Source organism: Mangifera indica, chromosome 2 (genome assembly GCF_011075055.1).
Source record: "Mangifera indica cultivar Alphonso chromosome 2, CATAS_Mindica_2.1, whole genome shotgun sequence".
NCBI classification, from domain to species: domain Eukaryota; kingdom Viridiplantae; phylum Streptophyta; class Magnoliopsida; order Sapindales; family Anacardiaceae; genus Mangifera; species Mangifera indica.
In genome coordinates, this window is record NC_058138.1 from 12,139,191 (window position 1) to 12,211,279 (window position 72,089).

At 30.1% G+C, this 72,089-nt stretch overlaps 4 protein-coding genes across 5 annotated transcripts; all 4 read left to right on the top strand.

The window, feature by feature from the left end:
- Positions 1-13,362: 13,362 nt before the first annotated feature.
- Positions 13,363-44,779, top strand: LOC123203270 (aluminum-activated malate transporter 2-like). Of its 2 annotated transcripts, XM_044619583.1 has the most exons (7): positions 13,363-13,654; positions 13,750-13,890; positions 13,988-14,260; positions 14,334-14,440; positions 14,633-14,776; positions 14,903-15,347; positions 44,697-44,779. In XM_044619583.1, exons 1-7 carry the CDS (start codon positions 13,408-13,410, stop codon positions 44,774-44,776), a joined length of 1,437 nt encoding a protein of 478 aa, XP_044475518.1. In that variant the 5' UTR covers positions 13,363-13,407; the 3' UTR covers positions 44,777-44,779. The 2 variants fall into 2 exon arrangements, with proteins under 2 accessions (XP_044475518.1, XP_044475512.1); XM_044619577.1 differs by lacking the exon at positions 44,697-44,779 and having other exon boundaries at positions 14,903-15,581.
- LOC123199025 (aluminum-activated malate transporter 2-like) lies at positions 18,864-20,856 on the top strand. Its single transcript, XM_044613824.1, has 6 exons — positions 18,864-19,146; positions 19,377-19,517; positions 19,629-19,901; positions 19,983-20,095; positions 20,188-20,334; positions 20,428-20,856. Exons 1-6 carry the CDS (start codon positions 18,864-18,866, stop codon positions 20,854-20,856), a joined length of 1,386 nt encoding a protein of 461 aa, XP_044469759.1.
- On the top strand, positions 42,831-44,692 carry LOC123199057 (aluminum-activated malate transporter 2-like; the record flags this gene model as incomplete). Its single annotated transcript, XM_044613872.1, has 6 exons — positions 42,831-43,122; positions 43,218-43,358; positions 43,456-43,728; positions 43,802-43,908; positions 44,099-44,242; positions 44,369-44,692. Coding segments are annotated over exons 1-6 (1,236 nt in total), but the record flags the coding sequence as incomplete, so codon positions are not given.
- A 3,405-nt stretch (positions 44,780-48,184) lies between the features above and the next one.
- On the top strand, positions 48,185-50,223 carry LOC123208542 (aluminum-activated malate transporter 2-like). Its single transcript, XM_044626074.1, has 6 exons — positions 48,185-48,467; positions 48,698-48,838; positions 48,950-49,222; positions 49,304-49,416; positions 49,504-49,650; positions 49,744-50,223. Exons 1-6 carry the CDS (start codon positions 48,185-48,187, stop codon positions 50,170-50,172), a joined length of 1,386 nt encoding a protein of 461 aa, XP_044482009.1. The 3' UTR covers positions 50,173-50,223.
- The last annotated feature ends 21,866 nt before the right edge of the window (positions 50,224-72,089 follow it).

The window sequence follows — 72,089 nt, forward strand, 5'->3', positions numbered from 1 at the left end:
TTCTTTGAATTAAGCCCACTTGGAGACACTCTAATGATATCTTATTATTAATAAGTAGTTCAAAGCCCAAGTCTAAATTCTTTAAAAAAAAATTCTGAACTTTAAAATCTCGCGAATTTTATTTAGGCTTAAAATTGCATATTTTTTCAAGTTTTCTTCATTGAAAGCACAAAATAAGAAGAAAAAAAAATTCCTTATTTTCATAGTGTTGACCTTTGAATTGATGTTTGAGTACAACTTGGCAAGCATGTCATCTTTTATCAGTGATCAATTGGCAAGGCACAATGATCTTCCATAGTGACTCATCATTACAAAGTCTACTTTTGAGTCACATGCATTCTTATAATTTTATTGGCCAAAGGACTTATTCCCACCCCAAGCATGTTATTTTTGCAAATTTTTACATCTTATATTTAAAAATTTTAAACACCCACTTATATGTAGTGAAAGTTAACAAAACTCTAATTATTTAAAATTTTATCTCTTTGCACCCCCTAAACCCTTAAAAAAAAAAATAATCTTCCCCTTAACCAAGTTTTGAAAACTAATAATTTTCTCTTAGGGTTTTTTTCATTATCCGATAGCATCTCCGTTCTCTTCCTTCGGCGTTCACTCCCTTACCATCTCTCCCTCTGACCAGTAATTCTAAACCCAACAGAAAGATGATGTTTCCTCTTTCTTATCTTCGTCAAATCTCTTCTTCATCTTCTTGACAAAATTCAAAGTTTTTTTCGACATCAATCGACATCGTCCAAGCTCCCAAATGAGAGAAACTTGGTCGTTGGAGTGAGAAAAGGTGTTGAGAGATATTCGTCGCTGGCAATGACGCAAGATTTGACACCAAAGATCTGGAAACTAAACCCTAAGAGGAAAATGTCATTTTTTAAAATTCGATTTAGAGGAAAACTTTTAGTTTTTAAAGTTTAGAAAGGGGAAGGAGATTAAATTTTAGTTTATTTTAAATATTAGAGATAAAATGATGATTTTGCTCCTAAAATCATTAATTTTAACTGTCATAGGTAGATGTTTAAGATTTTTAAAAATAAAAGGTGAAAACTTAGGAAAACAATATACTTTGGGTGAGATTAAGTCCTTTGGCCTAGTTTTATTTCATGAAACAGCTTTTTTCTTCTTTATCTTTTTAAGTGTCCCAACCCTATATTAATTCCCTAATTCCTGAAAATAACTCTGTAATCCCTAGAAGTTAATTTCACTTAAGTTTCACTCCAAATTGCATGTATTAGGCGGATCTTTTCTCTAGGACGAATGTTTAGCAAAACAAGGGAAATGGCTTTTCTGTTTTCTTTGTTTTAAGTTCGTTAGAAACAACTAGGATTTATTTGCATAACATGTAATATATTCCAGCATGAAATACGACATTTTGAAGCTCTCAAATCACATCTCACATGCTTATTATTTGCCTATTTTTCACCTTTTTATATGAAAAATCATGTGTTTGATTTGAATATTTTGTGATCCCTACCCTACATGTCTTAAACATATTTGGAAATTATATTTTCAAAACTAATTTGTGAGTCCAAACCAAGGAAAAATAAAACTCGTGCTTTTGTCAAACCAGCTACATATGTCCCAAGGATTTCTCAAAAAATCTATACTGTTTTCGTTTGATTATTTTGAGTTTACATTTTCGTTTGTGATAGAAATATACGTACATAATTTTTATACATAATTTGAGTATATAGATAATGTATTATCATATAATTAAATAATTTTAAATTAAAAATAAAATAACATTTAATTATATAATAATACATTATTTATATACTAAAATTATATATATATATATATATATATATATATATATATATATATATATATATATATATATATATATATATATAAAACGAGTATTAATATACATATCATTCATTTATATTTTGATTTTATTAGGTGTAATTTATTTTTATTGTTGTAATTTCTTCATTTACTTCAATTATAAAAAACCATTCAATAACAACTAAATTATATTTGTCCCAATCCTGTTTAAATTTGATAGGATCGTGCTAGATTGGATAGGACTAATCCATGTACATAAATATTGCAATGTACAGTGTAAGACTATATTGAACATGATCATCTATAATCTTAATATATTCAAAATTACAAAATTCCGTTTATATTTGTTTCTGTCGTATATAATTACTTAACTAAATTTATTATTTAATATTAGACCAAATGACTATGTACCACCCAAGGTTCAGCATAAGCCCCATTTTTCACCTCGTTAACTATTGAAAATCTAAAAACTCACTTATCTGTTAAATTTCATTATTAATGTCAAAGGCAAAATTGTTATTTATTAAAAAAATTTTAAAAACTAAAAATTTATCACATTTCTCCCTTGAGTTTAAAAATTTAACAAATTTTTTCCCACTCAAACATGCTGCTATTGGGATTAGTAATGGATAATATGGATAAAGGTTTTTCTAGCATGCTACTAATGATAAGAGACAACAGTGTTTTCCCTCTCTCTTGGCTTCTCTCTCAGCCACACTCCATTTTTTACTATCATCAGCCACCCTCTCCCTTACTGACTAACATACGATGAGACCAATATCTCGGTCTTTTGTTGCAAGACAAAGAGATCTCAATCAATGACTGAGATCACATTGAGGGAGAGAATGACTAACGATCGATGACAACCAATCATCGTTGGAGAAGAAAGAAAAAAACCCTAAGAAAAAATATTGATTTTTCAAATTTTAGATGAGAGAAATTGTTAGTTTTTAAACTTAGCTAGAAATGTGATGAATTTATAATTTTTTTCAAAAATTTTTATTAAATAACAATTTTATTTCTTATAGTAATAATGAAATTTAACAAATAGATAGATATTTAAATTTTTGTTAATTAACAGATAAAAAACAAAGCTTACATCAAACCTTGGGTGGGAAATAGTCATTTGGCCTTAATATTATGTTAAAATATTTAATAAAGGAAATGCATAGTTGTCCACGTGCTACTTCCTTATGAACTAATCCCAAATCCAAGCGCACATAATTGAGACCCGTCACTCCTGCGCAGTGCAATTTCATAAGAGACAGCATTATAACAAAAATTAGTACAGTACAAATTTTTTTAATGTTGACCAATACACCAAAACTAACATACCAAACCAATAATCTTCTATTCATGTTATTAATTCATTTCTCTTATATGTTGTTTTTTATAAAATAAAATTATCAATATATCTGGTTTTTGGGTCTTTTCCTCTAAAAAATAATTTCAGTTGCAACGATTCAGCAAACTTACGTTCAGTGGGCAATGATGCCTTTGTGTAATTAACGAATTGAGCCACTTACATTTCCCACCAAGGTTTAGTCTTAAAACAATTTTCCATCATACTTGAGATAAATAACAAATTCTCACCTAAAATTAAACTTGGTTAATAAGACAATAGTATTAAAAAATAAAATTATTATTTTATAAAAATAAAATTACTATTTTATCTAATATTTCATTTTTTAAAATTATCATAGAACTCTAAATTAACAAAAAAAGAATGATAATTTTTTAAATATTTAAATTATATTAGAACTCTTATATTCCATTTTCTTTCACTCCTTACATTTCTTCCTCTTTTCTTATTTGTAAGTTTTAAGGGGTTATTGAAAATTCAAAAAAACTTCAAATGACTTTTACAAAATTTTGAAATATTATTTGTCTTTCAATAGTTTAAAAAAATGATAGTCATGCCCTTAAAAATCAAACAAAAAACAATAAATTATCGGTATAAATGTTATATTATAATTATTATAATCATATTGTAGTTTCAAAATATATGAAGGTTTGAAAATAATTTAGAAATTGATTTGTGAGTTTTTAAACAGTTTAAGAGTTAAATTGTTATGTATAAAATGTTTCAATATGAAAGAAAGTTGATTTTTTTAAATATTTTTGAAAATTAGTAATAATAAAATAATAATTTTATTTTTATATTATTAGTTTATTTTTAATAAATTTTAATTTTATATAAAAAATACTATTTATATATAATGTCTTGCAAAAACCGATTAATGTTTAGTTGCTCAAATAAAATTATGCGTATCTATTTTAAATACATAAATAAATATATATTTGATATATATCATCATATGATTTAGTAATTTTGAATTAAAGATAAAATAACATCTAATCATATAATGATACGCATAAATATATATACAAATAGTATTGTTTTTTGTTGCTCTTCTCCCTTAGGAAATTTGATGGTAACTAACAAGGTGCAGTCGAAAAAAGAATTTAATTTAATCGCCAAAGGACTTGTTCCCACCCAAAGTTTATTGCATTCTCATATTCATATATATTAACTATTGAAAACTCAAACAACCACCTGGGAGATATTAAAATTAACAGACTAGTTAACATTATCTATTTTCTCTCTATGTTTAAAGAACTAATAATTTCCTTCAAAATTAAACTTTAAAATGTTACATTTCTCCCCTTAGGGTTTTTTTTTTTTTTACCTCCCTTTTCCGACACCATTACCAATTGGCTTCACTCTCTCCCTCTCATTTCTAATGCATCTTTAGACAAAAACATTATCTTTATCAGACACAAAGTACATCATTCTCTCCCTCTCACTCTCTCCCTTTTTTGGTAACAATGCCAGAAAAGAGAGAGAGAAAATAAATAAACTCTATGAGAAGAAATATAATATTTTAAAGTTTAATTCTAAAGAGAAATTATTAATTTTTTAAACCTTAGAGAAAAAATAGATAATATTTTATTATTTTTAATATATTACAAATAAAATAATGATTTTATCTTTAGAATTTAATTGATTCTATTAATTTTAATGATTTATAAGTAAATATTTGAATTTTTAATAATTAATAGATACTCACTTAAAACTACAGTAAACCTTAGGCTGGAATAGTGTTTTAGCCTAATTCAATCAAGGAAAGTAAGATTATGTTACAGTTGTTAAGCAGAGCACATTTAAATATTGATGCTCATTTTCATTTACGACTTGATGAAAGCCGCGTAATCGTTAATGCATATTGCTAAGTGTCACCATCAACAGGTGTTTTAAGGTTCACATCTTCTACACAACATTTTTAATTTTAAAGCTGTTTGAAATTCTACCAACTTTTTTTTTTTCCCCAATTAGATTAGGCCAAAAAGACTTATTCCCGCCCAACGTTGGTTCATTCTCAAAATTTTATGCATTAAATTTAAAAAATTTAAATATTTATATAAATGTTAAATTTTGTTATTAATGTCGAGAGTAAAAATTTTATTTAATGATTTTATTTATAGAAAGAAAAATTTATCCTCTTTTTCCATTTCAGTTTTAAAAACTAATAATTTTTCTTAACTTGGTTTTAAAAAGTTATTTTTTCAACCTCACTATTTTGGATTTTCATATTTTAGGGTTAACAATTGCCTCTTTAAAATTCAAAAAATTACACTCATATCCCCCCAAAAATATATTCTCTCTTTCTAGCAACAGTTCTTTTGGTGTATCGTCAACACCACCATCAACACTCTCTTTCCCTCCTCAATGATTTTCCTATGCAAACCACCAAAATCCAGTGAAAATAGTCAAACAATATCGCATAAATCTATGCAATGTATCTGTGTGCCAACTGATGCATGGATATATGCAACGTCATCAGGTCAATCATGTGTTGGCTAACGCACAAATCTATGCAATATCATTCTATCATTTCAATTAGATTTTGGATGATTTTTCGAGAGGAAAAGAGGGTGCCAATGGTGGGGTTAACATGTGCCAGAGTGAATCACTGGAAAGAATAGTAGTCAAAAAAAGAGAAAACATTTTTTAGAGTATACATACAATGTTTTGAACTTTAAGAAGACGGTTGTAAATCATAAAATATAAAACCCTGGATAGTGAGGTAAAAAAATAATTTTTTAAAACTAAGTTAGAAAAAATTATTAATTTTTAAAATTAAGAAAGGAAACGAGAATAAATTTTTATCCCTTTAAATAAAATTATTAAATAATATTTTTATACCTAATACTAATATACTAATAATTTTTAAAACTTAATAGGTGAAAGGTTAAAAATGAATTAAACGTTGGGTGGGCATTGCTTTTTGGCCATTAGTTGATTTCGGCGTGGTACTAGACAGTTGTAAAGTAGTTATAGGAATATTTAAGCAACTGAAAAATAAAATAAAAATGATATCAATTATCATAATCATTCTTAAACAATAATAATTGCGCATTCATTTATTAAAAAAAATAATTACCAATTAATTCATATTACAACCATAAAACCACATAACACGACTAGTTCAATTAGAAATGTCTTGATTCATGTTGTAACGGAGGTGTTTTCCTTTTATATTAATTTGCATTTAAATGATAATATATTATAAATTACATTATATATATAAATAATATGCATAAATTTAGTAAAAACAATAATATATTTTTATATAATTAGATATTATTATTTTTTAATTTAAAATTATTTAATTATATAATAAATTTAACTTAAGAAACTAAACAATTTAGAATAGGGATATAAATTCCCTTTGCTAGTTTTAATATGTCATATCTCCGCGAAGGATCGAGTGAAATTTTCTTCTCGGATGGATGCTCATGCTCTACACTACACGTAAAAAAACTCTTCAGTGGTTCAATTAATTGAGAACATTTCAGAAGTTGTCCATGAATTAGCCTCCCTGGCACATTTCAAGTGTGAAGATGCAAAGGTATCACCAAAACAACCGTGTTCGTCTAAAGAAGGCACGAGTCAATCAATTGCCACAATGACCATAGAAAAACATGAAGATATAACATTCGTGGAATAATTAAAATTTTCTTGATAAAGTATAATTTTTTGTTTGTTTAAATTAAGAACAAGCTAGTAATTAGAGTTGATAGAAAAACAAGTATCTCTTGTTTTCGTTTTGCTGATGGTTGGGTATGCTCTTTCATCTTGTAAAGTTAGAGAATAGATATTTTTGTCTTCTCTTGAACTCTATCATAATAGAAACTATGATAAATCTTCAAAAGGAGACGATGTTGTTTGGTTGGCTTTTTTGTTGTGTTAGTCTTTCTAACCTTATTTAGAATATGAACTATACTTATCATTGGGAGGGAGGAGTCTAGATTGTTTTTAGATCTTTTCCTTTAAACTTTTTTTTTTCTTTTTGCTAATATATACAATTACTTACCAAAAAAGTAAAAAAAAGCTACTAATTAGAGTTATGGAAGTCTTTGTTAATTTTTCAAATAGCCTTTTGACGATTTTTTACTATAATATCCGACGTACATCATTCATATATCAAGCTAGATTAAGTTCAAGTTCTTTTGATTAAATTCCTCAAATATTAAATGATTTTAAAAAACTTAAATACAATTCAAAATTTTTAAATATTAAACATATTTTAGAAAACTCTTAAAATAACTTTCAATGATTTTTTGGATTGCTACAAAAAATTAATGTCTATAAATATTTCCCCTTATTTCAGCAAATACATTTTCATAATATTGTTATACCCTTATTTTCAAACACACAAAAACTATATCTAAACTATATATAAAGTAAACCCTAAAAGCGTGGATAAACTCATTTTAACCTGAAAAGAGGGCCATGGAACATCAAAATGATTTTTTGTTTAATTGCTGAGTAAAATATTGATGGGACATATGGCTTTAAGGGTACTTTGAGGGTGAGGGTTAAAGTAGGCCTTAACTGTCTATTGGGTAGGATTGGGTAGATATTTTCTAATGTTTAACATTTTTATGTTTTTATTTCCCAGTTTAAAAGGATTAATATCATCTACCCTTAAGAGACTAAAAAGAACAAGTGGTACAACGATTATTAGAAAGTATGAAATGCCTCCCTGTCGTTAAGATGTCCAATGAAGTAAACTAAATAGTATTAGATGACCTTATTACTCTTTGACTGTTACATACTGGGAAACTGTAGAAGGACTTTAAGCGTCTGATTCTCCCCATACCCTACAACTATGGATGCATATATCAAAACCCTATAGTCATCTACAAGTTTGAAAACCTAAAAATAGAGCCTTACAATTTAGGTTTCTTCTAAGATGAAACCCTATTGGTACCAATTCACGCAACCATAACAATAGGGACAACAAACCTGAGGGCAGTTGTAGCCAATGGCAACAAATCAATAGCAAACTGCCATCTTTCACCAAGTCTTAAGCTCTACTATATAAGATTGCAGCCACTACTATAATAAAAAGATTCGACATTTCAAAAGAGGACGTTTGGACTCAAATTGTCTTTAATATATTTTTTGGTGATAGCTTCATAAAATATATTTTCTATTTTGTGGTAAAAAAGATTTTATTTTAAACATTCATTTGTGCTAACAATTTATAGAATCAATATTGGAACAAACCTTATTTTTTCAAATTTTTCACACAAATTCATTTGTTATTTTCACCCTTGTCAAGTGAAAGCAATTGTAAGAAGATATAAGTAGAGAAAGCAATGGGGGCGAGTAGGAGATAAATACCTTAATCCCCATCCTCATCTCTACAGAGGAAAACTTTTGCCATCCTCGCTCTATCATTCCCATGCCTATGGGGAAAGTTTCTTTTCCCTTTCCCTCCCAATCTCCTCGAGAAAATTTCTTACATTTTTCCCTCTCATCCTTATTAGAAAAATAATAAAATATTTATTAAGTGTCTTTATATATTTGTAATAATTCAAAACTTTTAAAGATAAATTAATATATAAGGGGTTTTAGGGAATATGTACAATGAGGACGAGCCTAGAAAAGGTTAGGTCAAAGATATATTCATCTACGTCACTGTCTCGTCTCCAATTGTAAAGATTTTAACCATCCATTCTCTGTCTTTATCGGGGAATCCCCTCCTCATTCAGGAGGGGATATGTCAAAAACATGATTTTGCATTCCCTTTGTTTAGGGTCAATTAATAACTACATGGAAATAAATAAATCCTAATATATTACAATTGATTCTTTCTTCATTTTCACACTCTTCCTCAAGCTATTGAATAAATAATTTTTGTTTCCAATCTAGATATAGTTATATAAAATACAGTGTTTCTTAATCCCTTTGTAAGCACATTTGGAACTTGACATCTTGTTGAGACATAAAATATGCTCATTAATCGACTTTTCAACTTTTCTTTAGTGAAATGTCTGTATACTTCCATGTGTCTTGTTTAGTAATATTGTATTGGTATTGATTACAATGTTTTTGTCATAATAGGTCTTATTAGGTCATCTCATTTAATCTTCAAGTCTTCCAAAATAATCTTCAACCAAAAAAGTTCACAAACTTTTTCAATCATCGCTTAGAACTACTTCAACATTAGATCTTGCTACCACATTTTCTTTTTCTAATTCTCCATGTGATACAATTCTCACCAAGAAAGATGCCATATCCAAAAATTGACTTCATCCAACATAGTCTATGTCTATTTAGGCTCTTCGTTAAGTCAATACTAGACAAATTCAAATCAAGCTTTTAATTGGGATAGTATCCTAAAGCTGATCGTCACCAATGTTTTTCTTGATGTAAGCATATTTTGAGTTAATAAAAAAGACAGTCTTTATCTTACATTGTTTGCATAATTTTTATAAACGTCTTTAGAATAGTTGAATTGTATGAGTGTTCAATGCATGTCAACTGATACATTAGGTGGTTATTCTTTAAACATTCGTAGTTTTGATATTACCTTGACTGACACAAGTAATACAATGATAACTGTTATAATGATGAATTATCATATCAAAAAGTGGTGACAGATCTCATGTATCAAAGTTGTTCATTAACAGCTTAGTGTAGCATATGAGTATACGTTGTAGACGTATCCACTGAACAAACCCACTAAAAAGATTTCATATAAATGGTTGTAGCACATGAGTACATGTAATCCTCTGACTTGAAACAATCTCAGGTTTGTCTAGAATATGTAACAACTTCATGAAACAATCCCATCCTTTGTGAAATAGCTTAAGGATTGCTTGAGGGGTAGATGTTCCAAACTTGGAATAGGCATTTTGCCTTAGATTTCATATTTTCTTAAAAATGTCTAAAGAGGTGAATGACTTGCTTGAACAACATATTCTTAACTTGACATATTATGGAACATGTCTTCAACTTCTTGAATGGATGTTCCAACCTTAAAACTTAATTTTTTTTTAAATTCAATATTGGGTAGAAACTTGAATGTGCTTGTGAATGGTCTCACTCTTAAGGGATTATTCTTAACTTGACTTCAAATTATAATTTTGAAGTCTTTTTCTAAGTTTTAAGGGATTATTGAAAATTCAAAAAAAGTTTAAGTGACTTTTAAAAAATTTTGAAATATTAATTTGTTTTTCAATAGTTTTAAAAATGATAGTTATACTATTAAAAATTAAACAGAATATAATAAATTATCAATATAAATGTTATATTATAATTATTATAATCATATTGTAGTTTTAAAATATATGAAGGTATGAAAATAATTCAGAGATTGATTTATAAGTTTTTAAACATTTTAAGAGTTAAATTGTCATGTATAAAATGTTTCATTCTGATAGAAAGTTAATAGTTTTTTTAAATATCTTTCAAAATTAGCAATAATAAAATTATTATTTTATCTTTATATTATTACTTTATTTTTAATAAATTTTAATTTTAGATAGAAAAACGTTATTTTTATATCTAGCGGTGAAAAATGTTTTTAAACCAAACCTTGATTAAAAACTATTATTTTCTCTTTCGAATTCTAAATTTGGAAGTCCTTCCTCTATTGCCAAAACCAAGATAGAAAACTTGAAAGTAGCTCATTAATCTCCTCTAGAAGAATGTCTTACAAAAAACTATTAATGTTTAGTTGCTCAAATAAAACTATATGTACGTATTTTGAATACATAAATAAATATATGTTTGATATATATCATCATATGATTTAATGATTTTGAATTAAAGATAAAATAACATCTAATCATGTATTAACATCTATAAATATATATTTATTTATATAGTTAAAATATGTACATATAGTAATGTTTTTTTGTCGCTCTTCTCCCTTGGGAAATTTGATGGTAACTAACAAGGTGCAATCAAAAACGGAATTAATTTAATAGCCAAAGGACTTGTTCCCACCCAAAGTTTATTGTATTCTCATATTGATGTATATTAACTATTGAAAACTCAAACAACCACTTGGGAGACGTTAAAATTAATAAATTAGTTAACATTATCTATTTTCCCCCTATGTTTAAAGAATTAACAATTTTTTTAAGAATTAAATTTTGAAATGTTATATTTCTCCCCTTAGGGTTTTTTTTTTTTTTATCTCCCTTTTCCGACACCATCACCAATTGGCTTCACTCTCTCCCTCTCATTTCTGACGCATCTTTAGACAAAAACATCATCTTTATCAGACACAAAGTACATCACTCTCTCCCTCTCTCCCTCTCACTTTCTCCCTTTTTTGATAACAATGCCACAAAAGGGAAAGAGAAAAGAAAGAAACTCTAGTAAGAGAAATATAATATTTTAAAGTTTAATTCTAAAGAAAAATTATTAATTTTTTAAACCTTAGAGGAGAAATAGATAATATTTTATTATTTTTAATATATTACAAATAAAATGATAATTTTATCATTAGAACTTAATTGATTCTGTTAATTTTAATAGTTTATAACTAAATATTTGAATTTTTAATAATTAATTAATACTCACTTAAAAGTACAATAAACTTTAGGCTGGAATAGTGCTTTAGCCTAATTTAATCAAGGAAAGTAAGATTATGTTACAGTTGTTAAGCAGAGCACATTTAAATATAGATGCTCATTTTCATTTACAACTTGACAGCCGCGTAATCGTTAATGCATATAGGTAAGTGTCACCATCAACAGGTGTTTTAGGGTTCATATCTTCTACACAACATTTTTAATTTTATAGCTGTTTGTAATTCTACCAACTTTTTTTTTTTAATTAGATTAGGCCAAAAAGACTTTTTCCTGCCCAACGTTGGTTCATTCTCAAAATTTTATGCATTAAATTTTGAAAATCTAAATATTTATGCGAATGCTAAATTTTGTTATTAATATCGAGAATAAAAATGTTATTTAATGATTTTATTTATAGAAAGAAAAATGTATCCTCTTTTTATACTTTAGTTTTGAAAACTAACAATTTTTCCTAACTTGGTTTTAAACAATTACTTTTTCAACCGCACCATTTAGAGTTTTCATATTTTAGGATCAACAACCGCCTCCTCAAAATTTAAAAAGTTACACTTATACTCCCCAAAAAATATATTCTCTCTTTCTAGTAACAGTTCTTTCAGTGTATCGTCAACACCACCACCGACACTCTCTCTCCCTCCTCGATGATTTTCCTATGTGAACCACCAAAAATCCAACAAAAATAGTTAGACGATGTCACATAGATTTATGCAATGTATCTGTGTGCCAACTGATGCATGGATCTATGCAACGTCATCAGGTCAATCTATGTGTTGACTAACGCACAAATCTATGCAATGTCGTTCTATTATTTTAATTAGATTTTGGGTGATTTCTCAAGAGAAAGAGAGGGTGTCAGTGGTGGGGTTGACATGTGCTAGAGTGAATTGCTGGAAAGAATAATAATAAATAAAAAAAATACATTTTTTAGAGTGTAAAGACAATGTTTTAAACTTTAAGAAGATGGTTGTGAATCTTAAAATATGAAAACCCTAGATAGTGAGGTAAAAAAATAATTTCTTAAAACTAAGTTAGGAAAAATTGTTAATTTGTGAAACTATGAGAGGAAAAGAGGATAAATTTTTATTTTTTTAAATAAAATTATTAAATAATGTTTTAATACCTAATACCAATAAATTCTAAAACTTAATGGTTGACAGTTTAAAAATGAATTAAACGTTGGGTGGGCATTGCTTTTTGGCCATTAGTTGATTCCGGCGTGGTACTGGACAGCTGTAAAGTAGTTATAGGAATATTTAAACAATTGAAAAATGAAATAAAAATGATATCAATTATCATAATCATTCTTAAACAACAATAATTGCGCATTCATTTATTAAAAAAATAATTACCAATTAATTCATATCACAACCATAAAACCACATAACACGACTAATACAATCAGAAATGTCTTGATTCAGATCCGTAATGATGATCGAGTGACTAATACAACCATAAAACCGATGAAATGATGATCGAGTGAAATTTCCTTCTCGGATGGATGCACTTGCTCTACACTACACGTAAAAAACAAGACAGACAAGACAAACAAGACGTGTTTTACCTAGAAAAGTGTTACAACTTATTCAGATCCGTACTTGCTGGGACTGTTTTTCTGTCACATATACGCGTGACATTTCTCTTTATTAAAGGAACCCAAAGCCAAGGTCAGTCCATGACCTGAACCCTCTTTGTCTGTCTGAAGTTACAGAAATGGTATCCTCGAGTGGTAAGAAGGAAGGAATAATGAGCCGGTGTTTGCAGCGGCTAAGTGCTTTTCCAGGGAAAATAAGAAAATTAGGACAAGATGATCCCAGAAGGATTACTCATTCTCTAAAAGTGGGGCTCGCCATCACATTGGTGTCTTTGTTCTATTACTTTGAACCTCTCTATTCCGGTTTCGGGGATTCTACAGTGTGGGCTATTTTGACTGTTGTTGTTGTCTTCGAATTCTCTGTTGGTTAGTTTTCGGCTTTATTGCAAATATACTTGTAGCTCTTCACTTTTGTTTCTTTTATGGGCGAGTTTGATCGATTGTTGTTATATATGTTGCAGGAGCCACACTTGGTAGAGGTTTAAATAGAGGCTTGGCAACTTTCATGGCTGGAGCTTTAGGATTTGGTGCTCACCGTTTAGCAAGCCTCTCCGGAAACAAGGGTGAACCCATACTCCTTGCGCTTTTTGTCTTCCTCATAGGTAAATAAATCCTCAAGCAAGTCTGCAGCTTTTTACATTTATTGTTAAAAGAAAAATTAATTTAGTGATGGATCTGGTGAAACTGGTTGTGATGCAGCTGCGGCAGTGACATTTCTAAGATTCTTTCCTCGAATGAAGGCGAGATATGATTATGGGCTCCTAATTTTTATCTTGACATTCTGCATGATAACGGTTTCTGGTTACCGCGATGAGGAGCTGCTGGAGATGGCTCATCAGAGGATTTCTACCATCTTAATCGGTGGCTTCACGGCCGTGGCCGTATGCATTTTCATTTTCCCTGTTTGGGCAGGAGATGATCTTCACAATTTGGTTGCTAACAACATCGAGAAACTTGCCATCTTCTTAGAAGGTAATATCATGAAAGAGTTATAGAGCCTCTTTAATTTTAAATCTCAGGCTAATTTCTGCGTTTTTGCATATAGGTTTTGGACCTGAATACTTTAAAATGACAGAGGATGAAGAATCACCCAAGAAAGTTTCAGAAGGATTTAAAAGTGTGCTTAATTCAAAACAAAGTGAAGAATCCATGGTGAGTCTAGCCACCACTGTCATATATATCAATAAACAAATAAATATACAAATTATGTGTCATTATGTAATTGGGTAATTTTGAAGACATATCATTTATGTACTCAATTGTATACACAAAATCATGCATCCATAATGTTGCCCTCTCCCAGTCTTAACCTCTGAACATTACATAATAATTCATATTTTGCAGGCAAACTTTGCTAGATGGGAGCCTCGACATGGTAAATTTAGGTTTCGACATCCATGGAAACACTACTTGAAGATTGCAAGCCTAACCCGGCAATGTGCCTATAGAATTGAAGCTCTTAATGGGTGCCTCAATGACAAAACACAAGTAATGCCCTGATTATATTCTTTCAAATTCTACAGATAAAGAAATGGCATGATTTCACAATCAATTTATAATTTCTTAACATTAAAGATGTCTAATTTGTTTTATTTATGCATGAATTACTTGCAGACACCACAAGAAATCCGATGCAAAATCCAGGACGCAAGCATACAACTCTGTTCGGAATCTGCCAATACTTTGAAAGAATTAGCTTTGGCAATAAGAACAATGACTCCACCAACCCCTGCCAATCAACACCTTATAAATTCTAAAATTGCAGCCAAGAATCTAAAATCCTTGCTAAATACCGGGTTGTTCAAGGAAACTGACCTTCTAGAAGTTATACCAGTAGCTACCATGGCTTATCTACTAGTTGATGTTGTTTCTTGCACTGAAAAAATTGCAGAGTCAATTCAGGAACTAGCCTCTCTAGCTAAATTCAAAAGTACTAAGAAACATGAAGAAAGACAAGCTCAGCCAAATTTATGTCCCCAGAGAACTATGCAGCGAAATTCTGGCATTAGTATACCTGCAGTTCAACCAAATTTATGTTTCCAAAGAAGTATGCAGAAAAATTCTGGCATCAGTCATGCACCCCATCATGTTATTACTATTCATCAAGAATCTCCGTGTTTGTCAGTAGATCGGACTTAATAATAAGAAACAGTTAGAGAAATGGATGAATGTCTTTGAATTTGTTTAGTCACTAACATGTAAGATGATTTCCACCCATGTTTTGTGTATGCTAGTAATGACTGTATTATATTATGATGAAACAAACTGACGCTATCAGATTTTCCTTAGCAAATCGTTGGAAATCTACTCTAAAGAAGTAACTAGTTACATTCTCAATAGAAAAACATAGGTTAGGCTCTAAGTATGGGTAAAAGCCCTTCTATCTAGAAACACTTGGAAGAGTGACTCTTGACGATTTCAATTATCTCATTATCTCTCCGATGTCATATTCGTCTCATATTATCACAAGATTATTTTCAATCCTTATCATCTATCTTTACAAGATTACTTAATTATATCGTATTTTGACATGATAATAAAGTAACCAAACTTCCTTAAATGTTTAGATTTAATGTACTAAGATCCAAATGTATCCAATTATGTAATTACAACATTATCCCTTTTTTTTTTTTATAAATACATAATTGTATAGAGGTAAGAGACAATAAATTATATTTTCATACTATAACTTTCAAATTTTCAGTAAAAGATTCAATATAAGATAAAAATAGATGTAAACTTTCAAGTAGTAGATCAGATCACTTTAAAAATTCATTTTATTAATTGTTATTTCTTGTGTAAGATTACACCTCATCTTACTTACTTCTTATTAGTGGAATTTTAACCATTAAGAATTTGATGCTAGAAAGAAAATACTTGAAAAGATCTTCTTTTTTCAGCAAAAACATAAAAACATTTCCTTTTCATCATTCTCTGACAAAACATTTTTTATCCCATGGATCCTTATGGAAAAATGATCAAGGAAACTTTGAGCATTCAAGCTACTAAAGATAGTCAATTTCTCTGGTAAATCAGCTCGGTTTGTTGCTAAAGACTAACTTGTCTCAATAAATAGAGTGCATTCAATGGCAGTTGATGACTAAATAATGCCATGAGATGTCGAACCAATGCCATCAATGCTTTAATCTAGTAAATGGATCCTCTCCCATCAATTAGTCGTTACAAGGTCACAAGCCTGTCACACAAGTATTTTTTGTCTCTACCAACAGAGTCAGCAACAAGGTGTCTTTAGGCAAAGGACCTAAAATCCTCCACAATGTACAAATGATAACTTACCTCATGGACCTACTACTACCCATCAACGCTATGATGTAAGACATGCAAACCATAACTCACGTCTCGACAACATCAACCAATGATGTGTAGACCATAACTCACATCTTGGCAACGTCAACCAATGATTTGTTGACCATAACTCACATTTTGATGGTATCAATTACTAACATGTAAATCGCAACTCACAACATGAGCTTGTTAAGATATATGGATATTAATTTACACCATGAAGATACTAACCCACAACATACAATGAATAACTCATAATTTTGGTAAACAAATTAATGTTTGATTTATCATATCAAAATTATTGAGTTTGATTTCAACTGAGTAATGTTTGATTGATGAAATATGATTGTCGATGAAATCTCTTACTACTTATATATAGGAGACCAAGAATGACCAGTTCCACACAACTTGAGAGGTTTCAACTTGTATTGTAAAAAGGTCTTTACCTCAACAATGGAACAAGTTAGGGCCTCTTAAGATGGAGCTAATGGCTTGCCTTGATGAAAAAAGGTGACTTGTTGAGATTTACAATACTCTTCTTATCTTTTCTTCAACTTGAATAGTAATCAAAGATATTTGTAGCTTTGTGTTAAGATATAGGTAATGTCTCTCCACCAATAGTGAAGAAAGACAAAAATATGAGGTTGAAGGGATTTCAACCTAACCCACTTAATTGAAAGACTTTAGTTTATTTGTTATTCGATGGAATCTTGAACATCTTCATCTAAGTTATAATCTTAGAGAAACAAGTAAGATACTCATGTCATCTTTAAGATATGCATAACATCTATTGAATGAATCTAATTTTCTAATTATACTTTGTTGTTGAAAATTTATTTTTACTGTGTCAATTTACTTTGAGTAATAATATATTTGAATTTGTTGAATTTGGTCCCATGAATGTAGGCAATTGTTCTAGTTTAACCACATAAAAATTGAATTGTTCCTTTTAGATTTATAGCTTGTTTTATTTTCTCTATTGCATTGTTGTATGAAATCGTAATTCAACTAATTATTGATATAATTGTAGTCGCACATTGTGATCATAACCAACTTATATTGTTTATATAGTCTAACACTTATTAATAAGAAAAGTGCGACATGACAAAATTTTTCAATTTTCTAATAAATTAAAACACTTTGAATGGTTGACATCAATAGAACTTGCTATGTTCGATATAAGTTATAAATAACACAACTAAAATGCAATCCAACCACTTAGAATATTAATGTTAAATTTATAAATTGCCTTAAATTTAAAAAAAATATAAGGTATGTAGAGAAAGAAAGGGAGAAAGTGACAGGATAATTAATTAACGATATAGAAATATTCCTTGGAACCATCCAGAAAACTTAAAGTTGTAAGAGCACTAAATATAATAAACCAAGGTTTTGAAAACTAGATTGATTGGTTCAATCAGGAACTAGCTCCAAGTCTGATCCAATTTATATTAAAAATTGGTTTAAATTTTATCTTAGTTAAAACTGGTGAATCAGATAAACCAGTTAAAACAAACAGAATTAAATTTGACCAAAGTTTGAATATTTTTAGAAAATTTGAGTATTTTTAAGTAATTTAATTATTTTATATTAGACTGGAGCAAATTCTAAAGGTCTATAAAGAAAATATAGACAAAAAATAAAATTAAAAAAAGAAGAAAAATGGAGACATTTTTTTAATCTAATTATTTCATTGAAATTAGATAAATGATATGTTCTAATTTTTATAGATTTGGGTATCTTGATTGATTTTTTTTTTGTAAATTTTTAAACTATTGAAGCTTTTTATTTTGATTTTTCTATTCAAATGTAGAATCTATTTGTTGTTTTGATATTATTTATAAAAAAAATATTATAATTTGATAATAGTTTGAACCGATCGATTGGACCGATTAAAACATAAATCAATGAGATAACTGAATTAATCACTAGTCCTACTTTAAAAACACTGCAATAAACATAAGGTGTACATAGCTATATATATAGGTTTTCAACATGACAAAGTACATAAAAATTTGACCTAAAACTAGTTATTAACTAAATATAAACCATTGATATCTGTTAGCACAGCTTTTGTAATAAATATTACATCCAAGTTATTTATGATCATTAATTATGTATTGATAATAACACCCTTCTTAGACACCTAACAAAAGTCATAAACCCTTATTTAGCCACGTATAATTTCTCACTTACAAGCAAAGTTCCTAGTCATAGATAGGGATTGTTCTCTTTTTATTTTAGAAAAACAACTTTTCTTAAACCTGCAATGGGATCTTCAAGTCAAGAAAACAATAACAAACTTCTCAGTCGAGTTTGCGAATTGTTCAAGTCCTTGCAAAAGAAGTTCCGCACTAAGGTGTTTAACATTGTAGAGAAAGCACAGGAAGTCGCCAAAGGTGATCCAAGAAGGATAATTCATTCCTTAAAAGTAGGACTAGCTCTCACCTTTGTTTCATTGTTCTACTACTTTCAACCTCTCTATGATGGCTTAGGTGTTAATGCAATGTGGGCTGTTCTTACTGTCGTGGTTGTCTTCGAATTTTCAGTTGGTATTGTTTCTAATCAACAATACTCTTTAAAATTTTTAAGGATTACTCAATAAATTGTTGAAACTCCAGCTTTATTCTGAAATTGGCAAGTATGTTACAAGAAGATCTTTGATACCAAGAATTCTTTAAAGATAATTAACACAATAAGCCGAATTATATATGCAAATGATTAATGGTATTGTTTAGAAATTCTGCATATAATTTGTCCTTTCTTTTTTTTTGTATTTCAGGAGCAACACTTGGAAAAGGTGTAAATAGGATGTTAGCAACATTGACAGGTGGTTTTCTAGCAGTTGGAGCTCATCGCATGGCTACTCTTTCTGGAAGGAGAGGAGAGCCCATATTCATAGCAATATTTGTCTTTATAATAGGTATTATATACATAAATAAATAAATATGTTTAGATCAAAACACAAACTTGTTCAGCCAATGTAACTTATTTATAACTATTAACTCAATTTATGATTTGGGGCTTAATGTAGCTTCAACTGTGACTTTCATGAGATTCTTTCCTACCTTGAAGGCAAGGTGCGATTATGGATTGAGTACCTTCATACTAACCTTCTCTTTGATATCTGTGTCTGGCTACCGAGATAATGAAGTGTTACACATGGCCCATCAAAGGCTATCAACCATAATCATTGGCAGTTGCACTGCCATTATCGTGTGTATCAGTATTTGGCCAGTTCGGGTTGGAGAGGAACTTCACAACCTTGTCTGTGACAACATCGAAAGGCTCGGTAAATTTTTAGAAGGTACAAAACACAATAAGCAATACTTTTTCTATTATATATTCTTTCTATTCTTAGTTTAAACTTGTGAAGGAAATTATTCAGCGTTTGGAGGTGAATACTTTGAAGAGTTTGAATGTGGGAAGTCTGACTATTATAAATCATTCCTTCATGGATATAAAAGCGTTCTCGATTCAAAAAATAGTGAAGAAACCATGGTGCAGAAGAGAAACTCCTTGTCTATTTCATTTCTTTCTAATAAATTAAACATTGATTTTCCACTAATTCAATTGTTAATATTAATTTGCAGGCTCAATTAGCAAGATGGGAACCAAGTCATGGTGGGTTCAAGTTTGGTCACCCTTGGAAACAATACTTGAAAATTGGCACTCTAACTCGACAATGTGCCTACAAAATCGAAACTCTTCAGTGTCAACTTAAGCACTCTAAAATCCAAGTACATGACTAACTTATCTTCATTTTATATGGCCTGCATGATAAAGAATTATTTTAGCAAATTAGATAACATAACACTTTTCACTTGTTGCAGGCCTCTGTAGAATTGCAGAAAAAAATTCAAGAGGCATGCATAAAGATCAGCACAGAATCAGGCAAATCTTTGAAGGAGTTAGCATTAGCAACAAAAACTATGACTCAATCAAAGTCATCCAATACCGATATTGCCAATTTAAGAAAGGCTGTCGAGAACCTAAAAACTCTACTCACAATTAACCAGTGGGAAGAAGTTAATCTCTTAGAGATAACACCATTGGCTGCAATTGCTTCAATTTTAATGGAAGTGGTTCAATTAATTGAGAACATTTCAGAAGTTGTCCATGAATTAGCCTCTATGGCACATTTCAATTGTGATGATGCAAAGGTATCACCAAAACAACCGTGTTCGTCTAAAGAAGGCCCGATTCAATCAATTGCCACAATGACCATAGAAAAACATGAAGATATAACATTTGTGGAATAATTAAAATTTTCTTGATAAAGTATACTTTTTTGTTTATTTAAATTAAGAACAAGCTACTAATTAGAGTTGATAGAAAAACAAGTATTTCTTGTTTTCGTTTTGCTGATGGTTAGGTATGCTCTTTCACTTGTGAAGTTAGAGAATAGATATTTTTGTCTTTCTCTTGAACTCTATCATAATAGAAACTATGATAAATCTTCAAAGAAGACGATGTTGTTTTGTTGACTTTTTTGTTGTGTTAGTCTTTCTAACCTTATTTAGAATATGAACTATCCTTCTCATTGGAAGGGAGGAGTCTAGGTTGTTTTTAGGTCTTTTCCTTTAAACCCTTTCTTTCTTTTTGCTAATATATACAATTACTTACCAAAAAGGAAAAAAAGTAAAAAAAGCTACTAATTAGAGTTATGGAAGTCTTTGTTAATTTTTCAAATAGCCTTTTGACAATTTTTTTACAGTAATAGCCGACATACATCATTCATATATCAAGCTAGATTAAGTTCAAGTTCTTTTGACTAAATTCCTCAAATATTAAATGATTTTAAAAAACTTAAATACAATTCAAAATTTTTAAATATTAAACATATTTTAGAAAACTCTTAAAATAACTTTCAATGATTTTTCGGATTGCTACAAAAAATTAATGTCTATAAATATTTCCCCTTATTTCAGCACATACATTTTCATAATATTGTTATACCCTTATTTTAAAACACACAAAAACTATATCTAAACTATATATCAAGTAAACCCTAAAAGTGTAAAAAAAAAAAAAAAAAGTGTGGAATGAACTCATTTTAACCTAAAAAAAGGTCCATGGAACATCAAAATGATTTTTTTTTTTAATTGCTAAGTAAAATATTAATGGGACATATGGCTTTAAGGGTACTTTAGGGGTGAGGGTTAAAGTAGGCCTTAACTGTCTATTGGGTGGGATAGGATTGAGTAGGTATTTTCTAATGTTTAACATTTTTATGTTTTTATTTCCCAGTTTAAAAGGATTAATATCATCCGCCCTTAAGAGGCTGAAAAGAACAAGTGGTACAACGATTATTAAAAAGTATGAAATGCCTCCATGTCGTTAAGATGTCCAGTGAAGTAAACTGAATAGTATTAGTGACCTTATTACTCTTTGATTGTTGCATACTTGGAAGTTGTAGAAGGACTTTAACCGTCTGATTCTTCCCATACCCTACTATAGATGCATATAACAAAACCCTATAGTCATCTACAAGTTTGAAAACCTAAAAGTAGAGCTTTACAATTTAGGTTTCTTCTAGGATGAAACCCTATTGGCGCCAATTCGCGCAACCATAGCAATAGGGACAACAAACTTGAGGGCAGTTGTAGCCAATGGCAACAAATCAATAGCAAACTGCCATCTTTCACCAAGTCTTAAGCTCTATTATATGAGACTGCAGCCACTACTATAATAAAAAAGATACGACATTTCAAAAGAAGACATTTGGACTCAAATTGTCTTTAATATATTTTTTGGTGATAACTTCATAAAAAATATTTTCTATTTTGTGGTAAAAAAAATTTATTTTAAACATTCATTTGTGCTAACAATTTATAGAATCAATATTGGAACAAACCTTATTTTTTCGAATTTTTCACATAAATTCATTTGTTATTTTCACCCTTGTCAAGTGAAAGAAATTGTAAGAAGATATAAGTAGAGATGGCAATGGGAGCGAGTAGGAGATAAATACCTTAATCCCCATCCTCATCTTTGTAGAGGAAAACTTTTGTCGTCCTCACTCTATCATTCGCATGCTTATGGGGAAAGTTTCTCTTCCTTTTCCCTCCCCATCTCCCCAAGAAAATTTCTTACACTTTTCCCTCTCATCTTTGCTAGAAAAATAATAAAATATTTATTAAGTGTCTTGATATATTTGTAATAATTCAAAACTTTTAAAGATAAATTAATATATAAGGGGTTTTAGGGAATATGTACAATGAGGACGAGCCTAGAAATGGTCAGGTCGAAGATGTATTCATCTACGTCACTGTCTCGTCTCTGATTGTAAAGATTTTAACCATCATTTCTCTGTCTTTATTAGGGAATCCTCTTCTTGTTCAGGAAGGGATATGTCAAAAACATGATTTTGCATTCCCTTTGTTTAAGGTCAATTAATACATACATGGAAATAAATAAATCCTAATAGATTATGATTGATTCTTTCTTCATTTTCACACTCTTTCTCAAGCTAGTGAATAAATCATTTTTGTTTCCAATTTAGATACAATTATATAAAATACAGTGTTACTTAATCCCTTTGTAAGCACATTTGGAACTTGACATCTTGTTGAGATATAAAATGTGCTCATTAGTCCACTTTTCAACTTTTCTTTAATGAAATGTCTATATACTTCCCTGTATCTTGTTTAGTAATATTGTATTAGGTATTGATTACAATGCTTTTGTCATAATAGGTCTCATTTCATCTTCAAGTCTTCCAAAATAATCTCCAACCAAAAAAGTTCACAAACTTCTTCAGTCATTGCTTAGAACTACTTTAACATTAGATCTTGCTACCACATTTTCTTTTTCTAATTCTCTATGTCGTACAATTCTCACCAAGAAATGTGTCATATCCAAAAATTGACTTCATCCAACATAGTCTATGTCTATTTAGGCTCTTTGTTAAGTTGATACTAGACAAATTCGAATCAAGCTCTTAATTGGGATAGTATCCTAAAGCTAATCGTTACCAATGTGTTTCTTGATGTAAGCATATTTTGAGTTAATAAAAAAGAAAATCTTTATCTTACATTGTTTGCATAATTTTTATAAACTTCTTTAGAATGGTTGAATTGTATGAGTGTTCAATGCATGTCAACTGATACATTAGGTGGTTATTCTTTAAACGTTCGTAGTTTTGATATTACCTTGTCTAACACAAGTAATACAATGATAACCATTATAATATGAATTATCGCATCAAAAAGTGGTGATAGATCTTATGTGTCAAAGTTGTTCATTTACAACTTAGTGTAACATATGAGTACACGTTGTAGATGTATTCACTGAATAAACCCACTAAAAGAATTTCATATAGATGGTTGCTCCAAAATTTATGAAATGAATTCTCTTAGTAAACGGTGGTACATGTGATCCTCTAACTTGAAACAATTTGAGGTTTGTCTAGAATATGTAACAACTTCATGAAACAATCTCATCCTTTGTGAAATAACTTGAGGATTGCTTGAGGGATAGATGTTCCAAACTTGGAATAGGCATTTTGCCTTAGACTTCATGTTTTCTTAAAAATGTCTGAAGAGGTGAATGACTTGCTTGAACAACATATTCTTAACTTGACATATTATGGAACATGTCTTCAACTTCCTGAATGGATGTTCCAACTTTCAAACTTTTTTTTTTTAAATTCAATATTGGGTAAAAACTTGAATGTGCTTGTGAATGGTCTCACTCTTAATGTGAATTTGTATGAAATGGACATCCTCTATATTGAAACATGATAGAATAGGATCTGACTACTGGAACAAAGTTGTTCCTTATTAAACAAACAATTTAGGAAATGAGACGAACATTCTTTTTCTTAACATGAGTGTTCCTTTACACTTTTCCTACATTTTAATTTTGTTCATGACATAAGTCATACCTTAAACTTTGCTAGTTTCTTATACAATCATTTTCTTAGTTTTGGATTTTCAAAATACACAAGGGTCCAACATGTGTGCTCTAAAAGCAAGAATTGGAGATGGTCTTTTAGAATTTGGAGCGATTGTCACAAATAAAGGACTATATGAGTTAGTGTTGTTTTGGCAAAAGGAAATGTAACACATAACATCATCGTTACTCTTAACAAGGTAATGCATTTTATTTATTACATATTTACATCTCATAACTATCTTGATATCATTTTGTCTTGGGTAAATGCATAGATGATGACTCAACAATCAAACCAATTCCCTGTACATCATATTAGGTTGGATTTCATCATTTTTGGTTTTCCTCTAATATAAATCACTGTGTTATCATCTTTTGTTGTCTGTTGTCCATTGTCTTTATCCAACCCTGATAACCACATGTGTCATTTTGATAATTCTTATACTAGAAAAATAGATATAAGAACAATTCATTTTAAATAACATAATATGTTGAAAAAATAAGAAAATATGATGAAGAAAATTAAAAAAAAAAAATACTAATCATGTAATGTCAAATAACCCGTAATTACCAAAAACAAATTGAAAAACTCATAACAGTTTTGCAACCTAGGAAAATAATTAAGCAACTTGGGGAATAAAATCCTCCCATCTTTTCATTGTTTTTCATAGGTGTTTTCACATTGCTACCATCTTAGAATAACACACTACACTATTTATACACCTATAACAATAAAGTAACAATAAGCCAACATCATAACATTACACACTCATTACAGAATTACGGATTAACACAATCTAAATTTAATACTAATTTTAACACCAAGATGTAATGATCTTTCTTGTTTTATTTTGAGTTTTAAGCATGACATATTGTAAATAAGATGAGAGTTAGAAATTGATAAGTTGAGGATTTTAGTTTAGGTTTTATTTCAGGGTTTTGTTAGAAGATTAGAGATGAAGTACAGTTATATTTAATTATGTTAATTTGTTACATTCCTACAAAGATAGTGCTTTATAATGTCACAATTGAGATCCAATGGAACCAACAATATTTAGATTCTAGACCAAAACTTAGTTTTGAAACAATTGAATTTCTCCAAATGTTAGCAATTTGCAAAATTAACAATACATATAAAAAAAGGTTTAGGTTAGGTATTTTTTACATGAATAGCAAATGTGTTATGTTCATGTCAACTCATTTGCAAAATAAGTCATGCTTAGATTGATCCTTCATAACTCAAACACGACCTGCATATAAGTGTTATGTCATTTTATGTTTTTAAAACATGTCAAATCAAGTTAATTTGGGTCATGTATAAGTGAAAAACATGTAAAATATATCATTTTGTGTAAAAATAGGTAAATATGTAAAAAAAGAATGTTTTATACGACATAACTTGTTTCTAAAATAAGTCAAACAAATTGTGACTCATCAACCCATTTATAAAATGGGTTATGTTTCGATTAGGTGTTTTTGATATGATTCTAATTCAGATTATATTCAAATTCTTTTTAACCCATAATTTGAAAAAAAAAAAAAAAAAACACAACACAAAAACAACCCATTAACCTTATCAAATAACTTTCTAGTCAATTTAGCTCATGTATAAGTAGAAAACATGTTGACCATATCATTTCATGTAAAAGCAAATAAACAAGTTAAACAAGTGTTATGACTTGACATAACCTATTTCTAAAATAGGTTAAATAGATTATGACCTAGCAAACCGTATATAAAAAGACAAAAATGAGTATATTTGGATTGGATTAGGTGTTTTCTAATCAATTATAACATATTGGAATAGACCATGATTTTCTTGACGTTTCAGAAAAACACCCAGAGAACTCAAACAAATTCGAGAATAAGGATGTCAATTCGACCTTCTAAACTTGGTCTATGGCTTGCCCCTCCTTATATGGGGAGGGGATTCCTAATGGGAGCAAGCACGAGGACAAAGATGGCTAAAATCCCTATAATCAAGGATGAGGGTAAATAAATCTTCAACTTGTCCACTTATCAAGGTGTCTCTTTACCTATATTTAGAAAGGGTAAATAAATCTTCACATTACACTTAGGATTTTTGAATTATTACAAATATATCGTAACACTTAATAACTATTTCATTAAAATTCTAACAAAGATAGGAAGGAGAATTTTCCATGTGAAGACGAGAGTTAAAGGGGAGATAAATTTTTTCAATAGGGAGGGAATAAGGATTCCCTATTATCCCCATATCAAAAATAGGGTGAAGATGGAAAAAGGTTTTTCCTGTAAGGACAAGGATGGGGATTGGACTATTCGCCTCTTCTCAACCTATCAAGTGAAAGAAACATGAATGTAAAAGTCTCAAACCAGCATCAAATATGCAACCAATAATTATATAACATAATTATCAATAAACCTAGGGTTTCAACTAATATTCTATGGTTTATCAAATTTATCAAGTGTTATGACCAATTGACAAGACATATAAAGAAATTATTATAATGAAATAAGAATATAACTAAGAAAATGAGAAGAAGTTATTAAAAGTGAATGAGATTGATCAACTTACCATAAGAGGAGAGGCTAAAGCAACACAAGAAAAGAAATATTAAAGATGTTAAGGTTGAAGGTATGACAGAAAAGAGAAAATTTGGAGATGTATGAGACTAAAGATGCGACACAAGAGGAAATAACTTGGAGATGTGTTAGACTATAGGCATAACACAAGGAAGAAGAATTCTCGAGGCATGTGTCAAGTTAAAGGTGACCCATGATAAGAATGACCTCTTTAACGTAAAAATAACCTTTTAATATAATAACATTATAATAATATATTGTATTAAATTATAAAAATATATATTAATATAATATGTGTTAATAATATTATTATATTATATTCAATTTATTAATTTTATTAATAATATTATATTTAATATCAAATCAAATTCGAGCTAAATTCAAACTGATAAGAGATGTCGTTGGAATGTTATTGGAGGGATTAATAATATTACCGGTATCATGAATAATATTATTGAAAGGATAAATAATATCGTTAATTGAATAAATAGCATCACCAAAAAAATAAATAATGTCACTAATAAAATGAACAATATTATTGAATGAGAATTCAAGTCAAACTCTAATTGAGCTATCAAACTAAAATGTTAACCTAAATTCAATTCAAATCAAAACCAAAAACTAATTCAAATTGAGTTGACCTGATTTTAGGCTTAAAGAATATATCAATGATTATGGAACAAAAATAATAATAAAAAATGGTAGTTTAATCAATTAAATATAAATATCATTACAACATAAGAATATATTGACATAATATAATATTGAAAACTTAATAATCAAATGCATATTAATGGTTCAATACCAATGATAAATCATCTTTTAATTTTCTTCCATAACTAGACTTTTTTAATGTTAAATTGTTGTTTTTAAGTTTTTTTTTTTTGTATTTTACATGACTTTTTATTTAATTGCTACAAATATATTATATATTTTGTAAACCATATTTTACGACTAAAGTTATAGTTGTTGAATAAATTTATTTACAACTAAAATTTTAGTTATTGAAATATGTATTTAGTTACACATTTCACAATGAACAATATAGTTGGCAAACAAAAAAATTTACAACTAAAATTTTATATGTTAAAATAACCAAAAGGATAAAATTGTTATTTAGTTGCAGTTTACCTCTATTTTATAGCTAAACATTTAATGGTCAAAATATAATTATTTGTAATTAAATAACAAATTAATTTTAATTACATATTTCACGACTAACATTATAGTTCTCAATCAAAAACATTTTAGTTGCTAAAATAACTAAAATAATGAAATTATTTTGCAACTAAATACTTAGTTATCAAAACAAAATTATTTATAACTAAAAAATTAGTTGCAAAATATTAAGTTTGCTTCTATTAACTTAGTTGCCAAAATATTATTACTTGCTACTAAAATTTATTTTCACAGAAAATTCATTTTAGTTATACATTTCGTGACTATCGTTGCAATCGCCAAAAAGAATATTTACAGTTAAAATTTTAATTATTAAAATAACCAAAATGATATAATTATTTTGTAACTAAACAATTAGTTGTCAAAACAAAATTATTTATAATTAAAAAATTAATTGCAAAATATTAAATTTACCTCTATTTTATAACTAAATAGTTAGTTAAGGAAACATAATTACTTTAACTAAAAAATTAGCTGTAAAAATTTAATTTTAGTAGCCTATTGTCTTTCACCGGCAAAGTGGCATTTGGTACTAAACATTTGTAATAGGACACACGTCTAAGTTCAAAGACTTTAACACATGGTGGGCAGGCTTCTCTTTTATCCATAGTGTAACCTAATGGGTGTAATCATTTGCAATATTAAAAAGCATCAACATATCCATTAGTAAATAATCATAAGTGTAAATAAGTGTGGTCAGTTAAATAATTAGTATTAAAGCTATACATACTTGCATGATTTCTCCTCTTGAAAAACCATTTTTACAAGGTGTCTCAAATGAACTCAACCATTATCGTGATGGGCAAACCTTGTCCGTGTCTGATAAGTTCATTGAATGACTTTACAATAGTGGTTGTCATTATGTTATACATGTGCCCTAGAAAATGTGTCATGCTTTATCAATGATACCCTACCTCATGTAGGTTATCTCTCATTGTAGGGGGCATCTCATCAAGTGCTCTCATCATGACCTTAAAACTTGTCTATGTATAAGCCTTCATTACTTTCCAATACAAACACATGACTTTTGAGTTATACTTATACTTTGATCTCATGTTATAGAGAAGGTGATAGCAACAATATCCATGGTATACATATGGAAAAACCTTAGCCATTACAAAGTAGATAGTGTGATGTTGATATAAAATAATTGCCAACTCTAATACTTCATCGATGTAATCTTTAAGCTTTGTCAAAAACCAATACCAAGTTAGATGATCTTTTTTTCCTTCTATACAAAAAGTTATTGAGAAGATCTAATTATTACCATCCAATGCAACAACAAGAAATAAATGTCTCAAATATCGACCCTTTAAAAAAGTAATATCAATGCAAATAACCAGTCGAATGTGTCATTGGAATACATGGATGCAACAACCCAATGTCATGAAAAAGTATTGAAAGAATTGCTACTCGTCTGTTTATATATGTGTCCCAGTACCTATATTAACATGCTTTAAATTATAGCAATAATATAGTAAGAGCATAAATGACTCTTCTGGTGTGCCCTTTAATGCATGTAATGTCTAATTTCTTATCCAACAAGCCTGTGAATATGACATATCAATTTTATACTTGCCATTACTTTATTCTTCTCCTTGTGCTTCTATAAAGGGTATATGTAACAAAAAATTGTAATAAATTCCTCAACGTATTTAGAAATGTTAATAAGACCCTTGACATCTTTATCATTGCCATTGATTAATTTGACATGAATTTTATTATTAATTTACCCAAAGCATAAAATATCACATTACCCCCACATTGTTAAATATCAATATCAATATCAATTTACCCCTTATTTCATACATAACACCTAACTTGGGAAACTATCATTCAACCCCCCAAATTTAAAAAAAAACTCTATGTACACCATATATATATTGGCAAATTCTATTTCAACCCACATTATAGCATATCCTTTCACCATGCATTGTATAATATCCAACAATGCCCTCATAAATTGTCTAATATCGAAATGACCCCTACATTTTTTAACATTCATTTTATGGCACAGTCCTATATAAGTATTTGAAACAAATAAATTAAGTTTTTGGTTCAGATTCGTATAAATACCTCAATATTACGAACCGATTTTCTTCAAATTAAACTTAAAAACATGAGCTTTTTTCCTTCTGATTGAACCTATAGTGTCGGATAGTGAGTGAAACTGAAAATCTGAATAGGTGAAGAAAGCATAAAAGACATGAAGGGATTTTTGGTACTTTATAAAAAAGTTGGGCATTTTCGCTTAAATAGTTTGATTTCTAGGTATTTTCGTTTTGCTCCTTCAAAATTGGGCTTTTTTTGTTTTGAACATATCATTTTTGGTAGCTAATTTAATATCCCTAAATATATAGATGTAAGCTTGTCTATATAGTTGTTGATTCAGTTGATTCTCACTTATATTGCTGATAAAAACTGTTGCTTTTGGAACTAATGTAGCTTTCCCCTAAAACTATCAACTTCGCCACTGAGGTTCTTCTAGTGAAGGTTAACTTAGGGATACTCTTACTTCGTTAATGTAACGTGTCATTGTCAGTCTAAACATGTTTTAAGTTTAGTCTTATTCTTGTCAAAGCTTGTTAATAAGACACTTTTATTTTAATGTCACAGTTGTTTTCAATTAATATAATGTAAAAGTTCGTGCATGTATTGTCATGGTACTAAGACCGTATGGTTTTATACTCGAAGCTGATTCCATGGAGACTAGATGACAGTTTAGTTTATCCTAGTTGAAGTATTAAACTTATTTAGGTTATAAAACTTGTAACATCCCTCCCTAGAAGTACTATCCACCGAAAGAGAAATGTTACGAATTAATATCCGAAGCGTCTATTTTATTTCTTTTAAAATACTTTAAAATAAACGCATCATTAAAAGTGTTTAGAAATGACTCCAAGAAAACTAAAAATCTAGAAGCAAACAAAAGATGTATATACTCATATGAAAACTCATCTAAAAGCCTCTGAAAACATGGAGTAATCATATACAACTGTACAATCATCTCAAAAAAGTCAAAAATAAACAAGAACATGCGACTGTATATATATAATATAAACCAGAGATAATCTGCTCTAGCCAAATCTATCTTCGTTGACTTGACCCTGCCTCGTAACTACCTCAATCACTTGTAAAGGGAAAGAATTAGGTAACTATCTCCTTTCCTATTCTAACTCACTCTCAAGACTTAACTTCACATCATAACCACTATAAGAAATCGAGGAGATAATCTAGTTCATTCTTTACTATTTGGGTCATACTTTGTCCTATCTGGTGTCTATTTGATACTTTTAAGAAGCTGACTATAGAGATTTGACACTTTTCTGAACTTGAGCTCTTTTCCCTTCTCTTACTACACTATTTTTAAATCTGAATTGAGCTTTACTACGGGCATACTCTACTATGAGCAGACCCTATTAGAGTCTATGTCCTACTATAGACGTGTACAACTATGGACGTGCCCTACTGCGGGTTGTGTAGTATAAAGTGCCCCCTCATAGTTCATAGCATGCATGCGTGTTTTATATCTTACTAATCTTGCTTCCATCTAAATCTATTCATAACCCACCAGATCATACTATTAGGATGACCCCTGAATCTTGAGCCTCATATTCTTTTTCTTGCTTTTTTTTTCTCTCCTTTCTTTCCTTTCTTCCTTCCTTTCCTTTTTCTCTTTTTCTTTCTTTCTTTCCAAAAATTGTGAAATACTGTTCACAAAACTATTTATTTGGTAGGGCAACCTTCTTTTTCATATAATTTAATAGCTCAAACGGTCTCTAATTCATACAAGCTATATATCGTTGAAAAGAGAATTCAAAAAGCTTTCCAACATGTTATAATAGCACTCATAATTCATTAGATAAGATAGCCAAAACGTGAGATGACGTTAGTGGCAAAAAACTATCTTCACTGTTTATTTGGTAAAATAGTCCTTTTGGTTCATACAATATTTAATAGTCCAAATGATCTCTATTTCATACAAGCTATATATCATTGGAAAGAGGATTCAAAGAGATTTCCAACAAGTTATAATAGCACTCATGATTCATCAAATAAGGCAGCCAAAACGTGGGATGAAATTAGTGGCAAAAAACTATCTTCACTGTTTATTTGGTAAAGTAGTCCTTTTGGTTCATATAATATTTAACAATCTAAATGATCTCTAATTCATACAAGAGATATATCATTGGAAAGAGGATTCAAAGATATTTCCAACAAGCTATAATAGCACTCGTGATTCATCAGATAAGGCTGTCAAAACGTGGGATGAAATCAGTGGCAAAAAACTGTCTTCACTGTTTAATTGGTAAGACAGTTTTGTTGTTCAGGCAATTTAACAATCGAAAAAATCTCCAATTCATACAAGATATATATCATTGAAAAGAGGATTCAAAGAGCTTTCCAACAAGCTATAATAACACCCATGATTCATCAGATAAGGCAGCCAAAACATAGGACGAATTTAGAAGTAAAACTGTAAATATTATCCAACTCTCTGCCATCAACAAAATCACACACATAGATACCCCAAATGGCAAAACAACACTTCTCAACTTCAAAATCATCATTTATAACATGGATTCAAGAAACCAAAAGCTCAAAACATGCAACATATTAAGGATGATACCCTTTACCTTGTTTCAAGTCAATCTTTGCAAGTGGGCTCCCTCCTCCTTGTTTGGCTTTCTTTATCACCAAAATCACATTAAATCAACACCAAAACATACTAACATATTCATATAACATGCGTCCCATATATATATAAACATAGGTAAAGGGAAAAGGAAGAGATCTTTTGGTTACCAAGGCTCCCAAAGTATTTCCTCTTATTTTCCTTCCTTATTTATTTTCCAAAACCCTTCCAAATCACCCACTTTTCTTTAAGAAACACAGCAAAAGCAAGAGAAAAGCTGCCTCCTTATGGAAGAGACGGGAGAATGATGGAAAAAAGGGTGAAAGTTGCCTTTTTTTACGTTTCTCTCTATATATATAATCTTTATCTCATTTTTTTTCTTTTTTTTTCACTTTATATATATCCATATATATATCTAAAAACACACACATACATGTGAATATATATATCTATATTTAAAATTGGAAATATCTCAAAATATGGTCAAAATACATAAATACCCCTGAAACGTACCTGAGGGTATTACATAAACTGTTTTAAACCATGGTTGAATAGGATGAATTTTAAAAAAACACAGTTCAATTGTTGTTGGTGTCAATATTATATAATTTTGTAAAATTTTTTACAATGGTTAAAAATTAAATTTTAAGCCAAATAAGAAATTTTGCAATGGTTACAATTTAAATATGAGTCCCAATGATTGGATACAAATGGTACATAGCACAAGGCTACAAATTTGTTTACTTATATATTGTAATTATATATATTCTTTTGCTCATAAATTTGCTTGTCTTAAATCTAATCCCATTTTCATAAACATGGTAAACAATTTTACCTTTCTTTAAAGGCCAAAAGGCTTATTTCTATCCAAAGTTCATTGCATTCCCAAATTGGTAGTCCTTAATTATTAAAAACTCAAACATCTATTCATAAATAGTTAAAATTAACGGCATCGGTTAACATTATCTATTTCCTCCAAAAATTAAACTTTAAAATGTTACATTTTCTCCCTAAGGTTTTTTTTTTTCTTTTTTTACCTCCCTTTTTGGCAGCACAGTCACAGGTTAATTCCCTCTCTTCTCTTTTGTTCTCTTTTTCCAACACCTTCTCCTCATCTTCATCATCGGACGAAGACAATGTCCAGTGACGAAGACGAATTTCTTCCAATGATGAAGACAACATCTTCATCACTGAAAGAAGACTAAGATATCATTTCATCATCAAAAGTCTTTGTTCGATACGAAGATGAGAAGAAGACACTAAAAAAGGGGGATAAAAAGGGAAGGAGGAAAAAACCCTAAAGGGGAAAATGTAATATTTTAAAGTTTTCTTCTGAGAAAAATTGTTAGTTTTCCAAGCCTAAAAAGTAAACAAATAACATTTTATTATTTTTAATATTAAATAACAATTTTATCTTTAAAACTTAACTAGTTCAATTAATTTTAACAATCCATAAGTGGGTGTTAAGTTTTCAATAGTTGAAGGATATCAATTTAGGAGTACAATAAATTTTGGGTGGGAATAAGTCCTTCAGCTTTCTTTAAATAAGAAGTGAGTCTATTAATAGAATAAGTTGGGTACAATGATCACTTCCTTAATTCAAATGTTCTAAATCATATTATGGATTACTGCATTAAATAGGCATGATAATTAAAGTTCGGCTACAATAAAACTATATACATACACTTTTTATATTTTGAACAAGTTTAAATTAAGAATAAAATAATATTCGATTACATAATAATACATCATTTATATATTTAATTATGTATTACAAAATGTATGTATATAACATTGCCAGTTGGGTAAGGTTTGATTCGAGTTGAATCAATTCAAGTTTTTGTTCTTCTTTAACTAGTTTGATTTCGGTTTTGTTTAAGAGAAACTGAATTTGAGTTTAACTATAGTATTGAATTAAGCTGGAACTGAGCTCAATTTGATAGTGTAGTAAAGCAAAAATTGATTAAAACAATATCATTTGAATACATACTGATTAAAATGACATTGTTTTAACTGTTTTGAATCAAACATTTCTCAAATCGTGAGCTTTACGAGTTGAACACCTCTCAAATTCGAGTTTGACAATGCAAAACCTTTAGCCTTTAGCTTGCCCAAATTGACTTTATTTCAAACTCGTTTGAGTTAAATTGGCAAATAAGCTCGAGTCAATTTGACTCAAAACACGCTATAATTTTTAGCATATATCATTTATTTTTGCATTAATGGTATTAATTGATAAGTCATCAAGTTCTTCGGCTATTGATATCCCCCACGATGATTTCAAAGCCACTCTAGGTTCCAACAAGGTGTATTAGGCCTCACACGAAAGGTCTATTTTCTTAACCCTTGGATAACATCTGACCCAGGCCTGGCTGTTTCATAGGGCACTTTGGTCGGTTATTAGGACTGAAGTATTTCTTTGAATTAAGCCCACTTGGAGACACTCTAATGATATCTTATTATTAATAAGTAGTTCAAAGCCTAAGTCTAAATTCTTTTAAAAAAAATTCTGAACTTTAAAATCTCGCGAATTGTATTTAGGCTTAAAATTGCATATTTTTTCAAGTTTTCTTCATTGAAAGCACAAAATTAGAAGAAAAAAGTTCCTTATTTTCATAGTGTTGATCTTTGAATTGATGTTTGAGTACAATTTGGCAAGCATGTCATCTTATATCAGTGATCAATTGGCAAGGCACAATGATCTTCCATAGTGACTCATCATTACAAAGTCTACTTTTGAGTCACATGCATTCTTATAATTTTATTGGCCAAAGGACTTATTCCCACCCCAAGCATGTTAATTTTGCAAATTTTTACATCTTATCTTTAAAAATTTCAAACACCCACTTATAGGTAGTTAAAGTTAACAAAACTCTAATTGCTTAAAATTTTATCTCTTTTCACCCCTAAACCCTTAAAAAAAAAAATAATTTTTCCCTTAGGCCAAGTTTTGAAAAGTAACAATTTCCTCTTAGGGTTTTTTTCATTATTCGATAGCATCTCCATTCTCTTCCTTCGGTGTTCGCTCCCTCTGATCAGTAGTTCTAAACCCAACAAAAAGATGATGTTTCATCTTTCTTATCTTCGTCAAATCTCATCTTCATCTTCCCGACAAAATTCAGAGTTTTTTTTTTGCGTCAATCGATGTCGTCCAAGCTTTCAAATGAGAGAAACTTGGTCATCGGAGCGAGAAGAGGTGTCGAGAGATATTCATCGTTGGCAATGACTATAGATTTGACACCAAAGATCTGGAAACTAAACCCTAAAAGGGAAATGTCATTTTTTAAAATTAGACTTAGAGGAAAACTTTTAGTTTTTAAGGTTTAGAGGGGGGAAGAAGATTAAATTTTAGTTTATTTTAAGTATTATAAAATGATGATTTATTTCATAAAATAGCCTTTTTCTTCTTATCTTTTTAAGTGTCCCAACCCTATATTAATTCCCTAATTCCTGAAAATAACTCTATAATCCCTAGAAGTTAATTTCACTTAAGTTTCACTCCAAATTGCATGTCCTAGGCGTGTCTTTTCTCTACGACGAATGTTTAGCAAAACAAGGGAAATGGCTTTTCTGTTTTCTTTGTTTAAGTTCATTAGAAACAACTAGATTTTATTTGCATATCATGTTCCAGCATGAAATACAACATTTTGAAGCTCTCAAATCACATCTCACATGCTTATTATTTGCCTATTTTTCACCTTTTTACATGAACAATCATGTGTTTGATTTGAATATTTTGTGATCCCTACCACACATGTCTTAGACATATTTGGAAATTATATTTTCAAAACTAATTTGTGAGTCAAAACCAAGGAAAAAAAAAAAAAACTAGTGCTTTTGTCGAACCAGCCACATATGTCTCACGGATTTCCCAAAAAATCTATAATGTTTTCATTTGATTATTTTGACTTTGCATTTTCGTCGTAAATTACAAACTTAACTAAATTTATTATTTAATATTAGACCAAATGACTATGTACCACCCAAGGTTTAGCGTAAGCCCCATTTTTCACCCCGCTAACTATCGAAAATCTAAAAACTCACTTATCTGTTAAATTTCATTGTTAATGTCAAAGATAAAATTGTCATTTATTAAAATATTTTTAAAAATTAAAAATTTATCACATTTCTCCCTTGAGTTTAAAAATATAACAAATTTTTCCCCACTCAAACATGCTGCTATTGGGATTAGTAATGGATAATATGGATAAAGGTTTTTCTAGCATGCTACTAAAGATTAGAGACAACAATGTTTTCCCTCTCTCTTGGCTTCTCTCTCAGCCACACTCCATTTTTAACTATCATTAGCCACCCTTTCCCTCACCGATAACATACAACGAGACTAATATCTCGGTCTTTTGTTGCAAGACGCAGAGATCTCAGTCAATGACTGAGATCACATTGAGGGAGAGGATGACTAACGATCGATGACAACCAATCACGGTTGAACAGAAAAAAAAACCCTAGGGAAAAATATTGATTTTTCAAATTTTATGTGGAGAAAATTGTTAATTTTTAAACTTAGGGGGAAATATGATGAATTTATAATTTTTTTCAAAAATTTTTATTAAATAACAATTTTACTCCTTACAGTAATAATAAAATTTAATAGACAGATAAATATTTAAATTCTTGTTAATTAACGGATAAAAAATAGTTACATCAAACCTTGGGTGGGAACTAGTTATTTGGCCTTAATATTGTATTAAAATATTTAATAAAGAAAATGGATAGTTGTGCACGTGCTACTTCCTTATGAACTAATCCCGAATACAAGCGCACAAAATTGAGAGCCGTCACTCGTGCGCAGTGCAATTTCATAAGAGACAGCATTATTACAAAAATTAGTACAGTACAAATTTCTTAATGTTGACCAATACAGCAAAACCAACATACCAAACCAATAATCTTCTATTCATGTTATTAATTCATTTCTCTGATGAAATCTTGGTTTATATGTTGTTTTTTATGAAATAAAATTATCAATATATCTGGTTTTTGGGTCTTTTCCTCTGAAAATTAATTTCAGTTGCAACGATTCAGCAAACTCACGTTCAGTGGGCAATGATGCCTTTGTGTAATTAATGAATTGAGCCACTTGCAATTTCCCACCCAAGGTTTATTCTTAAACAATGTTCCATCATACTTGAGATAAATAACAAACCCTCACCTAAAATTAAACTTGGTTAATAAGACAATAATATTAAAAAATAAAATTATTATTTTATAAAAATAAAATTACTATTTTATCTAATATTTCATTTTTTAAAATTATCATATAATTCTAAATTAACAAAAAAATAATGATAATTTTTTAAATATTTAAATTATATTAGAACTCTTATATTCCATTTTCTTTCACTTCTGACGTCTCTTCTTCTTTTCTTATTTGTAAGTTTTAAGGGGTTATTGAAAATTCAAAAAAAACTTCAAATGACTTTTAAAAAATTTGGAAATATCGTTTGTCTTTCAATAGTTTTAAAAAATGATAGTCATGCCCTTAAAAATTAAACAAAAAACAATAACTTATCGGTATAAATGTTATATTATAATTATTATAATCATATTGTAGTTTCAAAATATATGAAGGTTTGAAAATAATTTAGAAATTGATTTGTGAGTTTTTAAACAGTTTAAGAGTTAAATTGTTATGTATAAAATGTTTCAACATGATAGAAAGTTGATTTTTTTAAATATTTTTGAAAATTAGTAATAAAAAAATTATTATTTTATTTTTTATATTATTAGTTTATTTTTAATAAATTTTAATTTTATATAAAAAATACTATTTATATATCTAGCGGTGAAACATGTTTTTAAACCAAACCTTGATTAAAAACTATTATTTTCTCTTTTGAATTCTAAATTTAGAAGTCCTTCGCCTGCTCCCAAAACCAAGATAGAAAACTTGAAAGCAGCTCATTAATCTCCCCTAGAAGAATGTCTTGCAAAAACTGATTAATGTTTAGTTGCTCAAATAAAATTATGCGTATCTATTTTAAACACATAAATTAATATATATTTGATATATATCATCATATGATTTAGTGATTTTGAATTAAAGATAAAATAACATCTAATCATATAATGATACACATAAATATATATACAAATAGTATTGTTTTTTGTTGCTCTTCTCCCTTAGGAAATTTGATGGTAACTAACAAGGTGCAGTCAAAAAAAGAATTTAATTTAATGGCCAAAGGACTTGTTCCCACCCAAAGTTTATTGTATTCCCAAATTAATACTCATTAACTATTAAAAACTCAAACAACTATCCAAGAACGTTAAAATTAACAGATCAGTTAACATTATCTATTTTTCTCCTACGCTTAGAAAACTAACAATTTCTCTCATGATTAAACTTTTAAATGTTATATTTCTCCCCTTAGAGTTTTTTTCTTTTCTACCTCCATTTTCCAGCACCATCACCGATTGGCTTCACTCTCTCCCTCTCATTTCTTACGCATCCTCATACGAAAAAACATCATCTTTGTCAGACATGAAGAACATCACTCTCTCTTTTCCGATAACAATGTCAGAAAATGAAGGGAGAAAAGAAATAAACCCTAGGGGTATAAATATAACATTTTAAAGTTTAATTCTAAGGAAAAATTATTAATTTTTTAAATCTTAGGGAGAAATAGTTAATATTTTATTATTTTTAATATATTATAAGTGAAATAACAATTTTATCTTTATAACTTAACTTATTATATTAATTTTAACAATTTATGAGTGAATATTTGAGTTTTTAATTGTTAATAGATACTAATTTAAAAATACAATAAACTCTGGGTTTGGCCTAATTTAATCAAGGAAAGTAAGATTTTGTTACAGTTGTTAAGCAGAGGACATTTAAAATTTTATCTTTTTTCACTCCCTAAACCCTTAAAAAAAAAAATCTTTCCCTTAGGCCAAGTTTTGAAAAGTAGCAGTTTCCCCCTAGGGTTTTTTTCATTATCTGACAACATCTCCGTTCTCTTCCTTTGGCGCTCGCTCCCTCACCATCTCTTCCTTTGACCAGTAGTTCTAAACCCAATAGAAAGATGATGTTTCATTTTTCTTATCTTCGTCAAATCTCATCTTCATCTTCTCGACAAAATTCAAAGTTTTTTTCAACGTCGATCGACATCGTCCAAGCTTCCAAATGAGAGAAACTTGGTCGTCGAAGTGAGAAGAGGTGTCAAAAGATATTCGTCACTGGTAATGATGTCATATTTGACACCAAAGATCTGGAAACTAAACCTTAAGGGGGAAATGTCATTTTTTAAAATTAGACTTAGGAGAAAACTTTTAGTTTTAAAGGTTTAGAGTGGGAGAATGAGATTAAATTTTAGTTTATTTTAAATATTAGAGATAAAATGATGATTTTGCTCTTAAAATCATTAACTTTAACCGTCATAGGTAGGTGTTTAGGATTTTCAAAAATAAAAGATGGAAACTTGGGAAAACAATATACTTTGGTTGAGAATAAGTCCTTTGGCCTAATTTTATTTCATGAAATAGCTTTTTTCTTCTTTTTCTTTTTAAGTGTCCCAACCCTATATTAATTCCCTAATTCCTGAAAATAACTCTATAATCCCTAGAAGTTAATTTCACTTAAGTTTCACTCCAAATTGCATGTATTAGGCGTTATCTTTTCTCTAGGACGAATGTTTAGCAAAACAAGGGGAATGACTTTTCTGTTTTCTTTGTTTTAAGTTCATTAGAAACAACTAGGATTTATTTGCATATCATGTAATATATTCCAGCATGAAATACGACATTTTGAAGCTCTCAAATCACATCTTACATGCTTATTATTTGCCTATTTTTCACCTTTTTACATGAACAATCATGTGTTTGATTTGAATATTTTGTGATCCCTACCCTACATGTCTTAGATATATTTGGAAATTATATTTCCAAAACTAATTTGTGAGTCTAAACCAAGGAAAAAAAAAAACTCGTGCTTTTGTCAAACCAGCTACATTTTCGTCCCACGGATTTCTCAAAAAATCTATAATGTTTTCATTTGATTATTTTGAGTTTGCATTTTCGTTTGCAATAAAAATATGTGTAATAATAATATGTCCCAATCCTGTTTAAATTTGATAGGATCGTGCTAGATTGGATAGGATTAATCCATGTATATAAATATTGTAATGCACAGTGTAAGACCATATTGAACATGATCATCTATAATCTTAATATATTCAAAATTACAAAATTTTGTTTATATTTGTTTCTGTCGTATATAATTACTTAATTAAATTTATTATTTAATATTAGACCAAATGACTATGTACCACCCAAGGTTTAGCATAAACCCTATTTTCCACCCTGTTAATTATCGAAAATCTAAAAACTCACTCGTTTGTTAAATTTCATTATTAATGTCAAGGGTAAAATTGTTATTTATTAAAATATTTTTAAAAAACTAAAAATTTATCACATTCCTCTCTTGAGATAAATAGCAAATTCTCACCTAAAATTAAATTTGATTAATAAAATTACTATTTTATCGTTACTATTTTATTTTTTAAAATTATCATATAATTCTAAATTAACAAAAAAAAGAATTATAATATTTAAAATTTAAATTATATTACAACTCTTTTATTCTTTTTTTTTTTTCGCTCGTGGCCCTTCTTCCTCTTTTTATATAAATAGAGATGTTTTATTGTATAATCATAAATCAGGTGATAAATTATAGTTATGAAGTCTTTTTGTAAGTTTTAAGGGATTATTAAAAATTCAAAAAAAGTTCAGGTAACTTTTAAAAAGTTTTGAAATATTAGTTTGTTTTCAATAATTTTAAAAATGATAGTTACACTATTAAAAATTAAACAGAATACAATAAAATATCAGTATAAATGTTATATTATAATTATTATAGTCATATTGTAGTTTAAAATATATAAGGGTTTGAAAATAATTTAGTGATTGATTTATGAGTTTTTAAACATTTTAAGATTTAAATTATCATGTATAAAATGTTTCACTCTGATAGAAAGTTGATAATTTTTTTAAGTATCTTTCAAAATTAGTAATAATAAAATTATTATTTTACCTTTATATTTTTATTTTATTTTTAATAAATTTTACTTTTAGATAGAAAAATGTTATTTATATATCTAGCAGTGAAAAGTTTTTTAAAACCAAACCTGGATTAATAACTATTATTTTCTCTTTTGAATTCTAAATTTGGAAGTCCTTCGTCTATTGCCAAAACCATGATAGAAAACTTGAAAGTAGCTCATTAATCTCCTCTAGAAGAATGTCTTACAAAAAACTATTAATGTTTAGTTGCTCAAATAAAACTATATGTTTGATTTAGTGATTTTGAATTAAAACATTTAATCATGTAATAACATTCATAAATATATATTTATTTATGTAGTTAAAATATGTACATATAGTAATGTTTTTTTGTCTCTCTTCTCCCTTGGGAAATTTGATGGTAACTAGCAAGGTGCAATAAAAAACAGAAGATGGTTGTGAATCATAAAATATGAAAACCCTAGATAGTGAGGTAAAAAAATAAATTATAAATAACATTATATATAAAAATAATATACATAAATTTAGTAAAAATGATAATATATTATTATATAATTAGATATTATTTTTTTAATTTAAAATTATTTAATTATATAATAAACTTAACTTAAGAAACTACCAAATTTAGAATAGGGATATAAATTCCCTTTGCTAGTTTTAATATTTCATATCTCCGCGAAGGATCGAGTGAAATTTTCTTCTCGGATGGATGCTCATGCTCTACACTACACGTGAAAAACAAGACAAACAAGACGTGTTTTACCTAGAAAAGTGTTACAACTTTTTCATTCCCGTAGAAATTATTCTATCTGAATCTTAAAAATAACCCCATTTCAGATCTGTGCTTGCGGGGACCCTTTTTCTGCCACATATACGCGTGACATTTCTCTTTATTTAAGGAACCCAAAGCCAAGGTCAGTCCAAGACCTGAAGCCTCTTTGTCTGTCTGAAGTTACAGAAATGGTATCCTCGAGTGATAAGAAGGAAGGAATAATGAGCCGGTGTTTGCAGCGGCTAAGTGCTTTTCCAGGGAAAATAAGAAAATTAGGACAAGATGATCCCAGAAGGATTACTCATTCTCTAAAAGTGGGGCTTGCCATCACATTGGTGTCTTTGTTCTATTACCTTGAACCTCTCTATTCCGGTTTCGGGGAGTCTGCAGTGTGGGCTATTGTGACTGTTGTTGTTGTCTTCGAATTTTCTGTTGGTAAGTTTTCGGCTTTATCGCAAATATACTTGTAGCTCTTCACTTTTGTTTCTTTTATGGGCGAGTTTGATCGATTGTTGTTATATACGTTGCAGGAGCCACACTTGGTAGAGGTTTAAATAGAGGTTTGGCAACTTTCATGGCTGGAGCTTTAGGATTTGGTGCTGACCGTTTAGCAAGCCTCTCCGGAAACAAGGGTGAACCCATACTCCTTGCGCTTTTTGTCTTCCTCATAGGTAAATAAATCCTCAAGCAAGTCTGCAGCTTTTTACATTTATTGTTAAAAGAAAAATTAATTGAGTGATAGATCTGGTAAAATTGGTTGTGATGCAGCTGCGGCAGTGACATTTCTAAGATTCTTTCCTCGAATGAAGGCGAGATATGATTATGGGCTCCTAATTTTTATCTTGACATTCTGCATGATAACGGTTTCTGGTTACCGCGATGAGGAGCTGCTGGAGATGGCCCATCAGAGGATTTCTACCATCTTAATCGGTGGCTTCACGGCCGTGGCCGTATGCATTTTCATTTTCCCTGTTTGGGCAGGAGATGATCTTCACAATTTGGTTGCTAATAACATCGAGAAACTTGCCATCTTCTTAGAAGGTAATATCATGAAAGAGTTATAGAGCCTCTTTAATCTTAAATCTCAGGCTAATTTTTGCGTTTTTGCATATAGGTTTTGGACCTGAATACTTTAAAATGACAGAGGATGAAGAATCACCCAAGAAAGTTTCAGAAGGATTTAAAAGTGTGCTTAATTCAAAACAAAGTGAAGAATCCATGGTGAGTCTAGCCACCACTGTCATATATCTCAATAAACAAATAAGTATACAAATTACATGTCATTATATAATTAGATAATTTTGAAGACATATCATCTATATACTCAATTATATACACAAAAAAGCATCTATAACGTTGCCCTCTCCCAGTCTTAACCTCTGAACTTTACATAATAATTCATATTTTGCAGGCAAACTTTGCTAGATGGGAGCCTCGACATGGTAAATTTAGGTTTCGACATCCATGGAAACACTACTTGAAGATTGCAAGCCTAACCCGGCAATGTGCCTATAGAATTGAAGCTCTTAATGGCTGCCTCAATGACAAAACACAAGTAATAACCTGATTATATTCTTTCAAATTCTACAGATAAAGAAATGGCATGATTTCACATTCAATTTATAATTTCTTAACATTAAAGATGTCTAATTTGTTTTATTTATGCATGAATTACTTGCAGACACCACAAGAAATCCGATGCAAAATCGAGGACGCAAGCATACAACTCTGTTCGGAATCTGTCAATACTTTGAAAGAATTAGCTTTGGCAATAAGAACAATGACTCCACCAACCTCTGCCAATCAACACCTTATAAATTCTAAAATTGCTGCCAAGAATCTAAAATCCTTGCTAAATACGGGGTTGTTCAAGGAAACTGACCTTCTAGAAGTTATACCAGTAGCTACCATGGCTTATCTACTTGTTGATGTTGTTTCTTGCACTGAAAAAATTGCAGAGTCAATTCAGGAACTAGCCTCTCTAGCTAAATTCAAAAGTACTAAGAAAAATTCTGGCATCAGTCATGCACCCCATCATGTTATTACTATTCATCAAGAATCTCCGTGTTTGTCAGTAGATCGGACTTAATAATAAAAAACGGTTTGAGAAATGGATGAATGTCTTTGAATTTGTTTAGTCACTAACATGTAAGACGATTTCCACCAGTGTTTTGTGCATGCTAGTAATGACTGTATTATATTATGATGAAACAAACTGACGCTATCAGACTTTCCTTAGCAAATCGTCGGAAATCTACTCTAAAGAAGTAACTAGTTACATTATGAATAGATAAACATAGTTTAGACTCTAAGTATGAGTAGAAGCCTTTCTATCTAGAAACACTTGGAGGAGTGACTTTTAGCGATTTCAATTCTCTCATGATCTCTTCGATGTCATATTTGTCTCATATTATCACAAGATTATATTCAATCCCTATCATCGGTCTCCACAAGATTACTCAGTTATATTATATTTCAACATGATAACAAAGTCACCAAACTTCCTTAAATGTTTAGATTTAATATACTAAGATCCAAATGTATCCAATTATGTAATTACAACATTATCCATTTCTTTTTTCTTATAAATACATAACTGTATATAGGTAAAGAAACAACAAATTGTATTTTATAATGCAACCTTCAAATTTTTACTAGAAGATTCAATATAAGATGAAAATAAATGTAAACTTTCAAGCAGTAGATCAGATCACTTTAAAAATTTATTTTGTTAATCGTTATTTCTTGTGTAAGATTACAACTCATCTTGCTTACTTCTTACTAGTGGAATTTTAACCATTAAGAATTTGATGCTAGAAAGAAGGTACTTGAAAAGATCTTCTTTTTTCAGCAAAAACATTTCCTTTCCATCATTCTCTGGCAAAACATTTTTTATCCCATGGATCCTTATGGAAAAAGGATTAAGGAAACTTTGAGCATTCAAGCTACTAAAGATAATCAGTGTGTTTCTCTTGTAAATCAACTCGGTTTATTGCTAAAGACTAACTTGTCTCGATAAATAGAGTGCATTCAATAGCACTTATTGATTGAATAATACCATTAGATGTCGAACCAATGTCATCAATGCTTTAATCTAGTGAATGGATCCCCTCCCATCAATTAGTCGTTACAAGGTCACAAACCTCTCACACAAGTATTTTTTGTCTCTACCAACAAAGTCAACAACAAGGTGTCTTTGGGCAGAGGACCTAAAATCCTCCACAATGTACAAATGGTAACTTACCTCATAGACCCACTACTACCCATCAAGGCTACGATGTAAGACATGCAAACCATAACTCATCTCTTGGCAACATCAACCAATGATGTGTAAACCATAGCTCACACCTTGACAATGTCAACCAATGATTTGTTGACCATAACTCACATTTTGATGGTGTCAATCACTAACATGTAAATTGCAACTCACGATATGAGGTTGTTAAGATATATGGATATTAATTTACACCATGAAGATACCAACCCACGGCATACAATGAATAACTCATGATTTTGGTAAACAAATTAATGTTTGATTTATCATATCAAAATTATTGAGTTTGATTTCAGTTGAGTAATGTTTGATTGATTAAATATGATTGTTGATGAAATCTCTTATACTTATATATGGGAGACCAAGAATGATTGGTACCACACAACTTGAGAGGCTTCAACTTTATTGTAAAAAGGTATTTACCTCAACAATGGAACAAGTTAGAGCCTCTTAAGATGGAGCTAATGGCTTGCCTTGATGAAAAAAGGTGACTTGTTGAGATTTACAATACTCTTCTTATCTTTTCTTCAACTTGAATAGTAATCAAAAATATTTGTAGCTTTGTGTTAAGATATAGGTAATGTCTCTCCACCAATAGTGAAGAAAGACAAAAATATGACGTTGAAGGGATTTCAACCTAGCACACTTAGTTGAAAGATTTTAGTTTATTTGTTATTCAATAGAATCTTGAACATCTTCATCTAAGCTATAATCTTAGAGAAACAAGTAAGATACTTATGTCATCTTTCATATATGCATATCATCAATTGAATGAATCTAATTTTGTAGTTATACTTTGTCGTTGAAAATTTATTTTTACTGTGTTAATTTACTTTGAGTAATAATGTATTTGAATTTGTTGAATTTGGTCCCATGAATGTAGAAAATTGTTCAAGTTTAACCACATAAAAATTGAATTGCTCCTTTTAGATTTATAGCTTGTTTTATTTTCTCTATTGCATTGTTGTATGAAATCGCACATTGTGATCATAACCAACTTATATTATTTATATAATCTAACACTTATTAATAAGAAAAGTGCTACATGACAAAATTCTTCAATTTCCTAATAAATTAAAACACTTTGAATGGTTGAGATCAATAGAACTTGCTATGTTCGATATAAGTTATAAATAACACAACTAAAATGCAATCCAACCACTTAGAATATTAATGTTAAATTTATAAATTGCCATAAAATTAAAATATATATATATATATATAAGGTATGTAGAGAAAGAAAGGGAGAAAGTGACAAGATAATTAATTAATGATATAGAAATATTCCTTGTAACCATCCAGAAAACTTAAAGTTGTAAGAGCACTAAATATGATAAACCAAGGTTTTGAAAACTAGATTGACTAGTTTAATCAGGAACTAGCTCTAAGTCTGATCCCGTTTATATTAAAAACTGGTTTAAATTTTAACTTAATCAAAACTGGTGAATCAGATAAACCGGTTAAAATAAATAGAATCAAATTAGACCAAAGTTTGAATATTTTTAGAAAATTAAAGTATTTTTAAGTAATTTAATTATTTTATATTAGACTGGAGCAATTTCTAAAGGTTTACAAAGAAAATATAAGACAAAAAATAAAATTAAAAAAAGAAGAAAAATGGAGACATTTTTTTAATCTAATTATTTCATTGAAATTAGATAAATGATATGTTCTAATCCTTATAGATTTGGGTATCTTCATTGAATTTTTTTTTTGTAAATTTTTAAGCTATTGAAGCTTTTTATTTTGATTTTTCTATTCAAATGCAAAATCTGTTTGTTATTTTGATATTATTTATAAAAAAAAATTATAATTTAATAATAGTTTTAATCGATCGGTTGAACCGATCAAACTATAAATCAATGAGACAATTGATTTAATCACTAGTCCTACTTTAAAAACATTGTAATAAACATAAAGTGTACATAGCCATGTATATAGGTTTTCAACATGACAAAGTACATAAAAATTTAACCTAAATCTAGTTATTAACTAAATATAAACCATTGACATCTGTCAACACAGCTTTTGTAATAAATATTACATTCAAGTTATTTATGATCATTAATTATGTATTGATAATAACACCCTTCTTAGACGCCTAACAAAAGTCATAAACCCTATTTAGCCACGTATAATTTCTCACTTACAAGCAAAGTTCCTAGTCATAGATAGGGATTGTTCTCTTTTTATTTTAGAAAAACAACTTTTCTTAAACCTGCAATGGCATCTTCAAGTCAAGAAAACAATAACAAACTTCTCAGTCGAGTTTGCGAATTGTTCAAGTCCTTGCAAAAGAAGTTCTGCACTAAGGTGTTTAACATTGTAGAGAAAGCACAGGAAGTCGCCAAAGGTGATCCAAGAAGGATAATTCATTCCTTAAAAGTAGGACTAGCTCTCACCTTTGTTTCATTGTTCTACTACTTTCAACCTCTCTATGATGGCTTAGGTGTTAATGCAATGTGGGCTGTTCTTACTGTCGTGGTTGTCTTCGAATTTTCAGTTGGTATTGTTTCTAATCAACAATACTCTTTAAAATTTTTAAGGATTACTCAATAAATTATTGAAACTCCAGCTTTATTCTGAAATTGGCAAGTATTTTACAAGAAGATCTTTGATACCAAGAATTCTTTAAAGATAATTAACACAATAAGCTGAATTATTTATGCAAATGATTAATGGTATTGTTTAGAAATTCTGCATATAATTTGTCCTTTCTTTTTTTCTGTATTTCAGGAGCAACACTTGGAAAAGGTGTAAATAGGATGTTAGCAACATTGACAGGTGGTTTTCTAGCAGTTGGAGCTCATCGCACGGCTACTCTTTCTGGAAGGACAGGAGAGCCCATATTCATAGCAATATTTGTCTTTATAATAGGTATTATATACATAAATAAATAAATATGTTTAGATCAAAACACAAAGTTGTTTAGCCAATGTAACTTATTTATAACTATTAACTCAATTTATGATTTGGGGCTTAATGTAGCTTCAACTGTGACTTTCATGAGATTCTTTCCTACCTTAAAGGCGAGGTGCGATTATGGATTGAGTATCTTCATCCTAACCTTCTCTTTGATATCTGTGTCTGGCTACCGAGATAATGAAGTGTTACACATGGCCCATCAAAGGCTATCAACCATAATCATTGGCAGTTGCACTGCCATTATCGTGTGTATCAGTATTTGCCCAGTTTGGGTTGGAGAGGAACTTCACAACCTTGTCTGTGACAACATCGAAAAGCTCGGTAAATTTTTAGAAGGTACAAAACACAATAAGCAATACTTTTTCCATTATAAATTCTTTCTTTTCTTAGTTTAAACTTGTGAAGGAAATTATTCAGCGTTTGAAGGTGAATACTTTGAAGAGTTTGAATGTGGGAAGTCTGACTATGATAAATCATTCCTTCATGGATATAGAAGCGTTCTCGATTCAAAAAATTGTGAAGAAACCATGGTGCAGAAGAGAAACTCCTATTTCATTTCTTTCTAATCAATTAAACATTGATTTTCCACTAATTCAATTGTTCATATTAATTTGCAGGCTCAATTAGCAAGATGGGAACCAAGTCATGGTGGGTTCAAGTTTGGTCACCCTTGGAAACAATACTTGAAAATTGGCACTCTAACTCGACAATGTGCCTACAAAATCGAAACTCTTCAGTGTCAACTTAAGCACTCTAAAATCCAAGTATATGACTAACTTATCTTCATTTTATATGGCCTGCATGATAAAGAATTATTTTAGCAAATTAGATAACATAACACTTTTCAATTGTTGCAGGCCTCTTTAGAATTGCAGAAAAAAATTCAAGAGGCATGCATAAAGATCAGCACAGAATCAGGCAAATCTTTGAAGGAGTTAGCATTAGCAACAAAAACTATGACTCAATCAAAGTCATCCAATACCAATATTGCCAATCTAAGAAAGGCTGTCGAGAACCTAAAAACTCTACTCACAATTAACCATTGGGAAGAAGTTAATCTCTTAGAGATAATACCATTGGCTGCAATTGCTTCAATTTTAATGGAAGTGGTTCAATTAATTGAGAACATTTCAGAAGTTGTCCATGAATTAGCTTCCATGGCACATTTCAAGTGTGAAGATGCAAAGGTATCACCAAAACAACCGTGTTCGTCTAAAGAAGGCACGATTCAATCAATTGCCACAATGACCATAGAAAAACATGAAGATATAACATTTGTGGAATAATTAAAATTTTCTTGATAAAGTATACTTTTTCGTTTGTTTAAATTAAGAACAAGCTACTAATTAGAGTTGATAGAAAAACAAATATTTCTTGTTTTCATTTTGCTGATGGTTGGGTATGCTCTTTCATCTTGTGAAGTTAGAGAATAGATATTTTTTTCTTCTCTTGAACTTCATCATAATCGAAACTAAGATAAATCTTCAAAAGGAGATGATATTGTTTTGTTGGTTTTTTTGTTGTGTTAGTCTTTCTAACCTTATTTAGAACAATAAAACTATGTGTACCCACTTTGGGTACACAAATATATACACATTTATATGTGTCATCATGTGATTGAATGATTTTGAATTAAGAATAAAACAATAACCAATCATATAAAGACACATATGAGTGTGTATACATTTGTGTATCCAAAGTGGGTACACATAGTATTGCTCTATTTAGAATATGAACTATCTTTCTCATTGGAAGGGAGGAGTCTAGGTTATTTTTAGGTCTTTTCCTTTAAACCCTTTCTTTCTTTTTGCTAATATATACAATTACTTACCAAAAGAAAAAAAAAAAAGTGAAAAAAGCTACTAATTAGAGTTATGGAAGTCTTTGTTAATTTTTCAAATAGCCTTTTGACAATTTTTTACAGTTAATATCCGACATACATCATTCATATATCAAGCTAGATTAAGTTCAAGTTCTTTTGATTAAATTCCTCAAATATTAAATGATTTTAAAAAACTTAAATACAATACAAAATTTTTAAATATTAAACATATTTTAGAAAACTCTTAAAATAACTTTCAATGATTTTTCGGATTGCTACAAAAAATTCATGTCTATAAATATTTCCCCTTATTTCAGCAAATACATTTTCATAATATTGTTATACCCTTATTTTCAAACACACAAAAACTATATCTAAACTATATATCAAGTAAACCGTAAAAGTGTAAAAAAAAAAAAAAAAATGTGGAATGAACTCATTTTAACCTGAAAAGAGGTCCATGGAACATCAAAATGATTTTTTTTTTTTAATTGCTGATTAAAATATTGATGGGACATATGGCTTTAAGGGTACTTTGGGGGTGAGGGTTAAAGTAGGCCTTAACAGTCTATTGGGTGGGATAGGATTGGGTAGGTATTTTCTAATGTTTAACATTTTTATGTTTTTATTTCCCAGTTTAAAAGGATTAATATCAGAGAAATTAAAATAATTACCCCTTTTTTTGGGGCAATAGAAAATTTACCCTAAATTTTGGGGTTTAAGCAAAAATACCCTTATATTAAAGTATTTAAACGAAAATGCCCCAAATATCCCCTTAAATACCAAAACTACCCTTCTTAATTAAATTATTTTTTTTAAGGGTAATAAACAAATTTACCCCTAATGTTGGAGTTTAAACCAAAATACCCTTAATTTAAGGCTTTTAAACAAAAATACCCCAAAATAATATCAAAACTACTCTTCATTTATTTTTATATAGACCACATATCTTCCTTCATTTTTAACATATCTGAGAAAGATTTCTGAAAAGAGAAAAAAAGTTCGTGTTTAGAATTTCGAGCGAGAAGAGAAAAGTTTGTCATTTCGAGGTATTTATCCCTACTAGTACTTCAATTGTTATTATTTTATTAATAATACAATTATACGTGATATTTTATATAATAAATTATAGTTGTGTGTAATAAGTAAAATAATAAAAATTAGATAGGCTATGTTGTAAATATTATAGTAGTATAGGATAAAATGATATTACTTCAATCGTTATTATTTTATTAATAATGTAATTATATGTGATATTTTTATATAATAAAATATTGTTGTGTGTAATAAGTAAAATAATAAATATTATAAATATTATAGTAGTATAGGATAAAATGATATTTGTTAATAAAGGGTGTTAGAGGATAGTTTTGAATATATAATATTATAAGGTAAAATGATATTTTACAATGAAGGGTATTAGAGATAAGTTAGATAATATTTAGGAAAATATGATATTATACAATGTAAAGGTAAAGTGATATTTCCACAAATTAGTATAACATTAATTAAAATATTTAAATAGTCACAATATATAATTGAATTATGAAATAGGTATAATTGTGCAATAGACATCTGTAAATAGCATTTTCAGCCATATTATTTATGTTGATTATATATTTTATTGTAGGATTAATCTAAATTGTTGGATATGCTTCAATTAGATATGGGGGAAAATGGATAAAAAATGATGACAATGTTATAAAATATGTTGGAGGTAATAGGAAATTGATTAAAATTCTAGAACTCACATCATTCGAAGAATTAATCCAAATAGTGAGCGACAAGTGTAATATAGATCAAAGTATATTTAACTTTCAGTTAAGCATGAAACCAAAGCATCTCGATGACGACATTCCGATATAAATTTCGAATGATGAAGATGTTGAGGTTCTTAACAGTTTATCTAACCTCTTCAAAGAATATGTTCTAGTTTTTGTTATAACTATAGTTAATGATGATAGTTATGAGGCTCAACAAGTAGATGAAGATTTACAAGGTGGTGAGCCGAGTAGTTATCCAGAAAATCAAACTATTGGTGTAGAAGAGATTCAAAATATCGAGATCAATCCGAAACAATAATTTTTAGAGGAAGATTTTGTATATATAAATGAAGTTGATGTTAATGCATTGTATCGTGCGGAAGAATTTCTTAATGGCTACGAAGAAACTTTTCCAGAGTTGAGTAAATTTGATGGAAAGGTTGTACACGATATTCCAATCGAGGTTGAAGAGAAGACCTACGTCAATAAAGATATCGGAGGTACAAGTAGTTTTCTGAAAACAAATTCTGCTGGTGGGAATGTTCGTACTGATGTATTTCATTGGTTACCACCTTTTCTTGATCAACCATCTACATCCAAAAGCTCAAAAGTATCGATCGATAGTGATTCTCTAAAAGTTGGTATATTATTTTCAAGTAAACAACATGTCATTGATGCGATATATCACGACACACTTCGTAGGGGATATCAATTTTTGGTGAACAAATCAGACATGCTTAGATAGGTGGTTAAATGTCGTAACGAAGAATGGAAATGGCGTGCACGGGCAGTTAGGGTGGGAGAAAGTGATAGTTTTGAATTACGTCGTTTGGATAGCCGTCACACATATTACAGAGATCAGATATTACCTCATCATAGGCAAGTAGGTGTCTGAGCTTTAGGACAAATTTTGAGGACCAAATTCATATTAGTTGATAGTGTTTATCGACCAAAAGAGATTATTGTTGATATCGCTGACCGATATAAAATTGATATATCATACGCACAAGCATGACGGGCAAGAAATTGGGCACTTCAATCATTGAAGGGAACACCAGAAGAGTCGTTTATGATGCTGTCAGAGTATTACTTCAATTTAGAACGTTGTAATCCGGGAACTATGACACATACACTAACGGATGAGCAGGATCGATTTAAATACTTTTACATGGCATTTGGTTGTAGTATTCTTGCATTCCAGCAACATATTCAATCAATTATTTGTATTGATGCTACCTTCTTAAAGGGTAGATATCTGAGTCAACTATTTATTACTGTTGCATTAGATGAGAATAATCAGATATATACACTTGCTTTTGGGATTGGTCCTAGGGAAGATTATGACACATGGTGTTGTTTTTGAATAAAGCTGAGGGATTGTATTAGTGAGGTACCTCATTTAGCCATCATTTCAAATCGATATGTCAGTATATTTTCTGTAATGGTTTAAGTATTCCCTAGTGCGCACCACGATTATTGTTGTCATCACCTTCATTATAACATACGGTTCAAGTACAAAAAGAATGCCAAAGTCACATGGATGTATTGGAAAACAGCTAAGGCGTACATAGAGTATGAATTCCAATAAGTAATGAAGTCATTGGCCCGTATACACCCTGATGCAACTACATACCTGTGTGAGGTAGGTTTCGATCAATGGGCACGAGCATATTTTCCAGGACATAGGTATAATATAATGACTATCAATATTACTGAGTCATTTAATGTCTTGGTCAGACACGCTCGAGGCTTACCTATTACGATGCTAATAGAGTTCATCAGAGGTACATTGCAGCGATGATTTTATGAAAGAAGAAATCATGTCGCAAGTTCATATTCAATGTTATAATATGTTATAAATGTGCGTTAGTAAACTTATACTTGATTACTCACCAGATCTGTTTATATTTATATGATTTACAGATGCTTGCACCAGCCCAGTCACACTTTGGGTTAAAGATAAGATCGTCAAACGTGTGCGCAAGTCTTCAAACTTGGAGGTGCGTCCTATAACATTTGAACGATACCAAGTCTTTGGTAGTGGCCAATATGATGCCCTGGTCGACTTGACGGAGCAGACATGTACCTGTAGAAAATTTCAATTATTACAGATTCCTTGTATGCATGTTATTGTTGTAGCCAGATATATGAAACTCACCACCTGTATTCAATAGGTGCATTCATACTACAACACAGCTTTTTATCGTACAGTATACGTGGAGGCAGTCAATCCATTAGGAGATCAATCAAAATGGATTCATCCAGAGGAGACAAGTGTTATCCACCTACTATTTATGCATCGTTATCGTGTAGGTTGTCTAGCAAATAAAAACAGACGTCCTTCGCAAGGAGAGATTGTTGAACAACTTATCTGTAGCCGATGTCACAAACCTGGATATATAAGACAGAATTGCAAAAGTCCTATTCCAATACCTAGTTTTGTACCATCAAGTTCAGGAAGAAAAAAGAAAGATGGAAAATAACTGCACTTGTTGATTGTACTTGTTAATTTTAATATAGATGTTGTTTTTATACTTGTTTCTATAACTCTAATATTTATGATTGTTAATTTTGATATAGATGTTATCTTTGTATTTGTTTCTGTAACTCTAATGTTTGTGATTGTTACAGTGGACAATTTCTGATTATAAAATGTTATCTTTTTATATCGTTTTTTTTCATTATATTTGTCGCTTATGGTAACTATATAAAAGGCAAATGTATATAAATAAATCAATATATGAATAAACATATATACAAATACAAATAACATATAATATAATCATCAATCAATGTCCCGAAAAAATAGTTGCGTGCCTAAACGTGTGCGCAGGCATACCGAGTCCTCCCCCTCAAAAGATAACGATCGACGAAGTGCTAAACACTCGATGTATCGTAGCATGAACACACCATGGTCACCTGATAGGGGTGCCTACTGCGGTATATCCACCACCTTATGCAATACGAATGGATCGTCCCGTGAACTCCGGCCAGTGTGAGACCAAAATAATGTTGCAGCTAGCAAATGTGGTATCATTGACGTATATCCCAATATCTTTCGCCTAAATAGCTCCAAGTCAGTAGTAAAACTCTATAAGGAGTCGTAAACTGTAATCTTCTACTCCTTCAAATCTAATACCCTTGTTATCCAATGCACATTATCGAAGTTTATTAAGATATAAACCTACACACATTGATATAATACATATATTAGATTTTAATTCAGTATTCTTCGAAAAGTACTTAAGATTCGAATACTAACCTCATCGATCACACCCCAAGGTTACAAATACGACTCAGGTGGATAATCTACATCCACCATACGTGTAAAGAGTGAAGGGAACTGATAGTTGTACTGATCTCTCATCTAAGCGACATACTCATGAGGGATGTATCCAACAAAGCAACTCAAAACTGTTGTCTAGTTCTGTCAAACATTCATAGTATCATCATGCTATCGTTGACGTAATAATCCCAAAAACAAATCTACATATTGAAAAAAACAGAATATATAACATTATCACGCCGTGGAACCAATATATAATCAAAAAACAAAATTAATTTGTTAAAATAAACTCACCTCGTCAGACAACCATCCGGATGTGTCATGAGTGTACCCCAAAACGTAATTTTGGTCCTCTCACCTATGTCATAAACATGACGTTTCTCGAACAGGTTCAGCTCTATATACCACTTCTTGAAAATTTCCTCATGCTCGATGCTCGATAACTGCACAGACAATCTTGTCCATTGGCTCCGTGGTTTCAAGGAATTCACGTATGGGCTACGAATGAGGGGTCTCTTCTTAACAATCCTACCACGAAGCTTGCTAAAATACTACACCAAAACAAATAATACGTCAGTTAAAATGAATAATAAATTATTTCAATCGAACTTTTTAAATTTTTGAAAAATTTAAACTTTTTAATACTTTCTGTAACGTTGGAGTCATAGTCGGAGAATCCGCAAATGAAGTAATATCGACTATATTTTCTTTCAAGATCGGCTGTAGTCAAATACATGAATTCATTAAATGAATAATAAATTATTTCAATCGTACTTATTAAATTTCTTGAAAATTCAATTACTTGCTCTCAATCCTCATGTGGTTGGAGCTGAACAACATCATCGGTGACCTCATCATCCTAGGAGACAATATCGATCACCTGTTTTTCTTTGCTTGGAGTGTTAAGATAGACCAAACGGAGATCCTATTGTAACAGCAGAGCAAGGGAAAATGAATGTTGATATTAACAAAATTAATAATTAACAGTGGGTATTCCGACAGTTCACCTCAACCTCATCCCAAAGTGATACTGGAACATCCTCATATGGTGATCTATAGACGTCGCCAATATCATATGACAACATTAACATTTTATATTAGTAAATCAAACTATTTAACAAAAAATAACAATGTATACATTATATAATGTACGTACCTCAAATGTCGAAATAGATGTCATAATGGGATCTGTTATCGTTATAGCTGCAAAAACGTCAGGCTGTTGTCATAATATTGTTTGTAACAACTTTAAAGAAAATCGAGAATCGAATGTGTGAATGATATATAATATTGTATATCAATGTTATACTTACCGGAATCATCATCGAAGGTGTCGATGGAGAAACTGTGTAAGGTGATCCATTGTCGCCGACACCCTGTAACAGTATTAGCAATTAATATTTCTTCATCGAAGAGTTTTATTTATCAGGACTAACAAATGTACACTCGATGGTGTACATACATCTACTCGAGTCGTCTATGTCATCTTTGGATCTCCTATCAATAAAGCTTCAGAAAAGTCAGGCCTCTATGATAATGTCGATGAAAACTCGTTAACAGGTATTTAATCAACGATTGATGAATTCGGATATAATATTTATAAAAGACGTTATAATTACCTGAATCATCATAGAAGGTGTCATCAGAAAGACCTTATGGGATAATATGTCATCATCGATATCAAAAGTCAATATAGGATCTTCTCGGGATAGTTTCTTATCAAACAACTGACGTTGTAATAATTTCAATAGTCACGAGTTAATAGAAGATTAAAATTTATTTCAAAAGTATCATTCTTAATATTTGCAAAGCAGTTAGCACTCACATCAACAACAGGTGGGGACGGGAATGTTAGACCCCCTGTCGATAGTCTGTCACCATCGTCATGAGAAGACTGTAATAACATATACAATTATTATAAGGTTTATATGATTGCGTATATAAATAGTTGAAATATCTAGTAAATTATTAACTTTTTTACCTGTCAGACAATATCTATATGGTGATGAGATCGTTTGTCCTCCGCACGAGTTGTCGTATCTACTATAGACTCAACCTATCCTCCATAAGAGTCATCCTACCCTCAATGCGACTAAACTTATCCTTCATTTTAGCCTCCAAACCAGTGAGTCGATCTAAGATAAGATTGTCCCATCGAGCTAATGCAGTATCGAAGTAATGAATGGAGAAATCTGATCCAGTGATAGGAGGATCATCTGATATATGCTCAGTGGTAGAAGGTATAAGCACCAGATTCAGTGATATGTGCTCCTTAACAGGGGTCGTAAAAAGGTCACTAATGGGATAAGGCTTGATGGGAGAAGGCTGAACATGAGCGTTAATAGAAGAAGAAGCATCCATTAGAGAACTAACGTTAGGAGGACTCGATGATGCATCCCCTGAAGATGCCAAGGGTGATGTCGATGAAGAAGATCGACTATCCGACACCCCTGTGTATCAAACGATATCCTCATTCCAGTCTGTATCTCTCTCAATGGGAGATAAAACTATCAGAAAATTAACATCATCCTGTAAAATATTTATTTTCAGTGCATTTTATTGTTATACCTTATACATATGTTAATGCTTAATAAATTAGTACTTACTGCATCTCCAGTGAAGATAGTTGAGATGGAATCTCATCCTAGAATGTCTTTCGTGTGCCATCTCAACATCTGGGCGGCTCCTACAATCGGCGACATATCCACCCATCAATATAACAAGTCCAGCGTCTCATATATTCAAAACTACAATATCAACATAAATCAGTTATTGTATATATTTACAATCTTATTAAACTAATTTTATTTTAAACACAAATTTTTTGCTTAAATTAATAAATACCATAACTACCTGAAACACTAATAGAAATCCCATGATGCCATACTATTTAAGTTGGTTTTCTTTTTTCATTTTTAGACCGAAATCTATAGAAATTCGAGAGATATTATCACATATAGAGCGATATGTTATCTATCACACTCATACTCCCCATGGGTATACATTAAACCCATCAAGATGATCAACTAATTGTAATATCTTTTAGGGAATTATTTTCCTCAAATCACTCTCTAACAATCCCATGTGAAGATAAAACAACAATGCTAACTTCACTGCATCAGTGTTATCCTCCCCTCACGGTCTCTACTAGAAAACACGGTTCAAATCAACATATGTAACTGATTTACACCGATGAAAATATGTCTGAAAAATTTGATCTATGGCCTTCGATGGAATGTAAATGTCAATATCTACCATATGATTGAATTGAATGTCTGTCATAATAGCAAACTTATACGGACTGAATCTGACATCCACATCATTAACTCAAAACCACAACTCTTCTCACGAGGTCACCTTATTTACCACTCGAAGGATGAAGGAATGTATTAGAACCCCATTAAATCGACTATCCTTCAAGTCCAAGAAGTGTTCGAAACAGATACGTCAAAAAATTTGTAATTGCCTCTCTGTTAATAATTTTTTTATCACAGCTCCCACATCTCTATATCCATGTGTAGTAACTTGAGCTTTGAAATGTTTTTCAAGAGGAAATCGCATTTCATCCCTGTCTTCGTCCCTTTTCCTCTTTTGTCCAGCTCTCTATATGAAAATTAAATTACAATTATATTAAATTTATATCAATTTTATATTCTAAATTATTCAATTCTATACATAAAGGCCTTATTCAAAAAAACAGATATTAAATTCGAATTCTACACGTCAAAAAACTATAAGATGGACAAATTTCAATTTGCCCCTCATATGATAAATATCAAAAAAGCCTTAAAATTTTATATAATCGCATTCTGCCCCAATAATTCCAACCATGAATTCGCGTGGCGGATAACTCTGGAAAAGCACATTTTGCCCCCACCACGCGAATTCGCATGTCAACCACACGAATTTGTGCATCAACTGCACAAATTCAAGGGGTTGATCGTAATTTCACGTGTCAACGAACTTTTCCAATTTATATTCTGCCCCACCACATGATGAAAATAGGTATTTTCACCCCCAACCACACGATATCGTGTAGTCCACGAAGTTTGAAAAATGCAAAAAACCACCCCGTCTTCAACAAATCTCACCACACGAATTTGTATGGTCACTGCGCCATTCACGTAGTGACTGTTGAATTCATATGGCCACTTTTCAACTCCCAAACTTTATTTTTCAAACTCCATTTCAACAACAATTAACTTTACATCTAATCTAACACAAAAGCCCTAAAAAGATTTATCAAAATCACCAATAAATCAAGCATTTTCGTCAAAAATTTCAAATCGGAACCCTAACGCTGAACACCTAAATTTCACATCAAATCGCTCAAATCGTGAACCGAAATGCATAAAGAGATGACAATGGTTGTTTTATTAACCTTTTTGTCCATCTTCGTGGCCAGAAACGTCATCAAAATCGTCGAGGAAAATCAAAGTTGCCAAGTGCGCGAAAACGTGTATTTGAAACTTTTGTGTTCGTGTGTTTGGCAGAGATGTGCGTGGTTGTCATCGATTTTGATATGAAGGGCATTTTCGTCTCTTCACAAATTTGGGGCATTTTCATTTAACGGTAAAATACAAGGGTAATTTTGCTTTGCCCCCTTAACTTTAGAGCAATTTAATTAATTCCCCTTAATATCATCCACCCTTAAGAGACTGAAAAGAACAAGTGGTACAACGATTATTAGAAAGTATGAAATGCCTCTCTGCTGTTAAGATGTCCAGTGAAGTAAACTGAATAGTATTAGATGACCTTATTACTCTTTGATTGTTACATACTTGGAAATTATAGAAGTCTGATTCTCCCCAGACCCAACAACTATGGATGCATATAACAAAACCCTATAGTCATCTACAAGTTATAAAACCTACAAATAGAGCCTTAGAATTTAGGTTTCTTTTAGGCTAAAACCCTATCGGCGCTAATTCGTGCAACCATAACAATAGGGACAACAAACCTAAGGGCAGTTGTAGCCAATGGCAAAAAATCAATAGCAAACTGCCATCTTTCACCAAGTCTTAAACTCTACTATATAAGACTGTAGCCACTACTATAATAAAAAAGATACAACATTTCAAAAGAGGACGTTTGGACTCAAATTGTCTTTAATATATTTTTTGGTGATAGCTTCATAAAAAATATTTTCTATTTTATGGTAAAAATATTTTATTTTAAACATTCATTTGTGCTAACAATTTATAGAATCAATATTGGAACAAACCTTATTTTTTCAAATTTTTCACATAAATTCATTTGTTATTTTCACCCTTGTCAAGTGAAAGAAATTGTAAGAAGATATAAGTAAAGATGGCAATGGGGGCGAGTAGGAGATAAATACCTTAATCCCCATTCTCATCTCCACAAAGGAAAACTTTTGTCGTCCTCGCTCTGTCATTCCTATGCCTATGGGGAAAGTTTCTCTTCCCTTTCCCTTCCCATCTCCCCGAGAAAATTTCTCACACTTTTGCCTCTCATCTTTACAAGAAAAATAGTAAAATATTTATTAAGTGTCTTGATATATTTGTAATAATTCAAAACTTTTAAAGATAAATTAATATATAAGGGGTTTTAGGGAATATGTACAATAAGGACGAGCCTAGAAAGGGTCAGATCGAAGATATATTCATCTACGTCACTGTCTCATCTTCGATTATAAAGATTTCAACCATCCATTCTCTGTCTTTATCAGGAATCCCCTCCTCATTCAGGAAGGGATATGTCAAAAACATGATTTTGCTTTCCCTTTGTTTAGGGTCAATTAATACATACATGGAAATAAATAAATCCTAATAAATTACGATTGATTCTTTCTTCATTTTCACACTCTTCCTCAAGCTAGTGAATAAATAATTTTTGTTTCCAATCTAGATACAGTTATATAAAATACAGTGTTGCTTAATCCCTTTGTAAGCACATTTGGAACTTGACATCTTGTTGAGACATAAAATGTGCTCATTAATCCACTTTTCAACTTTTCTTTAGTGAAATGTCTATATATTTCCATGTGTCTTGTTTAGTAATATTGTATTGGGTATTGATTACAATGTTTTTGTCATAATAGGTCTCATTAGGTCATCTCATTTAATCTTCAAGTCTTCCAAAATAATCTTCAACCAAAACAATTCACAAACTTCTTCAGTCATCGTTTAGATCTACTTCAACATTAGATCTTGCTACCATATTTTCTTTTTCTAATTCTCCATGTCATACAATTCTCACCAAGAAAGGCGTCATATCCAAAAATTGACTTCATCCAACATAGTCTATGTCATTTAGGCTCTTCGTTAAGTCGATACTGGACAAATTCGAATCGAACTTTTAATTGGGATAATATCCTAAAGCTAATCGTCACCAATGTGTTTCTTGATGTAAGCATATTTTGAGTTAATAAAAAAGACAACCTTTATCTTACATTGTTTGCATAATTTTTATAAACGTCTTTAGAATGGTTGAATTGTATGAGTGTTTAATGCATGTCAACTGATACATTAGGTGGTTATTCTTTAAACGTTTATAGTTTTGATATTACCTTGACTAACACAAGTAATACAATGATAACTATTATAATAATGAATTATCGCATCAAAAAGTTGTGATAGATCCCATGTGTCAAAGTTGTTCATTGATAGCTTAATGTAGCACATGAGTACACATTGTAGACGTATCCACTGAACAAACGTACCAAAAGGATTTCATATGGATGGTTACTCCAAAATCTATGAAATAAATTCTCTTAGTAAACGGTGGTACATGTGATCCTCTAACTTGAAACAATCTGAGGTTTGTCTAGAATATGTAACAACTTCATGAAACAATCTCATCCTTTATGGAATAACTTGAGGATTGCTTGAGGGATAGATGTTCCAAACTTGGAATAAGCATTTTGCCTTAGACTTCATGTTTTCTTAAAAATGTCTAAAGAGGTGAATGACTTGCTTGAACAACATATTCTTAACGTGACATATTATGGAACATGTCTTCAACTTCTTGAATGGATGTTCCAACCTTCAAACTTAATTTTTTTTAATTCAATATTGGGTAGAAACTTGAATGTGCTTGTGAATGGTCTCACTCTTAACATGAATTTGTATGAAATGGACATCCTCTATATTGAAACATGATAGAATAGGATCTGACTAGTGGAACAAAGTTGTTCCTTATTAAACAAACAATTTAGGAAATGAGACAAACATTCCTTTTCTTAAAATGAGTGTTCCTTTACACTTTTCCTACATTTTAATTTTGTTCACGACATAAGTCATACCTTAAACTTTGCTAGTTTCTTACACAATCATTTTTCTTAGTTTTGGATTTTCAAAATACACAAGGGTCCAACATGTATGCTCTAAAAGCAAGAATTGGAGATGATTTTTTAGAATTTGGAGCGATTGTCACAAATAGAGGAGTATATGAGTTAGTGTTGTTTTGGCAAAAGGAAATGTAACACGTAACATCATTGTCACTCTTAACAAGGTAATGCATTTTATTTATCACATATTTACATCTCATAACTATCTTGATATCATTTTGTCTTGGGTAAATGCATAGATGATGACTCAACAATCAAACCAATTCATTGTACATCATATTAGGTTGGATTTCATCATTTTTTGTTTTCCTCTAATATAAATCACTATGTTATCATCTTTTGTTGTCTGTTGTCCATTGTCTTTATCCAACCCTGATAACCACATGTCATTTTGATAACTCTTATACTAAAAAAATAGATATAAGAACAACTCATTTTAAATAACGTAATATGTTGAAAAAATAAGAAAATATGTGACCCCATAAAAAATATAAGACGAAGAAAATAAAAAAAAATACTAATCATGTAATGTCAAATAACTCGTAATTACAAAAAAAAATTTAAAAACTCATAACAGTTTTGCAACCTAGGAAATAATTAAACAACTTGGGGAATAAAATCCTCCCATGTTTTCATTGTTTTTCATAGGTGTTTTCACATTGCTACCATCTTAGAATAACACACTACACTATTTATACACCTATAACAATAAAGTAACAATAAACCAACATCATAACATTGCACACTCATTGCAACATTACGGATTAACACAATCTAAATTTAATACTAATTTTAACACCAAGATGTAATGATCTTTCTTGTTTTATTTTGAGTTTTAAGCATGATATATTGAAAATAAGATGAGAGTTAGAGATTGATAAGTTAAGGGTTTTAGCTTAGGTTTTATCTTAGGGTTTTGTTAGAAGATTAGAGATGAAGTACAGTTATATTTAATTATGTTAATTTGTTACTTTCCTACAAAGATAGTGCTTTATAATGTCACAATTGGGATCTAATGGAACCAACAATATTTAGATTCTAGACCAAAACTTAGTTTTGAAACAATTGAATTTCTCCAAATGTTAGCAATTTGCAAAATTAACAATACATCTAAAAAAAGGTTTAGGTTAGGTATTTTTTACATGAATAGAAAATGTGTTATGTTCATGTCAACTCATTTGCAAAATAAGTCATGCTCAAATTGATCCTTCATAACTCAAACACGACCTGTATATAAGTGTTGTGTCATTTTATGTTTTTAAAACATGTCAAATCAAGTTAATTTGGGTCATGTATAAGTGAAAAACATGTAAAATATATCATTTTGCGTAAAAATAGTTAAACATGTAAAAAAGAATGTTATGACATGACATAACTTGTTTCTAAAATAGGTTAAACAGATTGTGACGTGTCAACCCATTTATAAGATGGGTTATATTTCGATTAGGTTTTTTGATATGATTCTAATTCAGATTGAATGTCTTTTTAAGCCATAATTTGAAAAAAAAAAAAACACAACACAAAAACAACCCATTAACCTTATCAGAAAACTTTCTAGTCAATTTAGCTCATGTATAAGTAGAAAACATGTTGACCATATCATTTCATGTAAAAGCAAATAAACAAGTGTTATGACTTGACATAACCTATTTCTAAAATGGGTTAAATAGATTATGACCTAGCAACCCGTATATAAAAATAGAAAAATGAGTATATTTGGATTGGATTAGGTTCTAATCAATTATAACATATCGAGTGTTGTTTGTGGATTGTGGGTGACATCCCTTTCCAGTGAACTTTTTTGTGAAAATGGCTACCTCAGCTAAGTGCATTAATGTATTATGGCATGATGGAATAATGAGTCATGACACCAGAAAAGATTTCTTCAACATCGGAATAGACCATGATTTTCTTAACGCTTTAGAAAAACACCCAGAGAACTCAAACAAATTCAAGAATGAGGATGTCAATTCGACCCTCTAAACTTGGTCCATGACTTGCCCCTCCTTAAATAGGGAGGGGATTCCTCAATGGGAATAGGCACAAGGATAAGATGACTAAAATCTCGACAATCAGGGACGAGAGAAAATATATCTTCAACTTGTCCCCTTATCAAGGTGTCTTTTTACCTACATATTCTCATTACACTTAAGATTTTTGAATTATTACAAATATATCTTAACACTTAATAATTATTTCATTAAAATTCTAACAAAGATAGAAAGGGGAATTTTCCACATGAAGACGAGAGTTAAAGGGGAGATAATTTTTTTTAATAGGGAGGGAATAAGGATTCCCTATTATCCTCATATCAAAGATAGGGCGAAGATGGAAAAAGGTTTTCCCTGTAAGGACAGAGACAGGGATTGGACTATTCTTCTCTTCTCAACCTATCAAGTGAAAGAAACATGAATGTAAAAGTCTCAAACCAGCATCAAATATGCAACCAACAATTATATAACATAATTATCAATAAACCTAGGGTTTCAACTAATATTCTACGGTTTATCAAATTTATCAAGTGTTATGACCAACTGACAAAATATATAAAGAAATGATTATAATGAAATAAGAATATAACTAAGAAAATGAGAAGAAATTATTAAAAGTGAATGAGATTGATCAACTTACCATAAGAGGAGAGGCTAAAGCAACACAAGAAAAGGAATATTGAAGATGTTAAGGCTGAAGGTACGACACAAAAGAGAAAATTTGGAGATGTATGAGACTAAAGATGCGACACAAGAGGAAATAACTTGGAGATGTGTGAGACTATAGGCATAACACAAGGAAGAAGAATTCTAGAGGCATGTGTGAAGTTAAAGGAGGCCCACGACAAGAATGACTTCTTCAACGAAAAAATAAACTTTTAATATAAAAACATTATAATAATATATTGTATTAAATTATAAATATATATATTAATATAATATGTGTTAATAATATTATAATATTATATTCAATTTATTAATTTTACTAATAATATTATATTTAATATCAAATCGAATTCAAGCTAAATTCGAACTGATAAGAGATGTCGTTAGAATGTTATTGGTGGGATTAATAATATTACCAATATCATGAATAATGTTATTGAAAGAATAAACAATATCGTTAATTGAATAAATAGCATCACCAACAAGATAAATAATGTCACTAATAAAATAAACAATATTATTAAATGAGAATTCAAATCAAACTCTAATTGAGCTATCAAACTAAAATGTTAACATAAATTCAATTCAAATCAAAACCAAAAACTAATTCAAATTGAGTTGACTCCATTTTAGGCTTAAAGAATATATCAATGATTATGGAACAAAAATAATAATAATAAATTATGTTTTAATCAATTAAATATAAATATCATTATAACATAAGAATTTATTGACATAATTTAATATTGAAAACTTAATAATCAAATACATATTAATGGTTCAATACCAATGACAAATCATCTTTTAATTTTCTTCCATAACTAGACTTTCTTAATGTTAAATTGTTGTTTTAAAGTTTTTTTGTATTTTACGTGACTTTTTATTTAATTGCTACAAATATATTATATATTTTGTAAACCATATTTCACGACTGAAGTTATAATTGTTGAATAAATTTATTTACAACTAAAATTTTAGTTATTGAAATATGTATTTAGTTACACATTTCACAACCAACATTATAGTTGGCAAACAAAAAAATTCACAACAAAAATTTTATATGTTAAAATAACCAAAAGGATAAAATTGTTATTTAGTTGCAGTCTACCTCTATTTTCGTAGCTAAACATTTAATGGTCAAAATATAATTATTTGTAATTAAATAAAAAATTAATTTTAATTACATATTTCACGACTAACATTATAGTTCTCAATCAAAAACATTTTAGTTGCTAAAAAAACCAAAATGATGAAATTATTTTGTAACTAAATACTTAGCTGTCAAAACAAAATTATTTACAACTAAAAAATTAGTTGTAGAATATTAAGTTTACTTCTATTAACTTAGTTGCCAAAATATTATTACTTGCTATTAAAATTTTTTTTCATAGAAAATTCATTTTAGTTATACATTTCGTGACTATGGTTACAGTTGCTACAAAAATATTTACAATTAAAATTTTAATTATTAAAATCATCAAAATGATATAATTATTTTGTAACTAAACAATTAGTTGTCAAAACAAAATTATTTATAATTAAAAGATTAATTGCAAAATATTAAATTTACCTCTATTTTATAACTAAATAGTTAGTTAAGGAAACATAATTACTTTAACCAAAAAATTAGCTGTAAAAATTTAATTTTAGTAGCCTATTGTCTTTCACCGGCAAAGTGGCAGTTGGTACTAAACATTTGTAATAGGACACACCTCTAAGTTCAAAGACTTTAACACATGGTGGGCAAGCTTCTCTTTTATCCATAGTGTAACCTGATGGGTGTAATCATCTGCAATATTAAAAAGCATCAACATATCCATTAGTAAATAATCATAAGTGTAAATAAGTGTGGTCAATTAAATAATTTGTATTAAAACTATACATGCTTGCATGATTTCTCCTCTTGAAAAAACATTTCTACAAGGTGTCCCAAATGAACTCAACCATTATCGTGATGGGCAAACCTTGTCCGTGTCTGATAAGTTCATTGAATGACTTTACGATATTGGTTGTCATTATGTTATATCTGTGGCCTAGAAAATGTGTCATCCTTTATCAATGATACCCTACCTCATGTAGGCTATCTCTCGTTGTAGGGGGCATCTCATCAAGTGTTCCCATCATAACCTTAAAATCTGTCTCTGTATAAGCCGTCATTACTTTCCAATACAAACACATGACTTTTGAGTTATACTTACACTTTGATCACATGTTACAGAAAAGGTGATAGCAACAATATCCATGGTATACATATGGAAAAACCTCAGCCCTTACAGAGTAGATAATGTGATGTTGATATAAAATTATTGCCAACTCTGGTACTTCATCGATGTAATCTTTAAGCTTTGTCAAAAACCAATACCAAGTTAGATGATCTTCTTTTCCTTCTATACGGAAAGTTATTGGGAAGATCTAATTATTACCATCCAATGCAACAATAAGAAATAAATGTCCCAAATATCAACCCTTTAAAAAAGTAACATCAATGCAAATAACCAGTCGAATGTGTCATTGGAATACATGGATGCAACAACCCAATGCCATGAAAAAGTATTGAAAGAATTGATACTCGTCTGTTTATATGTGTCCCAGTACCTATATTAACATGCTTTAAATTATAGCAAGAATATAGTAAGAGCATAAATGACTCTTCTGGTGTGCCCTTTAATGCCTGTAATATCTAATTTCTTACCCAACAAGTCTATGAATATGATATATCAATTTTATACTTGCCATTACTTTCTTCTTCTCCTTGTGCTTCTATAAGGGTATATGTAACAAAAAATTGTAATAAATTCCTTGAAGTATTTAGAAATGTTAATAAGACCCTTGACATCTTTATCATTGCCACTGATTAATTTGATATGAAATTTATTATTAATTTACCCAAAGCATAAAATATCACATTACCCTTACATGGTTAAATATCAATATCAATATCAATTTACCCCTTATTTCAACATAACACCTAACTTGGGCAACTATCATTCAACCCCCCAAATTAAAAAAAAAAATTCTATGTACACCATATATATATTGGCAAATTCTATTTCAGCCCACATTATAGCATATCCCTTCACCATGCATTGTATAATATCCAATAATACCCTCATACATTGTCTAATATCGAAATGACCCCTACATTTTTTAACATTCATTTTATGGCACAATCCTATGTAAGTATTTGAAACAGATAAATTAAGTTTTTGGTTTATATTCATATAAATACCTCAATATTACGAACCGATTTTCTTCAAATCAAACTTAAAAACATGAACTTTTTTCCTTCCGATTGAACCTATAGTGTCAGATAGTGAGTAAAACTGAAAATCTGAATAGGTGAAGAAAGCATAAAAGACATGAAGGGATTTTTGGTATTTTATAAAAAAAGTTGGGCATTTTCGCTTAAATAGTTTGATTTCTGGGTATTTTCGTTTTGCTCCTTCAAAATTGGGCTTTTTTTGCTTTGGACATATCATTTTTGGTAGTTAATTTAATATCCCTAAATATATAAATGTAAGCTTGTCTATATAGTTGCTGACTCAGTTGATTCTCACTCATATTGCTGATAAAAACTGTTGCTTTTGGAACTAATGTAGCTTTCCCCTAAAACTATCAACTTCGCCACTGAGGTTCTTCCAATGAAGGTTAACTTAGGGATACTCTTACTTCGTTAATGTAACGTGTCATTGTTTGTCTAAACATGTTTTAAGGTTAGTCTTATTCTTGTCAAAGCTTGTTAATAAGACACTTTTATTTTAATGTCACAGCTGTTTTCAATTAATATAATGTAAAAGTTTGTGCATGTATTGTCATGGTACTAAGAGCATATGGTTTTATACTCGAAGCTAGTTCTATGGAGACTAGATGACAATTTAGTTTATCCTAGTTGAAGTATTAAACTTATTTAGGTTATAAAACTTGAAACATCCCTCCCTAGAAGTACTATCCACCGAAAGAGAAATGTTACAAATTAATATCCGGAGCGTCTATTTTTTTTCTTTTAAAATACTTTAAAATGAACGCATCACTAAAAGTGTTTAAAAATTACTCTAAGAAAACTGAAAATCTGGAAGCGAACAAAATATGTATATACTCATATGAAAACTCATCTAAAAGCCTCTGAAAACATGAAGTAATCATATACAACTGTACAATCATCTCAAAAGAGCCAAAAATCAACAGGAATATGCGACTGTATGCATGTAATATAAACCAGAGATAACCTGCTCCAGCCGGATCTATCTTCGCTGACCTAACCCTGTCTCACAGCTACCTCGATCACTTGTACCTGTAATCATGAAAGAAAAGGAAGTGAGAGATAAGAATACTCAGTAAGGGGAAAGAATTAGGTAACTATCTCCTTTCCTGTTCTAACTCACTCTCAGGACTCAACTTCACATCATAATCTCTATAAGAAATCGAGGAGATAATCTAGTTTATTCTTTACTATTTGAGTCATACTTTGTCTCATCTAGTGTCTATTTGATATTTTCTGAAAGTTGACTATAGGGATTTGACACTTTTCTAAGCTTGAGCTCTTTTCTTTTCTCTCACTACACCACTTTTGAATCTGAATTGAGCTCTACTACGAGCATGTTTTACTGCGAGCGGACCTTATTGGGGTCTATGTCCTACTACAGACGTGTCCTACTATGGACGTGCCTTACTACAGGCTGTGTAGTGTAAAGTGCCCTCTTATAGTTCATAGCATGCATGTGTGTCTTATATCTTACTAATTTTGCTTCTATCTAAATCTATTCATAACCCACTAGACCATACTCTTGGGATGACCCCTGAATCTTGAGCCCCAAATTCTTTTTCTTGCTTTTCTTTTTCTCTCCTTTCTTTCCTTTCCTTTCCTTTCCTTTCTTCCTTCCTTTCTTTTTTCTCCTTTTCTTTCTTTCCAAAAACTGTGAAATATTGTTTATAAAACTGTTCATTTAGTAGGGCAGTCTTCTTTTTCATACAATTTAACAGCCCAAACGATCTCTAATTCATACAAGCTATATATCGTTAAAAAAATGATTCAAAGAGATTTCCAACAAGTTATAATAGTACTCATAATTCATTATATAAGACAGTCAAAACGTGAGATGAAGTCAGTGGCAAAAAACTATCTTCACTGTTTATTTGGTAAAGCAGTCCTTTTGGTTTATACAAAATTTAACAGTCCAAATGATCTCCAATTCATTCAAGCTATATATCATTGGAAAGAGGATTCAAAGAGATTTCCAACAAGCTATAATAGCACTCATGATTCATCAGATAAGGCAGTCAAAACGTGAGATGAAGTCAGTGGCAAAAAACTATCTTCACTGTTTATTTGGTAAAGCAGTCCTTTTGGTTTATACAAAATTTAACAGTCCAAATGATCTCCAATTCATTCAAGCTATATATCATTGGAAAGAGGATTCAAAGATATTTCCAACAAGTTATAATAGTACTCATAATTCATTATATAAGGCAGTCAAAACGGGAGATGAAGTCAGTGGCAAAAAACTATCTTCACTGTTTATTTGGTAAAGCAGTCCTTTTGGTTTATACAAAATTTAACAGTCCAAATGATCTCCAATTCATTCAAGCTATATATCATTGGAAAGAGGATTCAAAGATATTTCCAACAAGTTATAATAGTACTCATAATTCATTATATAAGGCAGTCAAAACGTGAGATGAAGTCAGTGGCAAAAAACTATCTTCACTGTTTATTTGGTAAAGCAGTCCTTTTGGTTTATACAAAATTTAACAGTCCAAATGATCTCCAATTCATTCAAGCTATATATCATTGGAAAGAGGATTCAAAGATCTTTCCAACAAGCTATAATAGCACTCATGATTCATCAAATAAGGCAGCCAAAACGTGGGATGAAGTCAGTGGCAAAAAACTGTCTTCACTGTTTAATTGGTAAGACAGTTTTTTTGTTCAGGCAATTTAACAGTCCAATAAATCTCCAATGCATACAAGCTATATATAATTGAAAAGAGGATTCAAAGAGCTTTCCAACAAACTATAATAGCACCCATGATTCATTAGATAAGACAGCCAAAACGTGGGATGAATTCAATGGTAAAACTATAAATATTATCCAACTCTCTGTCATCAACAAAATCACACACATAGATATCCCAAATGGCAAAACAACACTTCTCAACTTCAAAATCATCATTTATAACATAGATCCAAGAAATCAAAAGCCTAAAACATGCAACATATCAAGGATGATACCCCTTACCTTGTTTCAAGTCAATCTTTGCAAGTTAGCTCCCTCCTCCTTGTTTTGCTTTCTTTATCACCAAAATCACCTTAAATCAACACCAAAACATACTAACATATTCATATAATATGCATCTCATATATAT

What these genes read in the sequence shown, in the direction of transcription:
- LOC123203270 (XM_044619583.1), top strand. Translation starts at nt 13,408, where the DNA reads ATGGTATCCTCGAGTGGTAAGAAGGAAGGAATAATGAGCCGGTGTTTG. An exon ending in TGTCTTCGAATTCTCTGTTG is followed by an intron (nt 13,655 to 13,749) that starts GTTAGTTTTCGG and finishes TATATGTTGCAG; the next exon opens with GAGCCACACTTGGTAGAGGT. An exon ending in AACAAAGTGAAGAATCCATG is followed by an intron (nt 14,441 to 14,632) that starts GTGAGTCTAGCC and finishes CATATTTTGCAG; the next exon opens with GCAAACTTTGCTAGATGGGA.
- LOC123199025 (XM_044613824.1), top strand. Translation starts at nt 18,864, where the DNA reads ATGGGATCTTCAAGTCAAGAAAACAATAACAAACTTCTCAGTCGAGTT. An exon ending in GCTCGGTAAATTTTTAGAAG is followed by an intron (nt 19,902 to 19,982) that starts GTACAAAACACA and finishes GAAATTATTCAG; the next exon opens with CGTTTGGAGGTGAATACTTT. An exon ending in AAAATAGTGAAGAAACCATG is followed by an intron (nt 20,096 to 20,187) that starts GTGCAGAAGAGA and finishes ATTAATTTGCAG; the next exon opens with GCTCAATTAGCAAGATGGGA.
- LOC123208542 (XM_044626074.1), top strand. Translation starts at nt 48,185, where the DNA reads ATGGCATCTTCAAGTCAAGAAAACAATAACAAACTTCTCAGTCGAGTT. An exon ending in TGTCTTCGAATTTTCAGTTG is followed by an intron (nt 48,468 to 48,697) that starts GTATTGTTTCTA and finishes TCTGTATTTCAG; the next exon opens with GAGCAACACTTGGAAAAGGT. An exon ending in TTAAGCACTCTAAAATCCAA is followed by an intron (nt 49,651 to 49,743) that starts GTATATGACTAA and finishes CAATTGTTGCAG; the next exon opens with GCCTCTTTAGAATTGCAGAA.